Raw genomic sequence first — 72,089 nt, 5'->3', positions numbered from 1 at the left:
CCTCAGTCACATCTCACATGGTAGAGGGGCACAGAAAACAAACTTCACATTTTTCTTCAAACTCTTGGATTTTACTCAATGGAATAAGTATTTATTAGGCTCTTTCAACACCTCCTGGATTAAAACCTTGTTCAGTGGCTCAGACATGCCTAGTGTCTGGGCAAAGGTCATTTTTGTCACTGATAGGCCTCAGACTGGTTCATAATCAGGTTTCTCTCAGACCCTTAACCCATGATTGGTTGGTAGATTGTACTGCTATTACATTCTTTACTTCTCCTAGAAATGTTGGTCTTTTCTCCAGTGGGTTCTGAAAAAGAGCTCATTTTTCTCTCAAGTTGACCTGCTTGACCCTGGATAGAACCTGGACCTAAAGAATCCCAAATGGAGAAAATTATACATAGGAAGAAAATTATATCAGGAAGTGTTTACCTCTACAGTTAGAAAGTCTGAAACACTTGAAGCTACTCTTTCTTGAGAAGGCTTTACTGAGTGTCTCTTACTTCTTCGGGTCCTCACAGGGGCCCTAAGATGTGGATGGAATGATCTCTATTTTACAGGTAAGTAAAACCAAGGCTCAGGCAGATCAGCAGGTGGCCCAAGGTAGCAGAGCTCAGCCATGGCAGAGCCAGAGGTAGAGGCCAAGATTTTCTAACAGTGTCCTGGACTGTCCTCTGCTCTATAATGTGGCCAAGAATGACTTAGAGGAGGTTCAATTCTCAGTGGAGTGATAAATGCTACCGGGGGATGCCAGATGTTTTGAGGAGTTATGCCAAACTTTTGGAGGCAGATATTCCTAATTTAGCTCAGTTTCATGCCAAATTTTCTGGTATCTGCAGTAATATAGAATTTTGTTACATGACCCCTGAAAATAGTCTAATCTCTGCTAATTCATCTCTTGATTTTATACCTCACTTTCAATGTATTTTTTCCCCAAAAGTTGGAAAAAAAAAAAAAAGTAAGCCCTCTAAGGCATATGAGGAAGCTTACATTTAATGGTCTTTGAAAAAGTTTTGTGAAGAGACTTAGCCCCTCAAGGGAAAAAAAAAAAAGAGCGAAGGGGGAAACAGCCCCTAATATTTTTTGTATGAATGTAACATGAATGTATTTTATATGTATTATGAATGTATTTTGTATGAATGTAACATGACATGTTAGCTTTAATGAAGTCCATCTGTATTCTTGAGTATGGATGTACACACAATGGGCTAGCTTTAGTGAGTTGCACTTAAATTCCATTGACCCTCTGCCTTCGTTCCAATTGCTAAGAGAAGGAGCAAAGACTTCTGCTGAATGGCCGCTGGAATCAATGACGATGATGAACCAGGGGCCCAGAGGCTGGGCTAAACCATCAAGCAAAGAGCTGGCTGGGTCAAAACCCGAGATGAGGCTCTCATGGAAGCAGACACAGCAAGAAGGAAGCCCAGTCAGACACAAAGGAAGCCTATGAGGCCAAGCATTGGGCAGAGGAGGGCAAAGTTCACAGCTAATTCATTTCCTCAGGAGTTCCATCAAGGGGCAGCAGCAAAGATGAAACTCTGGGCCTCCCAGTGGGCCTCTGTCTGGGTGGCGGGGGAAGTTGAGTTCAGCAAAACCTCTGAGGCCAAACAAAGTAAAGTAAGAGTTACCTGGATGCATGAGCCAGGGGCACTCAGAACGTGGGGCAGGAGAAAGGAGCTTCCCAGAGAAGATGGCAACTGAACTGGGTCCAAACCAGAACCATGAGAAATCAGAATGTGAAATGCTGGAGGAGGTAACCCCTACCAAGGGAGCTCTCAGCCTGGAAAAAAAAAAAATGTGGAAGTTGGGTGTGGCAGCGTTTGTGGCTTAAATATCCGGTCACCGCCCCCCTCCTGCACCTGGCCTTAGCTCCCACGATAATCTCCACTGGTCCAGCCCACCAGCTTCCCCAAAGGGCAACCACACAGGGCCCAGGACCTTCCACCACTAACACTTTCCATACCAATCCCTGGCCACTATTTCTGCCCTCTGATGTCACAGGCCTCTGCATCTTGACCCATCTCAGCAAATTACACCCCTTGATTTCCCCAGAGCTGTCATTTTTAACTCTTTTCTACAGAGGCCTGTAGCACAGAGCTTTCCCAGAAGTCTGGTTCAGTGCTATTTTGAGTTGGACTGGATTGGCAGAAATGAGCCGCCCACCCGCACACTGGGGAAAAGGCTGCCCAAGGAGAAGGGGGCCAGGAGCTCCTGCTCTATGTGAGTTGGAACAAGGGTCATATGGGGCAAGAAGCAGCTCACAGGGTCCTTGTCGAGGCTGTGCTGACAAACAGCTCTGGACAGATCCGGGCGGGTTTTGTTCACCCAGCTGTTGTGCTACTTCTGCCTGCAAGATGAGACATGGACACCCCCCCCCCCCCCGGGTTGGCATCACTTGTTGAGCTGTGGCTTTGGAAAGAACAGCAAGTTAAATCCCGGAAAGAGCCCGAGAATGAAATCCAGCTGGAGGCCCACCAAGGACAGTTGTGTCTTGCTCATCCTGGCATCCACAGCCCCCCTCCGGCACCTGGCCTTAGCTCCCAGGATAACTCCTGCTGATGCTGCCCACCAGCTTCCTGGAAGGACCACCACACAGGGCCCAGGATGGTGGGGTGAGGCGGGATGGAGTGGGGATGGAAGAAACCCAAGCGCCTGTGGAGCTCCGCTGCCTTTCTGTCCTCCTGGCTCCTCTGTCTTCCTGTCGGCCATGGGCGGGGGAAACCTATCGGGGTTAAAGCAGCTTACCGGTGCCTCTTAGGCCACTGCAGGTGACTCCTTTTTAAAGGGTGCTTTTGCCCTCCTTGAGCATCCTAGAACCACAGGATGCAGCATCTCAAATTGTTCCACAGCCTCAGTGGAGGACCATACCGCCCTGAGCCCCTCCAGCCTTGTTACCCGAGGAAGAAGCCCAGACTCCTTCACCACGTGTCTCATTACTGCCTGCAAGTTAGCCCATCTTCTGTCTTCGGGAGGCTTCGGCCTAAATTCTCAGGCAGTAAGAAACTCACCTTCGCAAGGAATCCAGTGCTGTTCTTCACATGTTCTTAAAATTCTTTCCTCTTTATACAGCTTCCTTCCATCTTCCTACCACCACCCCCTTCACTAAACCGCCACCCACCCTCTATTTACTGAGGTTCTGGAAACCCTGGGACATACATCCTCTTTGAAGGGTGTGAAGTGTGGGGGAGTCTCCAGCCTCCACCCCATCCCACCAGGGTCAGGGGAGGAAGTTAGGTTAGGCCAGTACATTTCTTCCGGCTAGGCCAGAGCTGCTCCCATCGAAGGGAACTGGACCTCCTACTCCAGACACCCTTGTTCCCTGGTGCCCCGGGGCCGAGGCTGTCCCCCCGGGGTTCTCTTCCTCCCCCGGGAAGTTGGCCTGCAGCCTTTCCCAGCAAGCCCCCCCTTCCCCAAGCCACTCCGGGGCGGGGCCAGCCACCCACCCAGCGCCGGCTTCAGCACGTGGCTCTGGGGCGGCAGGTTTCCTCCCCGCCGCGGCAGGACCGCAGGGTGGTTTTCACCCTCTTTCGCCCCTACCCCCCGTGACTTCTTGTAAAAAGCTGCGCCCGTCCCCACCCACCTCCGCCCTCCCGCGGCTGCCAGACCGGGGCCGGCCCCCCTCCGCCTCCCCCCGGAGGCAGCGCTTTCTCCGCCCCTGGCAGCAGGCTCCGCTTCGGAAACTGTTGACTCAGAGGGTGGCCGGGCGGCCAGCGTCTGATGTCAGCCTGGAGCGGGGCCAAGGGGAGAGGGGGCGGGAGCGCTGGGGGGAGGAAGGCGCAGGGCGCTGGGCAGAGCCCGGGGGCCGCCGGGCCGCGGCAGGGGGCTGTGCGGCGCGCTCGGCGGCTGCGGCGGCCTGGGCGCCCGTGAGTCACAGTGCGTCACCGGAGCAGATGCCCGGGGCGGCCGGAGGCTCCCGGGCTCCCGCTGACTCATCAGAAAGCCCGCCGCGTGGCCCTGGGGGGCGGGGCGGCGCGGTCGGCGGGGCGGGGGGCTGGCGGGGGTTGGGGGGAGGGGAGAGGCCCGGGCGCGCGGAGGCGGAAAACCCCAAGAAGGCGGCCGCGGAGGGGGCGCTGGAGCCGGCTGGCAGTTGCCGGGGTCATCTGAAGCGCGGGGCCGGTGGCAGGCGACAGAGAGGGGACCAGCCCTCGCCCCCCGGCAGCCGGCGCGCCGCGTCTGGGGCCTACCCGCCCCCCTTCCGCGGTCTTGCTGTGCCTCACGGGGCCCCCGCCGGCGTATGGGGGGGGTGAGGGCCGCGGGAGGCTCCCCCACCCCGTGTCGCACACGCCCACACACTCAACTATCGGGAGAGACACCAGCACTGGCCTCGGTGGCGCCCGAGGTCGCGGCGCTCTTCCCCCTCCCTTTAAGACTTTCGGTGTGTCTGGGAAGAGACCGCACCAGCTTCCAGGGCCTGGACGCCTACATTCCCGGTCTCCCTCTTTGTACCCCGCCCCTCTCCAGGGGCACCTACCCTGGTGCTGTACCCACCACGTGCTGGGTCAAGGCCTGGCCCCGGCGCTTTCCTGTCCCTGCTGGCTAACCACAAGGCCCTGTGCTCTCAGGAAATGGAACAGAGGGACCAGAGAGCCTCAGGAAAGCGCATGAGCAGAGAGAATTTCTTTGGGTGACTGTCCACCCTGTCCTGGAACTGGGACAAATTCTGTAGCATTCAAGAAAGACTTCTTTGCAAAGGGCTCCCCATCCCCAATGACAGGTGGGGGAGGAAGAGGCACAGAGGAGTCTATTGGTCCTCACCCTGCAGGTACAAGCTGGCCAGGGAAGCAACTGTGGGCACACCTTGAGCAGAACTGGGGGGACAGGGGTAACAAGGCTTCCTAGTGGAGCTGGCATTAAGGTAGGGACCTTGAAGAGGAATGACTTCAACAGATGGGGAAAGGACATTCCAGACAGAAACAAATGCCTGGAACCAAAACCTAGAGGCGGGAAAGAGTGGGGTGAGTTCTGGGAACGGCAAGCAATCTAGTTGGACCGGAAGAGCATCACAAGAGGCTCACAAGAGCATCAGCAGCTTGGCCTAGCAGATAGATGTGGAGCTCAGAAGCAGGCACAGTGGCCCAGAGGGACCTGGAGCCACAGGGTTCCGCCCTGTGCCCCCAGGGCACTGCGTCATGCCAGTTCCCAGACAGATGGATTCCTTCCAAGAATTCCGTAGTCCTGCTCAGTCACAGCTGCTGGAGCCTCCCTGCCTTGGATGGCTTTTATTAGTTGGTGTCTAATGCAAATCCTCTTTTGTTCCGATTTCAAACACTTTCCTCGTCTGTCCTTTGATCATTAGGTATTTGTACTGATCTCCCTCAGGGTTTCTCAACCCCAGCAGCACGGTAGAATTACCTGGGGGTGCTTTAGAAAACAAAAATGTTGATGCATGGGCTCCCTCCCTGAAATTTGACTTCATGGGTCTGGGGTGGACCCAGGCTTTAGCATTCTTTCACCGGGCAGCCAGGGATGAGAAGCACTGATGCAGATGTCACCACTGAGTGTGTCCAGGTCAGGCCCACACTCAGAGTGGGGCCTCCTGGCCTTCAGACTTCCCAACTCCAAAAACCCTGAGAACGGCTTTGGCAGATCTCCAGGAGCAGTTGGACTCCCTGAGGCTGGAGCTGAAATGTGTTTCCCAGGCATCCACTCTGTAGCAGAGGCCAAAGTTTCCAACAGGAAGGGAGGGTGAGGCTTCTGTTTGTTTCCAAAGAGCCAACTGGCCTTCCAAGCCGGTGATGGCCACCCTGAGCCCCACCGGCAGGAGAACAGGAGTCAGCGGGAACTGCAGGCGTTTCCTATCGACTCCACACGCCTGGTAGGGGGCCTCAGTGGAGGTGGCACCATCTCCTGCAACGCTGGCCCTCAGAAGTGGAGGAGGGCCCAGCTATGCACAGACTGGGGACCTGGCCTACAGGTCCTCTCTTACCGGCAAAATGGAGGTGAAGATTCCTGCCCCTGTGAGGGTTTTCAGATAAGTCACCTCAGCGCGGGGACAGTTTTCAGTAAACATTCTCTTCCTCCTGTTTTGCTAGTAACTCCTTTCACAAATTTAGGGAAAATCTCCAAATATGGGCTTCACAACTCCCTGTCTGTCCACCCCCACCTCCCTAACCCACGGCTTTGGGGAAGACCTTGAAGCCATATCTGAGGCCCTGTGTGAGGAAGGTCAGGCTGACGAACCTGGCAGTGGCCTCCCTGCTGCAAGGGAAATGATGTGGATTAACAAAAGGGTAACCAGCCAACCTTCCCTGGGACTGACTGAGCAGCAGAAATATAGCCTTGAGCCTGGGGAGGATTTAGAACTATAGGAAGAATTTCCTGACAAATGACAATGTTGCCTTAAAGGACTCATGAGAGTCTGTGAAAGTTGGAGATTCGTCCTGAGCACCTGACCCTGTCACCACCAAGCAGCGCTGTTCCCATTTGACAGGTGAGAAAACTGAGGCTGAGAGACATTCAATAACTTGGTGAAGCAGCCACCTCAAGAGGCAGGGAGGGGGCTGGAATCCGAAAGACAAGCAGTTAAAAGTGGTGGGGCAATCCCTCCTGCCTTTTGACTGTAACGTCCCAGGATTTCGTGGGGTTTTTTTATTTTAAGCCTTGCGACCAGAGTCCTAGAGAAGCCACACTTAATCCTAGGGTTTGGGCATTAAATCCAAGGGGAAAGTGTCCTTGAAATGCTGCGCACTCTTCTTCCTTTAAATCCCCATCATGTTCGAGGAAACTATGAAGGTAACCAGTGTTTACTGGAAGGTCTTTTCTGGCCAAAATTAGGGCAAGCTAGAGACTGCCCAAGGTCTCGAGAAATACAGCAGAGGGCGAGGCGCCACGAGACGGTCCTTTCTTGGATTTAGGCATGGACAATTCTCTTTTGGGATTCTCCCAGCACCTCTCTTGTAGCGTCACGAGATTCCCGGTGTGGAAGCTACGTTTTACGGATTAGGAAACTTGAGGCTGGACAGCAGTATCTCTGGGAAACAACTGTGTCTGGATCGGACTCCCTAAGTTCCCTACCCCCGTCGCGTCGCAGAGGCACGCCCGACCACCTACTGCGGACGGGAGCCCTAACCCGGCCGCACTCCCAGGCCAGGCCCTCCCGGCTGCAGGGTGGCCCGGGCCGCGGCGGGGCGAACAGGCGGCACCGTCTCGGTGCGCGCGCACACGCCCGAGCCAGAGCCCGGGGGGGCGGGGGTAGGGGAGCCGGAGCGCCTGGGAGGAGCCCATTTCCCTTCCCCCCCTCCCCTGGGAACCCGCCGCCGGGAGAGGGGGCGGCCGCTGCCCTCCCCACCCCGCCCGGCCGCCAGGTGCCCAGAAACCCGGCCTCCCCCTCCCGCCCACGCGCCTGTTCCCGGCGCTGCCCGCGTCTCGCCGGTCACGTCTCCCTATTCGGCTCCAAAGTGCGAGTCAGCCGCTGCCCGGCCGACCCCGCCGAGAGGCGGGGGCCGGGGGAGGGCGGGGCGGGGGCGGGAGGGGGAAGGGGGAGGGGAGGCGGCCCGGCCGGGCGGGGCCGTGCGCTTGGCCCACCCCCACCCCCCATCCCGCGCGGCGCGGGGCGCGACTGCAGGGGCCGGACCCCGCCCGCCGCGCCCCAGTCGGCCCCGGCCCACAGGGCGAGGCGCGGGCGAGGCCGCAGCGGGCGGGGGGCGGGGCGGGGGAGGCCCCGCCGGGGAAGCCGCGAGGCCGCGCTTCTCGAGCGGCGCGCGGGCCGGTGTTGCTGGGGAGAAAAGCGCCGCCGCGGCCCCGCCCCGAGCCCCGCGGGCGCTGCGCCCTCTCCTGGTGCGGCCTCGTAACTGCACGCGGACCCCACCTGCACCTACGGCGACGAGTAGCCTCGGGAGGCAGAGGGCTGCTCGGGTCTGGGCAGTAGAAACTACTGGTAACTTAAAGTCCATCATTCTTTTTCAAAGAAAAAAAAAAAGAATTCAAAACTGAGTCCTGGACATTGCAGGCAAATGTGGAAATGTGGAGGAAAAGAAATAACTCATAGTGCCTGTGTCCAGAAACGAACACTGTTAAGAGTTTTAGCGTCTACCCTTTCAGTGCTTCATATCGGCAAATCTCTGTGTGTGCATTCTTTATGGAATAAAAAATACAGGGCGCCTGGGTGGCTCAGATGGTTAAGCGTCTGCCTTTTGCTCAGGTCATGATCCCAGGGTCCTGGGATGAGCCCGAGCCCCGCATCCTGCATCCTGCATCCTGCATCTGGCTCCCTGCTCAGCGGGGAGTCTGCTTCTCCCTCTCCCTCTACTGCTCCCCCTGCTTATGCTCTCTCTCTCTCTCTGTCAAATAAATAAAATCTTTTAAATTTTTTTTTTTAAAAATAGGGGCGCCTGGGTGGCTCAGGTGGTTAAGTGTCTGCTTTCGGCTCAGGTTATGATGCCAGGGTCCTGGGATCGAGGCCCGCATCCGGCTCCTTGCTCCTCAGGAAGCCGGCTTCTCCCTCTCCCACTCCCCCTGCTTGTGTTCCCTCTTTCGCTGTGTCTCTGTCAAATAAATAAAATCTTTAAAAAAAATATTTTTTAAATAAAAAAATACAATATTGTCAGCTTCGTGAACACAGAGGCCTTATTTTATTCACTGCTGTGTCTAGAACACTGGCAGTATTCTAGATGCTCAGAAACCCTCTGTTTCTGTCTACATGGGATCATGCTTTACACACTGTCAGGATCATCACTGTTCTCACTTAATTTTCTTTTATGATCCACTGACTCCATAGATGTATCTAAGAGATTGATGATAAAGGGTCCACTAGCCCCCTTAGCTAGAATCTGAAGGCAGATGTGTTTGGGATTCAGAATTATTCACCGTACACATACAAGGTACGCCCCACACTCAGAGTCTGGACAACACCCTGCAATGAAACACACCAGATTCCTGCAGCAAAGTGTGTGGCTCTTCACACCAAGTAGGACAAACAAACACTGTAAACAGCTGCAGGTCAGCGTAGTCAACTTTTGAGGCCGAAGGAGTTTTCACCAAACTAAACTCAAAACTTTGGGTTTCCAGAGCATTTTGAAGTTTGAATTTGTAGAGACTGTGGACTTGCATTAACCTCTGGTAACACCCGAGGGTATGATGACATGAGTCTCTGCTATGAGCTTGTGCTTTTCCATTTGCTTGTCTCTTGCACACTTGGTGTGCACAGTAACTCCGGGTAATTGAAGTGCCAACTGATTAGATGTGATTGAATGTGGAGTGTGGGGTGTGAAGGGGTGGGATTTGGTTGGGTTAGACTTTCGGATGTGGTCACGCCTCCTTCCCTACTCCCAGCTGCCACCTTCAAACCAATAGACATTAGCACTTGGTGGTTGCATCTTCTTCCAGGATCCAGCTTGACCCCGTGGACTCCACCGGGGGAGTCTGAAAGAGAGGAGCCAAACTCCCCAGAAACGCCCCCACCCCCAGAGCACTACCATGACAAAAAGGACACTACCATAACTTCTCAAGAAGGGTATGGGAGCCAAGACTTTCATATGTGTAGCCTTTGTGCTGGGTCTCTCTCCGAGCTCCAGACTGAATATCCAACCTCCTACTGACATCCCCACTTGATTCCCACCCCAAATTTACCTCAAATGCAACATGTCCAGGACCACACTCACACACCTCCCCTCAAAACCTGGTTCCTCTTCTGTTGTGACCCATGTCAGGCATCAAACCCATCATGCCCCCAGTTACACAAGCTATACCTACATCTTCCCCATTTCTCCTAGGATAAAAAATGGAAATCCATGAAGAGGCCTGCAGAGCTCTGCCTGGTCTGGCTCTGCCCTGCATGGTGCTTGCATCGTGAGCCGCCATGTTCCAGGGCACGCTGGCCTTCTTCCTTCATCTTAGGCCCTTTAGCACCCTGTGCTTCTCCTCCACAGCTGTCACTCTCGTGTTGTGTGTGTGTGTGTGTGTTTTTAAGAATTTATTTGAGAGAGAGATTGAGAGAATGAGTGGGAGGAGGAGCAGAGGGAGAAGCCAACTCCCTGAGGAGCAGGGAGCCCGATGCGGGGCTCAAACCCAGGACCCTGGGACCATGACCTGAGCCGAAGGCAGACGCTTAATGGACTGAGCCACCAGGCGCCAGAAAGACTCTCGTAGTCTTAGCTGTATCTGCTGACCTGACCCACACCTGTCCCCTCAGGGGACTGTCATGTCTGGGCTGCCTATAACGGTGTTGCCAGCCCCTGGCCCAGGGCCTGCAGTAGGTGCTTCATCAACGTGCAAGTGAACGAATGTCGGCTCCCTTTGGCTCACCCATCTCAGGACAAGCCCAGGAAGAGAACCAGAAGCAGAGGAAGGAGGGGATGTTTGTGAGTTCCAACAAAGAGCATCTGTTCTGTGCCAGGCTCTGGGGATAGAAAAAAGATGCAGCCCTGTCCTCAGGAGCTACTGAAACAAGGCATCCTGAGCAACCAATTCAGTGACTGCCTTCAAGATCTTCGTGTTTAAATCACAAAAACAAACCCAAGCATCTAGCAAAACTGCAGCCACACAGGGACCTTTCCCCCACAGATAAAAGGTCCCTTCTTTGAGCCGGAACCGAGCAGCAAAAATCCCTTCTCCCCACCAACCAGGCCTAATTGCTCCCGGCTGTGTGAGTGCCTCAACCACCTGACCCTTCAAAGCCCCATCCTCACCCCTCTCAGATCCACAGGCTCTGAAGGCTTGCCTGGTGTGGGAGTTCCTCAGGTGCATCCAGCTAAGTAAACTTGGCTTTGTGTGGCCATAGGCATGTCCTTGGTGAGCCTGACATTCCAGCTTGAAGAAGTTCAAACCCCACCTGGAAAAAGTCACCCTCAAAGTGTAACCACCACACATCCCTTGAATATTCTGTTCTTTTAGCCTTTCCTTACCTTGTCTCACGCCCGGGAACAGCGGTTCACATTGCGCTCAGGGCTCCAGAAGTTGTCGCGGCCCCTGGAAACCTGTAGTTTGTGTGGGACTTGTTACTCCTAGGAGTGGGTGTATGGGAGAGCGCGGGGCAAGTGAGGCAGGGATCCCCTCTTCCTCCTAGCTCCTCCCCACTTCAAAACCACTGTAGCAATGCAAAGGACAGGGAGGTGGGGGCGCTTGTGAGGTTCAGAAACATGACAGAACCTAAGAATTTAATACTAAGTGAAATCAGCTAGGGCACCCGGAAACCGTTTGCGGTAACTTCCAAGGCTCTAAGCATAAAGGTAATCCACGGGCGCCACCTAGTGGGGATACCTGTCACTGCCGCCCACCCCCGGAACTCTTTTGAAGCAGCCGCGCACAGCGTGAGATACCTGAGTTTTTCCGCACGAAGAGCGGGGCCGCCTGTGCCCTGGTCAGAGAGAATTTCTGAGCTTAATTACCCCTGGGGCGGTGCTCCGCGCAGTAAAAAGGAAGCCAAGAAAGTCTCACTCATAACCTACAGATGCTTTGAATTTTGTGAAATTTTTTTTAAGATTTTATTTATTTGAGAGAGAGAGAGCGCGCGCATGAAAGGGGGGAGGGTCAGAGGGAGAAGCAGACTCCCTGCTGAGCAGGGAGCCCGATGCGGGACTCGATCCCGGGACTCCAGGATCATGACCTGAGCCGAAGGCAGTCGCTTAACCAACTGAGCCACCCAGGCGCCCCAAATTTTGTGAAATTTTTTAAAGACGTGTTTCCCTTTAACCTGGCCGCTAGGAGCCTCAGCGCTAAAATGGGGGTCAATCTTTAACAGGACATTATAATGATCACTTTTGTACTAACCTCACCTACGTTTTATCTAATTTTTAAAGCCCCCCCAATTTATTGCCATTTTCCTTATCTAGTTTCTATCTTATAGGAAATATATTTTTCCAAATTTTTGGAAAAAGTGGAGTCATCAGTTACTTCACACAGGATCTCCATTAGCTTCCTAAACATCTTACCCAGGAGTCATCAGGAGTGAAAGGGTTCAGAGCCCCAGGATGCAGCAAGCTAAAATCCAGTGAGCAGGAACCTGCGAGACGATAAAGGCTATCACGTATTGAACGTTTCCTATATACTGGACACTTTTCTAAGCACTAAATGTAAAATTCATTGCATTCTTACAATCCAATTTCTGTAGGTGAGCAAATAAAGCTCAGAGGCTTGGGGCAATTTTCTATACAGCAATAAATAACTAATATGCACTTTTTATGGAAGAGGTGACTGAGGCTCAGAGAGGTTAGGTGATTCATCCAAGGTCACACAGCTTGGATGTGTGGAGTTAGGATGGAAGTAGGATGTCCCAAGTCCATGTTGTTGTTTTTTTTTTAAGATTTTATTTTATTTTATTTTTTTAAAGATTTTATTTATTTATTTCAGAGAGAGAGAGAATGAGAGATAGAAAGCACGAGAGGGAAGAGGGTCAGAGGGAGAAGCAGACTCCCTGCTGAGCAGGGAGCCCGATGTGGGACTCGATCCCGGGACTCCAGGATCATGACCCGAGCCGAAGGCAGTCGCTTAACCAACTGAGCCACCCAGGCGCCACAAGTCCATGTTCTTAATCACTAGGCGCTACTGAGGCTTCATGAGCTCTGAGTCAGGCATCAGCCAAAGCCAGAGTGGGAAAAGCATGGCTCCAAGTTTCAGGGTCACAGGATGGAAGAGGAATTTGCCAGCAGAGAGAGCTGGGTGGGGGGAGGGGGGTTGCTGGGTGACACAGAATCACCTGCAGTTGCTTGCTAGGTGTTTGGGGTTGTGTGGACATGACACAGTTGTTTACTTCTGCCCAGCGCAGCATCCTGGATGAGCGATATGAGGCTCAGACCACTTAGTATGCCAGATCTAAAGATCAAGTGGGAGCTGGTTTGTCTCTCAGACATTATCTAGAAGTCAGTTGAAAGTCTAGTTGGCTCCCTGGAATGGAAGTGCCATTTGGGCAGGGATTTAGGGCTATTTTGTTTATTGTCCTACTGTTAAAATAGTGCCGGGCCTCTAAATATCAAAAGATACTTGGAGAATGAGTGAACAATCAAATGAATAAATAATAAAGTTTAACCCTCCCTCAGGCATTGCCGTGAAAGAATCAAGCTACGTGAAAGGTGCTGAGAGATCTCACGGGAGGGGTAGCAAGATCGTGCCTAAGGCCAACCGAGGCCTGCCTAGAAAGCACAGATCCCAAACAGAACTGCGAAGGGAGATTGTAAAGTAGATTAATCATTCAATCAGAACAGTTTCAGAAGCTCACTTTGCAGCCGCAAGGATGGTGGCCTGAGAGGGGTTCCTGGTAGCAAAGAGACCAGCTAGAAACTATTGAAATAGTCCAGTTAAGAGACAGGAAGTCAAGGCGCCTGGGTGGCTCAGTCGGTTATGCATCTGCCTTTAGCTTGGATCATGATCCCAAGGTCCGAGTCTCGAATCGGGCTCCCTGCTCTGTGGGGAACCTGCTTCTCCCTCTGCCTCTGCCCCCCTCCCTCTCTCTCTGTCTCTCATGAATAAAGAAAATCTTTTAAAACGAGACAGACAGGAAGTCAAACTGACAAGTCTTTTTTTTTTTTTTTAGAGGGGCAGGGAGGGGCAGAGGAAGAGGGAGGTAGAGAATCCTAAGCAGGCTCCACACCCAGTGCAGAGCCGGACCTGGGGAGACATCATGACCTGAGCCGAAATCGAGTCGGTCGCTCAACCAACTAAGCCACCCAGGTACCCCCAAACTGGCAAGTCTCTAGAACTAGGCATGATCTGTAGTGTGCCCTTTGCCCTCACATGGGTGTCTGGGTAGGTTTGATGCTGTGTATACTCTGGGTCATGCAATGTGGGTCAGCAGGCTAAAGCTGGGAATGGTGAGTGAGGTACAAGGAAATGGGTGAGGGCCTTCTGAGCTGCTGGTCTGGGAACAGTTATGCGGAGAGGAAGGTTTAACATGCTGAGAACAAAAAGGGGCCACTCTTAAGGAACTAGTTCTTAGACATGCTTTCATGCCCTCAGTTGCCCTCTGGGCTACGCCATGGAGGTCTGAACCCCGGGCTTCACTCTCCCCTAGAGAACCATTTGGAGAGTTGCAAAGTAGCCACACACCTTTGGTACAATTTGAATCTACCATTTCCAGGCTCCTGAATCACTGTGCCAGTGTCCCCGAGGACTCACCTGAGGGGTGGACTGACTTCAGACTGTCTCCCTGGATTTTCTTCTCCAAGTCATAGCCCACCTGTAATACTTGAAGGCAGTTCCCTGCTCTAGGTGAGAAAAAAATGATTGGAAGTGGCAGAAGTAAAATGCTGGGCACTCGTGTTAATGAAGTTATGCTTTTCCAAGGGAGGAGAAAGGGGGTTGGAATGTTGGAATGAAAACAGAGGTGTCTAGAAGGCAGTGTTACCGAATATTAAATGCAGTTATGGAGAGTTTTCAGGTTGAGTTTTAAAAACGATCTTCTTTATACTTTTCTGTATTACTGCAATTTTTATAACAAAATAATTTCATAATAGGAAAAAAAGATTTCTCTATAGGAAAAAAGGAAGATAAAGATAAAAGAAGGAAAACTAGAACATTTAATAAGCAAAGAAAGGGAGGGTGCAGAAGAAAGGAGCAGCCACTGAGAGGGAAGGAGTGGACAGGCAGGGACCACCAAGGCAGTCAGGCCAGGGGTCCAAGGTCCAGATATTGCCCCATTCTGAATGGCAGCATACCTGTTGGTTTGCGCTTTGTCCCACCAAATTTCATACTGAAGTCCTAATGCTCAGTACCTCAGAATACGACCTTATTTGGAAATAGGGTCATTGCAGATGTAATTAAAACTAACATAAGGTCATTAGGGTGGAGCCTAATCCACTATAACTGGTGTCCTTATCAAAGGGGAAATTTGGGCACAGACATATATACAGGGAGAACACCATGTGTACGTGAGAATGGCCATCTACAAGGCAAGGAGAGAAGGAAAAGACCCTTCCCTCACGGCCCTCACAAGTCACTAACCCTTAGAATGCCTTGATCTTGGAATTCTAGCCTCTAGAACTGAGACCATAAACTGTTGTTGAAGCCCCCCAGTTTGTGGTACTGTTACCGCAGACCTAGCAACGAATACACATCTTGGCAGAAACTATGGTTCTGACCTTAGACATTAAATAAAGTATAGCCCTAAAAATCAATCAACCAAACCAAACCGACACAGTATAGCCTTTTTAAGGACTGGGCACTGGGATCCTCCTCCAAGGTCTTCTGCAGGGCTGAGCACTTCCAGCCAACATTCTGCATGTGGCTGTGTCCAAGAAACCCAAGCCAAGACAATGACACAGGTTTAGCAAGTGTTGTGCTGGAATCCCTGCTCTGACCTGCTCTAGCCGTAAAATCTTGGGCAAATTCCTTAACCTATCTGGTTGTTTATTTGTTCAAACGCAAAACAAGGAGATTAGAGGAGAAAAATCTCTAGGACACTTACAGCTTCTCATTTGTCACACAGCAGTGCCGTGTGTGGAGATGTTCGTCCTTGACTGCATGGCTTAAGGCTGGGCTTTATTTCCAATGTCTGTGTCCTGTTTAATTTGCTCAACTGCCACCAAATTGCTGTCATTGGAAAGTGGGGTTGCTGATGGTGAAGGCTTGATATGAAATCCTTTATTGGTACTTTTTTCAATTCTACTCCCTCCTGACAGAGTGATGTAAGCTCTACAACGTTTTGAGACCGCTTTGTTCCAAGGTGATTGGTTTTATTAGGGACGACTGCTAACATGAACTTCATGGTACTTAGTATTTTTGTCTTCTAGAAACATTAGTGAAAGCAGAATGCAACACCCAGGTGAATCAAGCTTAGGATTATACAAAAATGCACATTCCTCAAATACCTACCAGCCACCTCAGTTCACCAAGTGTTAGGAGTCACACCCATCCACAACTGGTGTTAGAACTTTCCAATTTCAGATAACCCTTCTTCCATCACTTCACAAGTCTGCAACCCTCTCACTTCCACAAACCTTGGGTCTTTCTCCAAGTGCTATGGTTTGTTCCACTTGTGTATTTAACTAAGTGTAAAACTGTACTGAGGTTTTAATGTTACTATCCATATAATAATGTTGCACTCACAGTGTTGTGCTCTGAACCTAACATTTTCCAACAACCTGTGGTGCAACTTCAGAGTGTAACCCTTTTTAGGGAAGCAGGTCAAATTATAGCAACACTGACTGTACATAAAAGGGAGGGGACAGAGCATCATCCTACTTGGGAATATTTTCCTCAATGTGAACTTCTCTCATCCAGCTTTACACTCCAATGCCCTCCCCCCTTTGGTCTAACTCTAAACCCAGTTCTTATCCAGGCAACATGAAGGGAACACTCATCCATTTTTAAATGATGCTTTTTGGGGAACCAATAAAGTGCTCCTCTCACCCCAGCAAGTTGTTACATCCTTGTAGAATTAGAAAAGGAGAAAATTCAAACCTGGAAAATACTCTCGCTTCCTTTCTGTCGAGAAGAGTAAGGGAAGTATCTTAAGAGGGTAGGTTTAAGTCATGAAGAATTAATGCTGAGGGACATTCTGAGATAAAAGATACCGCACCCTTAGCTTGGAAATTCACAGCAGTGAAAAACAGACTTGGAATACGGAGTGGAGCAAACCCCCCAGAAAACAATTTAAGACAGAATAGATGGGAGGAAATCAATGAAATCCAGGGAAAATTCCCAACCTTTAGTCAAGTATCCCTGCTTTTACATACTGCTGCTAAAAACTGAGTGGTGGCAAAGTTTTAGGCACAGGCACACACCAGAGTCTGGCACTATTATTTAGGAAAAGCTTTACCTGGGCCTAAATTTGAGTAATAGCCTACTAGTTTACTCCAAGATTTTCTTTTGCACTCTTGCACAACATGGGGAGGGGGGCAATGCATGATCACTTCATCTGTCAACTGCAGATTCTTAACTTTTCAAACTTTCTGTAATTGATCCAGTGGCAAACTTCTCAAACTAGGCCATCAACTGCACAGGGTTTTGACAGGCATAAGCAGTATTATGGTAGAACCAGGATTTGAAAGACCACTCAACAATGGAATTGCTTTTGAAGCTGAAGTTAGGTCAAAGAATTCAGGAGTTATAACACACACAAAATGAGCATGTTAAATTTCTATTCACTGTCATTTTTAAGAAGTTTGCCCAGTCTGTTTCCAACAGATAAAAGTAAATTCTTCAACTGTGTAACACTGGACAGAGTGCCTGGAGCCTGGAGCTGTTTTGTGTTCTCTGTTCTCGGTGAAGATCTGAACTATGATTAAGATCTACAATAGTATGTACAATTTGTAGTAAGCAAAGGAAAAAGAAATTTCCCCAGTTAACATTTAAGAGTAGGCACTGCTACTTTTCAGATTAACTTTAACTTGCCCAAATAGATGATCATACATTACCAGAATTTCTTTAAAACTTAAAATGCTTTCCTATTTCAATACTTTCTCCTGTCCTGAATTAGCAACAAAGAGCTAGGAGGAAAAAAAAAAAAAATCAAATCCACACCACCCTTACTCAAATCTGATTGCAGTCCCAACAGAGTAAAAAGGTCCAAAAATCATAACTTGTTATGAAATACAACCACCTTAAAGTTGGTAGCTTATTATTTTAAGTAGGTATAGATTAGCCTCCAGCAGTGGCAGTAAAGACCAGAACCGCTTTTCGTTTCTTATTCCTAGGCTAGGTTTATTCCCATTATGAAAGCCTGAATCTGCAAATACACCATTCTTTTATTCTGCCTTCAGGATGGACAAGACAGGAATTGAAGTATTTGGAGAATTTATTCACAACTTGAATGTGGAAGGCTACTAATTCTTTTCTGATCTTATACTCTGAAGCCAAGTAAGCAAGTATTCTTACTATACTGTTGGTCAAGTTGCTAGTATCTACAGTGAGAAAATACAAAGTCCCCAACAAGGGACAAAAAAGATTTAACAGTGAGTGGCTTCTTAACTACAATATTTGCATTGAATGTTACAGTGCCCACAATTACTTGGAATACCTACCTTAACTTATATAAATCAATTTTATTAACTTATATAAATCAATTTTATTTAAGTCTAAGCTTAAAATTTAAGAGGCTGGCCAATTAATGGGTCTAGAAGACATGGCCCTGGAAACATCTTAGTGCTTACATGTATTGAACTTTATCAAAATCTTTCATATGTAATGCCCAGCATCATTTTATCAGATTTGCTACTTTATAATAAAGATTCTGAAAGAATGCTTGTAAGTTAAAATATATACAAAGTTGATATGCACAATTAACTCTTTCATGATAGAAGCCAAAGTAAAACGTAAGGAGGAATAAAAACATTTTATCTTGTGTATTCAGAATCACACACAAATTACCTTTACAGTTCAATTTACTATATAGAAATCATTTGGGTTTTATATTTTCAGTTAAATTCTGAACTGAGATTACAATATCATTAAAAAAAAGGATTGTTACATTAATTCAGTACTTTTTAGCATACCAAATTGAAATACATAAGTTCAAACTTCAGATTTATGGCAAACAGTCTTCAAATACAATACAGACATTTCTTAAAGTTACCATCTCATTCACATGTGAAATTTGCAACTCTGAGCCGTTATACATAGAACTCTCCTATGAATATGGCAAAGTTGACATGCCATGAAGCTCAGAGATGTATGTCAAGCCAAGGACTCAAAGTTGTACCATCTTCTAAAAGGTCTGCCATTTCTGGACCACAAAGCACAACATGTAAAGAAGACTGGGAATAATTCCTCCTCTTTATTACGGTTAAAAAAAAGTTGCATGTAGCTTGGAATTTTGCATAAAACCCCATATTATACCTTGGTAAAGTCCAAGGGTAATCATAGATGACAATGGACTGGGGTCTTAAATTTAATTATTAGAACCCATGAAATTCAAATGGGCATCAATCAAATCAAAAATATTAAGCACCTACTGGTTTAGATTGAAATTTATTAGAGATTCATGATCAATTTCTTTCCACCTTGAAATCAAGGTGTAAAAACCAGCTATTAAGTGCATTCCAAACTTCTCCTATGTAGCACAGGTAGAATTTTCTGTCCATTGGCACCAAAGTGAAGTCACATTTCCTCTTGGGAGACAGAAATTCCACATCTGAACATAGAGTAAGTTAGGAAAAAATGACCCCTGTTGTTTATTACTACTGTGATTCTGAGATCTAGGATTACTAATATACTAGCAGTGAACAAAGCAAACTCCTGGCAACAACTGTCAGGTTAGTAATGCTAACTCCCTTCCCCCAGTCACAAAATTTTAGTATGAAAAGAATTAAAATTACTAAGCTGAACAAATGGGAAATAACAAGAAACTAAGTGTAACTAAAAACAAATTCCTACTAAAGTCTGAAATCTTTGCAATTAAGAAATTGAGAACAGGTGTGCTTCACCCTACCCCCTTACAACTCTGAATTTAAATAGTATTCCGTGCAAAAGAGCATCAGGTTTCTGGATATAGATGTAGCCCTTCTTTAAGTTTTAGTGCGCTGCAGAGTTTTCTGCGATTTTATTTCCCTCCCCCACCCCAGGTTTATTCAAAGTATTTAATAGAATCTTCCATTTCAGCCGAAAGATTTGTGATTCAAAGATTTACTAAGGTATTCTATGCATTCTATCTATACAGAAACACCTATTATTACAATTGGTTTATGCAGAATTAACATTTTTGGTGTTAAAATTGTTAAACATCATGCTTACTGCACATCAACTCTCCATAATGAATCTGAACTTCACAATGATTTACCAAACATTTTACTTAAATTACTATTTAAATAACTGAAAAAAATGTACTGAGCCAAACTAAACTTAAATGGGCTATAAAGGAAAAAAAAAACAAAACCTTCAAAACAGTCCATATACACATCTATTTCAAAACTACCTTTGCTAGCTAGCCCCCTTTCCCAAAGTTTTAGCCTGAAAAAACAGTAAAATCTACACAAAATTTTATTGCAATCATACAAGGGTTACATTAGGTCAAATACAACAAATACTATGATGCAATTTTACATTTATTAAACTACAGTTCAAAGCACAAATTTACACATTCTAAATACACTAAACGTATCTAATGAAGTCACACTGGTCTTCCACTGACATTTGATATATCTGGGTGAAAGACATTTAACTTTACAAGACTTTTCAACATGAATCCTTAGTATAAAAACTGTGTACTTGTATGTAAACGATTTAATGGGGAACCCAATTAATGGGCTTCCATCTCCACTAAGTCATCCATTTTGTTGCATATTTTATTTTAAATGCTTAAGGGGTAGGACAAACTGGTAAGTTTAAATCTGGATACATTATCTAAATCTCCCAATTACCCCCCAATGAATTATAGATGAAAGCTGATTTTGTCTGGTCCCAAATAGCTATTACTAATAGATTTTGTTTCCAATAGAATTAACAGAGTAAGATTGTTTGAATTTGTTTCACACTGGAATGTAGACCAGACAAGCTTAACCTGCAACTTCAGATCTAAAGAAGCACTGATGCCTGTTTAAGCTTCAGAGGAAAAGCTATCTTCTTGGCTCAGCTGAATGCAAGAAGGCACAAAGAAGAAGTTCTTCATCATTGTGTCTGAAGTAATTCCAGCATCTTGCATCTCATACCTTTCAAAAAACCAAACACAAAACCGTAATTCTAAGTTTAAGCACAAAGACCACACTAACACATAACAAGTAGACAATGAAATCAGATCATAAAGGAACGAGTCTTCCAATAACCCTGAACAGAGGAGCATTTTGCTATTACTTGTAAGTTAGGCATTTGTTACAGAATTAAAATTATTAGCCAACATTTAATGTCACCTCAAATATCCAATCAGCTTTAAAATGAAAACAGTACCTTACCAATCACTAAATGACATCATGTAGTAAATAGCTGGCCTCTGAAAATCATTAAAAGCAGATGGTTCATGGAGAGAATCTGCTCCCATGTTATCAAAGATAAGCCAATCTCCCACATTCAGCTCAGGAAGAAGACAGCTTTCCACAATTTGATCAAGCTCATCACAGGACGGACCCCAAAGGCTGCTTGTAAACAGAGGCTCATCTTCCTTGTATTTCTGTCAGGGAAAAAGAAACTTTTTAAATTAAGTTTTTACTCATGTTCATACAGGTATTGAATCTGAGGGTGGATTTTTCATTAGATCAGATTCAATATGCCTATAAAAGGCAGGCCTAGAAGGGCAATGATGCTTCTTAACTCCATCTAAGGAAGGCAAATCCTCAAAAAAGGGCAATATTCCCCATCCTAAAGTATTCCTCCAAAAATTGGGATGCACCTTAAAAAAAAAAGTCAGTTAATAAACTGCCAAATAAGCAGTTCTATTATTTGTAATACAACTTGCCTTGTGAACCTCTGGAATGGTATTTAAGTCCTCAGACAGTTTACTTGCAAAAGAACCATAAACACCATCATTCATGTAATACATGAAGGCTGGTTCATCACTTCCGGTTTTTTCTACTGAAATAAAGCAGAAAAAATGAGGATGAATTTACACTAAAATGTCTAATACAGTTAAAACTATGTAAGGCATAGCAGACTGAATATTTATAGAATACTCAGTTTTCACATTTCCCCAAATATTTAAATTAACTTGAAAAAACCTAATATATACTATCATACCTTAAAACAGCCTAAAAAACTGAAAACATACTTCACAAAGGAAGATGACCAATGAACACATGAAAAAAGTGCTCTACAGAAGTAACCAGGTAAATACAAATTAAAAGTACAATGAGCTTCCACCACCACACACCTATTGAATGGATAAAATTAAAAAATGACAATACAAAAAAATCAATAGAAGTGGGGGATCAGAACTTGCACATATAAACCACCAGTGGGAGAGTAAAATACCACTTTGAAATCTTTAAAAACATCTACTGTGACCCAGCAATTCTATTCTTAGTCATTTCCCCAATGAAATGAAAAATGTCCACAAGACTTAAACAAGAATGTTATGTTTTATTCATAATAGCCCAGAACTGGAAACAACCAAATATTCATCAGCAAAGATAATGGATAAATTGTCTATTCACAGTGGAATATTAGCAATAAACATGAAACAAAGTAGTTCAATCAGACATTATACTGAGCTTTTTTTTTTTTAAGATTATTTTTATTTATTTGAGAGAGACAGAGAGAGAGAGAGAGAGAGAAACACAAGCAGGGGGAGTGAGAGAGGGAGAAGCAGGCTTCCCACGGAGCAGGGAGCCCGATGCAGGGCTCAATCCCAAGACCCTGGGATCATGACCTGAGCCAAAGGCAGACACTCAACGACTGAGCCACCCAGGCACCCCTATACTGAGCTGTCCTAAAATACATGCTAGATGATTCCATTTATATGAAGTTTGAGGGCAGCCCAAACTACTCAATGGTGCAAAAGCCGTCACAGTAATGGCTGTCTGGCAAAGGAACAAACCTGGGAAGAAAAAATTCTGATACGAAATTTACGTTTTTATAGGGATGTCAGTATATGCTTTCACTAATTTATCAAATTATCACTTAAATTTTTATACAGGGAGTAAAATCTTATGTCAAAAACCAACCCTCAACAGATACCGAACTACAGGTTAAGTGGTTTGGTTATTTACGGTGGTGTGAGTTAGCTATTCAGGAAACATATGCATATTCCAGACTTAAGCAAATGTGTGTAGGTATAGGATAATGGGAGCTAGGTTTCTCACTGTTGGGAAGAGTTACAATACGTAAGGAAAAACAGAATGCACCATGTGGTATACTGCATGCGCAGCTTTTGATGATATATAGTTATGTGTACTATGTATATATATGCACACACCCGTTTCCTGGTTCTGTTCAGTGAGAAAGCCTAGATGAAATGATGCGTCAGAAGTAGTGAGCACAACCAATACTCACTCCTTTCTTGGTTTTTAAAATACCACTCTCCTTGGAGAAATAGCCAATTCTAGGACTGAGGCAGGTAAAGAACCAACATCTTGATGTACCATGAAATAAAGAACCACTCAGGGAATGATGGGGGCATGTCAAAAGGACCCCAATTTTGGATAGTAAATAAAAATAATCGATTATATAATCTATCCAGTAAGTATCTAGGAGTCTAAACTATTATAAATAGGGAAAGCTATCCTTAGACTGAATAATGGAGTCAGAAATTCACTGATGTTAAAACTAATGGGGTGAAAGTATGAAAAGAAAAACGTTATTTACAAATTATCTTTCCGCTTTATAATGAAGAAACCCACCTGACACCATCTTAACCAAGTGATCAGAATGGGAAGTTCCTTGTATTATTCTTGCAGCTCTTCAACTTTGAGAGATTTTAAAAACTCAAAAGAAAAAAAACCCTTATTCTTCTAACTTAAGGAAAAAAAAAACTATAGGAATAAAGTCTTCTTAATGTAGAACAGTACTTTCTACGTTTTTTAAAGTGGTATTTGTCAGCAAGACAGATTGTCTAGTGCCTTTTTGTTGGTTTGACTAGAGACAGATTGACTCTGTTGGCCATTGTTCTGTAAAAAAGTATAAAGTAAATCCTCCCAGTGACTCATCTGACTAAGAGGAACAGGACAAGAGACATTACAATAAAACAGTGGTTCTTAACAAGATAGGACAATCAATCATCTGGGGGAAGTTTATCTAAGAATAACTAGGGACACCTGGGTGCCTCAGTCGGTTAAGCAACTGACTCCTGATTTTGGCTGAAATCATGATCTCAGGGTCATGAGATTGAGCCCTATCTCAGGCTCTGCACTGGGCAGGGAGTCTGCTTAAAACTCTCTCTCCCCCTCTGCCCCACCCTAACCTCACATGGGCTTGGGGTGTCTCCAAAAAAATGATAATAATAAATAAAATATGCATATCTAAACATCAGAACCAAGAGTTAGATTTCAGAGGTCTTATGGCAACTTCAGAGGGCATTTTAAAATGCTCCCCAGCTGCTTACAGCTGGCTAAAGATCACCCACAACCTCATAATCCATAAATGTCCATGTCCTACAGTATTTTACACTCGACTAGTATCAGATAATTGCTATTAGTTTGAAGATGAATTTATCGAACAGAAACAAAATCATAAACTTTGTAACTTACCTCCAGAGGAAAATTTATCATTTTCAACAACTTTCTTTGCAATGATATTAACTGCAAGTGTAAATGCAGAAGACACATAGTAGCTTCCAGGTTCTGAGATTATCTTAATGCCAGATCCTTCAGGAAAGTAGACATCCAACAAAGGGCTGATAACATGATTAACCTATGAATTTTAAACGCCACATTATGATTTCAATATTGAACTAGATAAGTCACATTAAGAGATTGATAGGTTTCCTAGAAAATTTAAAACCAAAGTAGTTCCAATTACAGACCAGAAAGTTGATTTACCAGTTATCTTCAAGCAATTAAGCAGACTTTTGAGACATCAAAGTTTATATTATCAGAATGGCATTAATTTTAAAAATTTCATAATCCCAATAGCAAATAGCTACTGGTGACTGTTTAAAGTCATGTTTCTATACTCCTAAACAACAGCAATGAAGGAGCAAAACATCAAATCAGTTTCCAGATATTACAGAATGAGGGATGGAAGGCAGAGCAGGAAGATTAGTAATGTGTATCGGATAAAACAGCTTATAACTGTCCAAATTATAAATTTATTTGTACTATCAAGTACTCCATTAGAGCAGAAACTGAATACAAACTTTTTTAAGTTATGCTATAGAGTTCATAGAATTTTATTAAGCTTTTCAAAGTTAGCTAGATCTTCTCATTGCCTCTTCATCTTCTTAGAATCAAATTTTAAGCAGATGTTTGTTACAGGGTTTATTTCCTGCCATTGTTAAACCCTTGTCTGTATCTACCACTTAAGTAGCAAAGAAATGAGATTATTCCAGTATATCCATCCACTGAACAAAGTTTACCTCTTCCAACTGAAATTCAGTTCCTGTGAAGCCTCCACCAATATCTAACATGTTCATTGTGAAGCCAAATTCTCCCTAGAGATGGAAAAAAAATACTTTAAATGCTTATCCAAACTGCTATGACTACAAGGACATTTCAAAAACCCCTTCCCAACTAATATCTGTTCTAATCCTTAGTATGGCAATGGTTCTGGGTCTCTACCAACAGAAATAGATTTATTCAGTGTTGTGTATATACCGTCTTCCTGATGATGTCTGCACTGTATTATAGACATATGCAAGTAAATTACTATTTCATCCCTTTACCCACTTAAAAAATGTTGACTGTATAGAACTCTTGCTGCTTGGGAGTCTGCTCATCCCTCTCCCTCTTGCTCCACCCCCTGCTCTAGGGCATGCGCACTTGGGTGCACGCACTTTCACTCTCAAATGAATAAAATCTTTGAGAAGAGATGAAGAAAAAAGGAAAAATAAGATCCTGGCTTAAAATATCAAAATAATTTAAGGAGAAAAACTTACAGCCATGTCAAACACACATCGAGCATCAGATAGAGCATGTACATATACTTGAGATTCTTTGCAAGCACTTGAAACATGAAATCTGGAAGAAAGAGTAATAAATTTAAAGCATCAGTACATTTCAGAGGCCCTTCCCGTAATTCTTTTCGGTTCTCATTCACCATATTGACACAGTAACCTTAGCAAATATTTAAAGAATTGGAAGCACAAGGCTCTAATTATCCAAGTTCTAATAACCAGCCTTTCAGAAAAGACAATGTTTGAGTAATACTGTAACTTTATAAAGAATTTTTAACAATGAGTTATCAGACAGGCTTTATAACTATCAGATAAGGGCATGCTTTTATGTATACATAGTAAAGTAACAAGCACCAGCAATAAAATTGGGTCATGAAATCTTTAATTTGAATGGATAGTTTTATCTGATGAAATAAAAAAATGTCTACTGTGAAATAAAAACGAACATTAATTCAGCTGAGTATTACTAACACTTGTTAGTATTACTTAAGAGATACTTATCAGAAATTCAGAACAGAATACTTAAAATTTAATTGAAATATGGTTCTGTATCCTGATCGTGGCAGTGGTTACACAAATTTATTAAATTCATATAAAGTATAAACCCAAGTCAATTTTACTGTATATTAACTTTAAAAAATAGAAATATGAGAACTCTCAAATATATGTCAATATTTTTCACCTAAGACAGAATTAAACTTAACAGTGGTGGTTCTTTATCCATCTTTATATTTAAAAAGCAAGATCTTGTACTGTAGTAAGATTAGCAATGGACTGGCATCTCAAAAACTGTGGAGCTTTGTGCTCCAGATCTGACTCAGATCAGTTCTGAGATTATGGTCAAATCATTAAATCTGGGTATCCATTTCTGCACACATAAAAATCAAGAAAGTAACACAGCGTCGTATTGGTGTGCCCAAGGGATTAAAAAGAGAAGGAAAAAAATTTAAAGATGGGGTGAAAAAAAAACCAAATGACAACTCAGATGAATATTATTTTGGTATTCTTTAGAATTCTAGTATAACCTCTCCCTTCAATTTAAAAGGAGTGGTTTTACATTACTAATTTTTATTTATTATTTTATCTTTTAATTAGGGAAGGGGGAGGTATATGTACAAAATTATATGAAGGATAAAACATACTTGTTTTTCCTAGACTAAAAAAATAAATATTAAACTGAAAATTCAATCTATCAGACTTCATGCAAATGAAGTGTTAAATAATCTATCCTCAGAAAGACAAAGATTTATCACAAGATGGAAGCTTAAAACAAAATACTCACTTAACCCCAATAATTTGGACATCAAGTTCCTTAGCACATTCCAAGAGATGCCTACAGTTCTTCAGGGTAGTGCCAAACTTCATGTTACCCTCTTCGCTTCCAATATTATCTTCTGTTGCAATATGTAGTAAGACCCTAAGAGAAGGGGAAGATGATTGGGGCAGAGTTGGTTTACATCATCATCAGCACATGTGAAGCCTGAAGATTGTAGGAAGTATGTTGATTATGTTGCCATTGCTCCCAAATCCAGCGACGGTTGAATCAAGTGAACCTAATGAAAAACAATCCTGTATAGAGAAAAAACTAGCCATTAGGGCCTAAAGCATGACGCTTACAAGGATGGGAATTTGGAAAATGCAGGAAGTTAAGACTCTGTTGTAGCAGCAAGAGTCAGTTGGGCTCTGCAATGAAAGACGACATTACTTTCAAATGAAGTCCATCAGTCCATAAAACCACCTAGAGAGACTAAATTGAATAGCAATGCCATCATTGTCTTTCAGTGAAAAATATCAGGGCTTTTTACATGTTTCAAGTTTCCTAAATTGTTCCAGCTAATCTTCTACCACTTATTCTGAAAATTCCTATTAATCTCTTCCATCTTATTAAAAAAATTGGCAAGCTTCGAGTTATTTTATGTGTCTAAACAGTAGCCTTTTAGATACTGATTCAAATCTACTTGGTATTTTCTTCCAAATCATGACAACCAAGATAAATGATTGAGACGGTCTCAGGAGATACTCAAGTAATTACAAACTGCTAAAACCCACAAATATGCAAATGCTGTTTTGTAAGACTGTTTTCCCAAGGAAGTCCTGATGAATGACTGCTGATCAAAAGGGGTTAAGTCTCATAAAAGCAAATTATTCTTCCTATGGGTAGAATGAGCTCTATTAAGAATGTACCATCCACTTTACAATTAACACAGTAACCCCAAATCACAGCTTATCTTCAGAAGATCACAGTAACAGAAAGATTTTTCTAGAGACAAGTGGTTCACTAAAATTTCCCCCAAAAGGCCTTTATCCAAACAAAGGTTTTCAGGGTACTCAATCCTGTCAGGACACCTAAGAATACCATCAAAGTCAGTAAGAAAATTATAAATGTACAAGGAAAATATGGATATGATACATTTTCAGGAACACATGTAATAACCCATTAAAAAGCAATTTTGTACTAATACAATTTTAGTAGATCCTAAAGTGTTCTTGACATACCAGTTCACGAAATTTGCTTTTAAAAAGTAAACTTTTTAATTAAAAAAAATCTTGTGATACATGCACGTACAAGTAAAAAAAAATATGTTAAACTTCCTATTCAAAGAGAAGAGTGGGTCTTAAAAAAAGAAACCCCTCTAATCTACAGACTAGGTTCCTAAGACAATGTCACTAAGGACAAACACTTAGGAACTACAGCCAAAGGCAGATTAAATCCTCAGCCAACTAGGAAAAGAAGCTGACCAACAAACATCCTGTCCCCAACATGATAAATAACTAGTAGGGGTTGATGTGATTATGAAAATACAGCTGTGGCCCTCATTTTATTATTCCAACAACCACATTTTCTTCCTTGAATTAAAGAATATAAATTCATATTCCGAACTGTCCTTATCTCATCCCATCTCTACAAGAAGGATCAGAAGTGGGCAGCCAATAAAATGCTATTAGCATTTTCCATATAGGAATTTTAAATAAGTTAAAAAAAATAATTATAATACACACCACTGCTCTACATAAATGTACTTTTCCCAAGCCAAAGACAAACCCAAACCCTAAGCCATAATACTTAGTTTTACACTTACTTAGCATTTGGGTGATTACGTGCGATTTTCTTCAATTCAACTTCATTGTCACAAGTCATGATGTTCACTCCAATCTTTGCTGCATACTTTATTTGAGACACTTGCTTGCAAGGACTTATATAAATGATGTTTTCTGGAGATACGCCCAATTCTTGCACTAAAGCCATTTCAGTCTATAAAAACATTTTAAATAGTGTCATCTAAAAAGCAACATTTCTATTACTTTTCATTTAATTACTACTTTATACTTTAAACTACCTGTGTTAAAATCCTTCAAAAAGGTAACTACCATCAGAGAAATCTCATGGTTTAGAATTATTTTGCTCTCATTGGAAGTTAATGGTCTAGCTAGCTCTAACCTAAGAATGAGGAACAAATAAAAAGTTCCTGATTAAAGATATAAAAAAAAAAAAGCTTTTTAAAGTCTCTTCTCACTGAAACTTTCCTTTCACTGGTACACCTGAAAAGTCTGTAAATTTCCATTAGGCGGCAAATTTACACAAGAGTTTAAAAACATCCAAAACTGAGACTTCTTGCAATTTTTCTAACTACTGTAACCAAAAGTTAAAGTCGAGTTCTAAAACGTTGCAGTTCAGTGACAAAATAATGAAAAATACTTACTTTACTAGAGCAAGCAAATCCAGTTCCAAGAGCTGCCAAAATCTCAAGTACAGCTGGAGCAGAGTTGCACTTTACTGTGTAGAATGGCTTTATCTGAGCCACTATGTTCTGCCACTGACTGTGTTTCTTCACAATCTTTCCAAGATCTCCCACAAAAAATGCATTTTTCCCCGTCTGTTATGATCATGGAAAAAAAAAATCAAAGAACTATTGAAAATAAGAGTACCGTAAGTAGTAAAGAACTCCTTTTTTCCTCCACAAATGAGCCGATATATACATTTACATACACTACTACATTTAAGGCTTAAGAGTAATTAAGCTAGATTCAGCAAACACAGGAGAATCCAAACACCTTTTTCTTTTTAAACTTGACTTCTTACTGCGCTAAGCTGGCATATAAAATATTCTCTACTTTGCTTTTTAAAAAATTATCAATTATAGGGACTTTCTACTTCATAATTGTCTCCATTTGGGGGAGTAGAGGAGGAGGAGACCACCTGTTTCATTCCATGCTTTCCTATGCTGTTTAAAGTATATTCACTTTGATAGGTCAGGATCTAATTTCCTATTACAGTGAGTAGAATCAGGAATGTTAACAAAATAAGCTACATATCTCCATTATAAATTGCACCTAACAACAGGATGGTAAAACAACAAAGCAACATTAGGAACCGATGTTTAAGGAGACAAAGTTAGTAGAGATGACAAAGAGATGACAAAATTATATTTAAAAAATACACTAGCACACTAAATGTGAGATAAACCTGATTAAGGATATTCTTCCCTCAAAACTAGAAACAGATTTTAATTAGGGATCTGGGAGATCTATAAAATGATTTTAACATAGCTACCCTAGAGGTAAAAGGACTATAACATGTCAGGCAAAGCAGTAAGGTTGGACGGCAGACAATAATCTTATTTATAGGGGCTCCTGGGTGGCTCAGTCCTTAAGCGTCTGCCTTCGGCTCAGGTCATGATCCCAGGATCCTGGGATGGAGCCCCGCATTGGGCTCCCTGTTCAGTGGGAAGCCTGCTTCTCCCTCTCACACTGCCCGCCCCCCCACTTGTGTTCCCTCTGTTGCTGTCAAATAAATATCTTTAAAAAAATAAAAATATTTATAATACACATCTAAATATTGTTTGAAAAGCCACGAAGACAGTATTACTGCTTTCAGTTCTTTAATACACACCTGAAAATGTACATTATTGGAACATACTGACCAGGAAATAGACATGATTGGAAATTATGGTTTTTGCATGGCAGATATGGGACAGTTATACTCAAGTTACTCCATCCTTTCAAGATATGCCATCCCTAATGTTCTAGAGACAGAAAATTTATTTTTAAGCCCCCAAAAAAGAAACACACAAAAAACAAAAAAAATCCAAGGCAACTATGGCTACCAGCAAGAGAACTGGGATTTAAAAACAAAACAACCCACAAGATGTTCGGTTGTAATCACTCTTGAGCCATATAATTAGATGACACTGCTAGGAGAGAAAACGGTTTCAGACTAACCCTCACTAAATGTTACTGAATGTGGGATAATTCAAGATTGTAGGACAAGAATGAATGAAAGGAATATTTCAAAGATCATTATCTGACCTACAAAGAATGTTACAAAAAAGTTAATTCTATCACTAAGTACAAAACAAAAATAATCTTACATAGCAGTGAATATGAGTCTGTAGAAGCTGACACTTGGTGCAATAGAGAGTAAGCATTCTGTGTAACTTATCAACTTCTCAGCCAATATACAACCAAGATTAACTGAAACATAAATTACAATCTACTCAAGCATATAGTTGAGAAAAATTAGTAAGAAGCCATGTAGTGACTAGGAGGACAGCAACATATCAAGAAAACAGAACACACGAGAGCTGAGTGCTAAAATGCACAGCAGTGAAAGAGCTGTTAGGAAGCATTTGTTTTAATGTGGGCTAGAAAGAAAACTTCATCACTACTCAAGGGAAGTGGGGGCATCAAATTAAGACAACCTGGAAAAGGTAACATCTGAAGAAAGTACTTTTATCAGACTAACATCCTGGAAACAGAGCAATGTTTTAGAATTCAGAAATTTATAAACACTGTATCTGAGAATTGTGATATGGCACACTTACCAGGGTATGTTCATAAACATAGTTATCAATAACATTTCCAAGGTTTGTTCCTTCATCCAACAGGCCAACGGAGTAGTTTGCATCGTCAAGAAATCCTTTCATCTCAGCCGTATTCCACAAAGCCGAAAGTCATAAACCAGGAAAAACAAGAGACGGGCCACCAAGCCTTATGTCTGGGTCCTTAGAATATGCAACAAACTGTCAAAATAGAAGTTTTTTCAAAGTCTGTATTATTTCACTAGTTAACCTTAGTGTAGGAGTTGTCAATGAAAGTGTGCTAAGTGCCTAATTTAGTGAGGAATCTGTGCTCACTTAACACTTGCAGATACACTGGGATCATTCAATATCTTTTAGTGCCCATTTTAAAGTGACTATATTTTATACATTTAAAAATTGAGCTCAATATGACAATTTAAGATAATCCACACATGTGCAGTTTATTACCAGTCAATATGACCACCTTATTTACAGAGTTGTAGACCAGTGTGTATTATTCATCTTGCTTTTTTTCATAACACAATTTTCAGTAAAAATTCATTCTAAGTAAAGAAAACTAGTGAAATACCTATCTGCAGCCAAGAAATTAAAATACTGGTCTAAGCTTCAATACACTACCAGCCATATCCCATGGCGTGCTAGCAGGTAACTGCAGATATGTCTTCTAAATTCTACAGTAAGCGCAAAGTGAAATAAAAGAAATGGGTGGGGGTGGAGAGTGACTTTAACAGACCATCTGTAGCTTTGATAGACTGCCTAGGTCTCACCTCAATCTGAAAATGGTACCGGCTACATCAGGTTAGCAATGTTAAAGTTTCTTATGAAGTAAGCTGAAACCCTTATTGGACTAGAAATCAGAAAGACTCATGTGGTTGTGGCTCTATCATTTAATTGCTATGTGATCCTAGCTCAATTTCTCTAAACTTCAGTTAATTATATTAACTACTTCCTCAAAAGGCTGCTGGAAAAAAAAAAAGTATAGCATACGAATAAAAAATACTTGTTTAAGGGGCGCCTGGGTGGCTCAGTCTTTAAGCATCTGCCTTCGGTTCAAGTCATGATGCCAGGGTCCTGGGATTGAGCCCCGCATCACGCCTGCTTCTCCCTCTCCCACTCCCCCGCTTGTGTTCCCTCTCCCGCTGTGGCTGTAAAATAAATAAATAAAATCTTAAAAAACAAATACTTAAGTGTTGCTTCAGAATAGAGCTAAAATTAAGTTGTCAATTGCCAGAAACACAAAAATGCCAGCATAATTTAAAACTAGGTACAAGCTAGGACGCCTGGGTGGCTCAGTTGGTTGAGCCAACTGCCTTCGGCTCAGGTCATGATCCTGGAGTCCTGGGATGGAGTCCCACATCGGGCTCCCTGCTCCGTGGGGAGTCTGCTTCTCCCTCTGACCCTCCCCCTGCTCATGCTCTTTCTCTCTCTCAAATAAATTCTTTAAAAAAATAATAATAAAAAATAAAAACAAAACTAGGTACAAGCTAGGCACTTGGTACATCCTAAACCATTTACTAAGAACTCTAAAAAGGCAGGCTAATCCAATCTCTCTCCTACAGAAGAAATCTTTCCCCTCCCCCAGAACACCCATTCTCCTCTGGGTAGCATATACTATTTATCTTCTTTGCCGAATTCACACTGGTCCTTAAAGGTTACTTTACGCAAGGATTTCTTTTAACATAAATAAAAAGTCCATTAGCAAAACAAGTCCTCCAGACAGGATACTCACTGTCTGGTACTGATTTCTGGTTGCCACATTAATGCGCACAGACCAGCTCTTGACCATCTATTTTAAAACTTGCACAGCCTTTCCTGTGTTCTTGATTCTCCCTTTCCCTCCCTCCAATGCTACTCTATGGGCTCGTGTTCACCTTCGGTGATGGCCCTCATCTTAAAGGTATACTCCATTTCAATGGTTCTCAAAGGGTCAGCTTTCTGAATGCACCAAAACAAATTCCATTAAGTCATAATATTAAATTCCATGATATACAACCAATACTCAGTTTTTCTTAACGTTAAAACACAACTTCATTTCCAAGAAGTCAACTACATTCAGTTTAGCTCACCAAATCTTTCAAGCAACAGCAGAAACAGAAAAGTTGAGGATATTTTATGAAAGGAGTTAGCTTAGGCCTATCTAAGTGAGACTTAATACTTAGGCAGTAAAGTGAAAACTGCAGCCTGGACATTCTCTAAAGGTTGTTATATAAGGACTGATGTAAGCCTGTGCCCAGAAAGCAGACATTCTAGGCCTGGGGATACATATTTATTTTAAACAACCTTTAACAATTTAGGCGGATATTCAACTGTGCACTAAGGGAAAAAGAAAAGATAAAGGTTATTAAAAAAAAAAATCAATTCAAAGGTAGGTGTAAGAAAGTACAGTTGAAACCTTCAGTTAAGTTTAGCATCACAAATCTTTGTGGTCAACCCCTTTCATTTATTCTATTAATAATGAAAAATACTTAAGATCTTCAGCCTAACATTTCAGTTCATGAGACTGCTAAGTCTCTATGTATTTAACTGGGAACGTTAGGTTATCAATCATGGACCTCCAAGGCAACTGCTGCCAAAAAGTCTAAAGTCACAACAATATGTACCTCAATTTCCTATAGCTGCAGTCCTTACAGAAAAGGGAAGTTTTCCTCTAGCATCAGGATCCTCAATACTTAAAAACATGAGATCCAGTCTTACTTACCTGCTGAATGCCCACATTCTTAACAGCATTTTTTAGGGCAACGTACCAGGCACTGTTTTAAATACTTTATACATATTAATTTTCTCAACCCTTAAAACCATAATAACGGTATTACCCCCATTTTAGAGGTGAAGACACTGAGGCACAGAACAGTTAGCCCTAGAGATGGTGACGATCAAATTTTTTAAAAGGAAAAAAATTTGTCTCCTGAGCACCCTCACCCTTAGAAAAAAAGAGAATTCCTTTTAGAAACCCAACAGTAACTCTCAGTCTGACAGAGCTTTATCGAATTTCCACGATCAAGTAACCATTTCTCAGATTTATAAATTCTCATAGTTCTAATAAACTAAATTTACATATGGTATGAAAACATCCTATTAAGCCTACTCATAGCCTTTTAGCCTTTGTAATACTATTTTCTAGATTTTAACTTTGCTGTTCCTTCTGTATCTTTTGTCTAATTCTCAGGTAAACCCCAAATATGACATTTTTTCCTGGGACACCTGGGTGGCTCAGTTGGTTAAGCGTCTGCCTTTGGCTCAGGTCATGATCCCAGGGTCCTGGGACTGAGTCCCGCATGAGGCTCCTGCATTGTGTGCTCTCTCTCTGACAAATAAAATCTTTGAAATTATTTTTCCTTTTTTAATCCATTTTATCAACAGTTTACATGAAACAATGTACACCCATTACGACAAATGTATACACCTGCATAACCCCTTCTATGAGCTTAAGTTCCCTCATGTCCCTTTTGCAGTAAATCCCCAAATCCACTTCAGCTAACCACTGAGCTCTGTCACTACAGATCAGACTTTTGTAGAGGTGAAATAATTTTAAAGGATAACCCAGGACCAAACTAAAACAGCTGACAAACAATGAATAACATGAATAAACATATTGGAAAGTGCATCCTGCTTTAAGCGCAGAATGCTTGTGAAATGGTTTTATCATTAAAATGCGACTCTCACTTCAAAAAGAACCATAGTTTGGTTCACCACAATCCCTACTTGACTCACATAAGGACCCTGATGGAAAAATAAAATTCATTTGCTCTACTGGCAGTACGTAACAAAAACAATGAAGAGACTATAACACACCCAAACCACTAAAACAGATGTAGTACATGTAACATTATTTGATTTCCTTAATTATACTGAGCAGTGCAATTGTTAAACCAACACGAATAAAAGATAGTGGACATCAGTGAGCTCTATCTCAGTTTATCTTTTTGGATGATCCCTGAAGTTTTGATGCTCCCATAATTCCTAGCTCAGAATAGGTGCTCACAACAGGTGGACAAAGGAGTTCACAACTCTTAAGAATGGGGAGTTAAGCTTAGGATTAGCTTGAGACAGCAATGAACTCCAAAGTGTTGAAAAAGATGGTCCATCATTCACATTCTTAAAAGGTGCCCCAAAACAGGATACAAAAGTAACCCACATATAAATGCAAAGCTCAACTGTCAGTTACTGCTAAAAACTAAAAGTTATGCCCAGGAAAAACTAATACCTCTAAAGAATCTGCAAAACAAAGATCTTCAGGAGAGAAATTTCCTAACACTTTCTGAGCCAACAAACCCTTTGTTCAAATGGAATATCACTTGGAAGCCCAAGATTTCCAACAACTGAAAAGGCTGAAGTAGGTGGTTATGGGTAGGCTGATTGTTTCTCTCCTACCCCCAATATTATACCCCAATCTCGCTGAAAGAGTCCTAAAAAGTAGTTAATAATCATACCTCCAGGAGCCTTTGCCTAATTTTCTTAACATGTTAGCAAAAATATTTTAAAGCTCCACTATCTCAAAAAGATTTGTTCTACATTTTCTGCCTCAAAGCACTAAAGTATTATTTTGCTAGTTTTCCAAGAAGCATTTAAAGTTACTTGGTGATGTTAAACCAAAAATCTAGGACATATACAGCATGTCCTATGGAACCAGAATGAAAATAAGTGTGTATGTGTTGTGGGTAAGCAGAGTTTATATTGTATACCAGATCTACCAAGTTAATCCACCTCAATTTTAAATACCACAGGGAATTTCCAGACACCTCCCCATTAAGCCACTCAAACCCAGGCAATGCCAAACTTTATCCCAATGTTCCAATTCTTGGTATTAATTTCCAACAGACACTGCACCATTTTTTATGGCTTATAAATCAGAAATGGGACTGATTTACTGGCTCTAACACATTATGATCCACTATGTAGTATACTCTGGTGTTGCTAGACATTGAATTTTTACAATAAACTTCAGAAAAATCTACTGTGTAAATCTTAGATTTCCAAATGGAGCAAATTCACTTTTCATAAAAGCTCTGAAGTTTTTTATCAACAGATAGTAGGAAGTATTCTCTACTTACAAGCCTTTACGCCATGTTCACAACCAAACACCTTACCAATGTATGGTGAAAGCAAGCTCAGCTTACTTCACACTAATACAATTGCTGTAATCACAATACTACTTTTGTAAGTGATTTCCTCTTAGATATTGTAGCTGGGAAGAAAAGTGTTTAACATTCCTTATTTACACCTTCATATTGGTGCTGAGAACACATTTTTTTTTTTTTTTTTTTTTTTTTAATGAAGAGCTGCCAAAGAAACATAAGGCTCCAAAGAACTGCACCCTGCTCCCTGGAGCCTTCCATGAGGCCGCTGAGTCCTCATGTTCACTGACAGGGTAGCTCCAAGAGTAGTTGCTGCAGCAGCTGGGCACTTGCCTTGTTACACACCTGCTACAAAGGCTTCTATAGTTGATTGTACTTCAGAAGAAACTGATACATCTCTCAAATAATCACAAGATAATTCTGGCAGCAACAGCCCACTTGACACCAAGCTGGATGAATATGAGTCTTGGATTTCTGAAGTGAAGACCTCCCTGGAAGTAGAACAGGGAGAGCTGAAAGGTTGAGAGTACTGTTTCAGATACATGTAAGCAGGAAACCCAACCTTAATATATCAACCACTTTTCTAAAAGGACGTTTACTCATTAAAGAATGAGAACTTCAGATATTTTGAAATTACAACCACTACTGTAAAGAAGCCTAAGAGCACTTTTTTTTGTTTTGTTTTTTAACATATGATTTGAGGACTTAAAACTCAGCTCACAGCTTTAACAATAGACACAATGCTGTCGAAATCACCTCTGCATTCTACCTCTGACAGAAATGTTACTTACCACATGGAACACCTTTAGGAATAACTGGGCAAAAGAACATTAGAAGAGGATTCTCAAAGATGACTTTGCCATTATAGATGTGAGGTCTGATGGTTTGAACCACCAGAAACAGTGACAGGAAGCTACATACTGGAAATGGTAGGAAGTCCAATAAATTGTGCGATGACCGTTAAGACCATATGGATTTTTGCCATACCGGACTAAAAATAAGTGATGGATAACAACAACAACCTACACTGAGTACTTAGGATAATCAGGACAGAGCTGGCTTCATCAACAGTAAGTGGAAAGCCAGTAATGGCAATAAACACCCTTAAAGTTACTTTTCAGGTGATGAGGTTAAAAAAAAGAAAAAGAAAACCCTGATTAACCGTAGAGGAAGAACATTAAAGGTTTACTGCTGAAGAATTATTTTAAAAGACAAGAGCAAGAATAGGAGATACAACTGGGTGGGGAAAAAACCCTAAAGGAAATGAGCCCAATAGGCTGCCCCATGAAATGTCTCAAGATTCTAAAAATACATCTTAATGAGAAAACAAAACATAGGATTTTAATACCAATATACTTTTACATGTGGAACTGACAAGATTAGGCTCCCGGGGCGCCTGGGTGGCTCAGTTGGTTAAGCGACTGCCTTCGGCTCAGGTCATGATCCTGGAGTCCCGGGATCGAGTCCCACACCAGGCTCCCTGCTCAGCAGGGAGTCTGCTTCTCCCTCTGACCCTCTTCCCTCTCGTGCTCTCTATCTCTCATTCTCTCTCTCTCAAATAAATAAATAAAATCTTAAAAAAAAAAAAAAGATTAGGTTCCCTTTAAAATCTGTCTTGACTATTTGATGTGAAGGCTAGTTTTTTCTGGAAGAAGTGTATGTACCTCACACAAGTAAAAATACTTAAATCCCTTTTGGTAATTAAGATGCAGTAACATTAAAGATAACTACTGTAATACAACATGAACAGGAAATCTATAGCTGTATTAATCTTAAGCTTTAGCTTTCTGAGCTTTCCTGGTGTAGTATAGGGAATAACTCTTTAAACAAATTACTATTCAAACCAATTACTATTTATTACCTTATAGGGCAGATCTCACTGTCACCTCTCCAATTAGAAAGATTAAACACACGTGCAATACAATAATTGCAGCAAATACAAGGTTAAGAAATAGAATACCTTAGAAACCCTATACATCTTTCCTAGGTGGCAGTGGTTGCATGTCCCCTAGAATAAGCATGTTCATGCTTTTCTAGTCATCATTTCCTTGTTATTTAGTAATAGTTTTATTATTCTTTATGTCCCTAAAACATTGGCTTTACTGGTTCTGAACTATAAATAGCATCCCTGTTATTTTTCTACCATGACTAACTTCTTCTGTTCAACTTTATAGGCTTCATTCACCCATGCACATAGATATGACCAGGGTCCATTAATTTTCATTGCTGTATAGTATTCTGTGTAGATATACCATTTATTTATCTGACCTGGATCCATGGGTTACTTCCCACATTACTTATATTATTATTTATGATGTAACTTCTATTATTTATGCACCTAAGAGGCAGTGCCATTCAAACTATGGCCTGCAAACTAGCTGATCCAGAAGTTAAGAACCAAGCAGTAAACTACTTTACATTGTGGTACAATAGCCTAGCTTGCTGACTGGCAGTTTAGGTAGCACTGGTCCAGGGCTAACTGCTAGGTTTTTAGTGAAAAATGGTCTTCAACTCTTTTGCTCATTTTTCCTTTTTTCCCTTTTTTTTTGGCTTTTTTTTTTGTTTTTTGTTTTTTTTTACTTGTGGGAGCTCTTCATGAATTTAGGATAACAAATACCTCATTTTGAGAATTATTTGGGGATCGTTTTTGTTACAGTGCCCATTTTGAACATACTAAGACCCCTTCCTGGGGTGCCTGGGTGGCTCAGTCGTTAAAGCATCTGCCTTTGGCTCAGATCATGATCCCAGGGTCCTGGGATCCAGCCCCTCATCAGGCTCCCTGCTCGCTCAGCGGGAAGCCTGCTTCTCCCTCTTCCACTCCCCCTGCTTGTGTCCCTGCTCTAAAAAAAACAAAAAAAACCCCTTCCTACTTTTGGTCATGCCAAATAGAACACGTTGACCATATTGAACTTAGATAAGATGATACAATACTTATTTAGGAGCTCCTAATAAACTGGGCACAAGAGGAGCCTTACAGCAAAAAGCAAGAAATAGATGAAAAGTCATACATTCAACATAAACCTAATATTGTCTGCATAGGCACATAAATCATAGTAGGGAGTTCTAGCCAAAAAAAAAGAATTCGGCCAAAATGTAAAACTGAAAAGCCCCTACAAGAAGTTTTTTAATTAAATATAAGGAGAAAGAAGAGAACATGGAATTTCTTATGATTCTTACTAATCAATGTTATAAGATTACTACGGCTACTCATATTCATAGTAACAATACCTTACAGCAATGCTGTCCAAGAATTTTCTGTGATAACTGAAATTTTATCACTGCCCAAAACAATAGCCATTAGCCACATATAGCTCCCCAGCACTCACAATGTGACTCATGCAACTGAGAAGTGAATTTTAAATTTTATTTAGTTTTAACTTTAAAAATTTAAATAGCCGCCTGGCTAGTGGCTACTGTACTGAACACAGCAGTGCTTAGAGGATGCTATTTTCCTAAAAAATTTTAAATTTTTAAGGATCAGGTCCACACACACAGATTAAAAACCGCCCCACCTCCAAATAACTTTGTTCAAGGTAATAAAGATCAATTCACAAGTTTACAAAGTTAGACTGCAGGGGCACAAAAAATAACAAACTCCATTTAGAAGAGAGGTTCAAAACGTGTGTTTACATAAGATAATGAAGAAAAGGCAAAAAGTTCAGAGAGGAGCATTTGAAAATAATTTATTATCTTGGGTCCTTCTCCAAGTCAATTAGTTACAGGCATTTAAGACCTCACGGTGGCTGAGTATGGCCCAGGCAGGCTGAACATCAGTCTAATCCTTGTAACTCAGTACGCTGTACAAATATTTTCTATTCATGCCATAACGTTCTTCAAATTATTCACTGGAATAGAGAAAAGGATGGCTAAATCTCTGCTTCAGTTAGCTTGTGACAAATTGCTTAGGTGTGCAAGGATGACCCTGGAATGGAGGTGAAGGACAAAAAAAATACCAGTTTCCTAAGCCTTACCAATGTGAGAGCACTTCACTTGCAACAGCCTCCTTAGGCTTCTCTGAACAATGGCCAGCGTAGAACAGCCTTCTATTTACCTAGATTTTATAGTTTACAAGGTACAAATACCTCATTCACTCCTAATTGGAATTAAGTGTCTCAAAATTTCAGGGGGAGAGGGGGTCTCAAAAACTGAAAATAAGACTACGCAAGGGGAGTGTAACGGAACACAAAACTTGGTAGCCCTTATTAATCCTCCTGGCTCAACTGTCTTTTATAATAAATGCAAGAACCATTTCATCCCCTCTAAAAATTGGTCTATATTGCTTTCAATCTTTTTGGCCCTCCCAGAAAAGATTCTAAATTTGCCCGAAGAAAAAAAGCCATGCTCCCCAAACACTGTTTTATTCATTAACAAATCTTCACCTTGTGCTTGTACAGAATACTTTCCTGCTAATTTACACCAGCAGTGAGGAACCATCAAATACTATTTTACATATGCCAGGGGATACACATACTTTAAAAACGTGTATTTCAAGGATAGCAGTTTTATTGTTTTGTTTTGTTTTTGTCAAAGAGCACCAACAACCATTAATGTTCTGTTGAATTTGTACGCACAAACTCTGTAAATTATCCAAACTAATTTTTCTCCATAGTAAATCAAAAACCTGACCACTGACAACAGCAAAACATGAGAAAACAATACTAGTAAATTCATACAGAACATTTTTTCCCTAGTTAAAATAATTCCAATTTAGTTAGGGCAGGTGTGACAAAACAGGAGTATTTAAAATGATGATTCTTATGAAGTTCCTACATGAACATGGTCAACTAATGACAACCACATAAAATATTTTAGACAAATTTTAAGAGCCCATTTAAACCACTCCATTAATTGAAACCTATTTCTAGATTTAGATACATTAAAAAGTATATGGTAATTATTAATCCAATCTGACTTCATCACCAGGTCTGCTAATAAAACTAGTTGGATAGAAGAGAATTTAGGGGGCACCTAGGTGGCTCAATGATTAAGCATCTGCCTTCGGCTCAGGCCATGATCCCAGGATCTTGGGATCGAGCCCCACATCGGGGTCCCTGCTCCGCGGGAAGCCTGCTTCTCCCGCTTCCCACTCCCCCCGCTTGTGTTCCTGCTCTCGCTCTCTCTCTGTCAAATAAATAAATCTTAAAAAAGAAGAGAATTTAGTTTTTTGGAAAGGACTATTTAAAATTTTTCCATTAGGCTAATTAATTTATTAGAAAACAGTGATAGCTAAAATAACTTGAGAATCAGCCCACTGGGGGGGGGGGAGCCACACCAGCATAAAGCCATAAGGAACTCTTTTAAAGGCATTCAAAAGCTTTTCCACAATTACAGGACCTTCATTAATCTCAGATACTACTAGTGTTAAAACAAGTGTTAAATATAGTACTCATAAATTACACCATACACATATTCCAAAGAAAAGTTTTCAAAGAAAAATTCTTATGTAAGCAACCGGCCACGTTTCCAAATACTTAATAAACTATCTCAAAATTCAGATAGTTACCTGATTTTATCTGAAGGGAAATCCTAGAGCTCAGACCACTTGTACAGAACTAGTGGAGTACTACACTGTTCAAATAAGACTTCACACAGCTATATGCTTTGCAATGCCAAGTATTTTCCACAAAGACCAGTGTGTTAATAAGCCCTTTTAAGGATTTCCGGTTTTCCAAACAGTATTGTTGCTCCACAGGATTTTAATGTTCAGTATAACCAACTCCTACTGATATCTAAGGACATTTCTGGAATGTAGAACTTTCACTTGCCATTTCTACTAATTCTAGTCAAGAACCTTTGGAGTCAGATCTTTTCTGAATTTAAAATCTCTCAGATTTTAGAATAGTACTATAGTGCACATACTTTATATAACATTCTCCAGGAGGCCAAGCTAACACTGCAACAAAATTTAGGAATACTGGCACTAAATGGGATAAGATAAAAATAGCATCAGCTCAAGGTTTTGTTTCCAAATCAGTTTAGGTTTCTTCAAGAAGGCTATAAAATTTTAAGTAAATTTTAGACTTTAGAATTATATGCATAAAGGATTGTGGACCTAGCTTCTAGTACTAAAGTTTTGTTCAACAGAATAATATACATTGTACCTGGACATAATAAATCAGTTACTCTGGCTGCCAGGACAAGTATCTTTAGGATATTTTACCTGTGCTCATCCAACCCCAAAAGAGGAATAAACTATGAACTTTCCCAGTACTACGTTAATTTTAAATAAAAACTACTTTCCCAGATTTGGCAGAATCATTTATCAATCTATCAATTCACTGATGCAAGTTTAAGAGGAAACATCACTAGAAATATTAAATATAATGCAGTTATATTTACATTAAAGAGATTTCAATTAAAAACGTGTCTTTTTAATATGATCTTCCTTAAATCACGAAGCTTGTTCTTGAATTTCCACTTTAGAATCTATTCGTGACTGTGATGTCAACTAGACTCCACCCCAGAAAAGTTAAATGTCCAAGCCAATAAGGGGGAAATATCAGATATATTGGAAATAGAACAGAGGACTAACAAAAATCAAGAGATAACGGACTTGGTACTGAGATGGCAGCAACAGTGCTTCTCTTTAACTATGTATACAAGCTACCTGGTTAAAATGCAGCTTGAGTCACGTTTGAGTGGGGCTGAGATTCTGCATTTCTGTTACAGATGATGCTATAATCCCAAAACCCACACTACATTAACGAGGGGTGCTTAATACACTCAAAAATGAAAAATCATCGTTATCAGTTTAGGGCTAAAGGAACTGTTCTAGTTATAGCTATGATTTAAAAAATAAGCAGTTTGCTTTTAAACTCACATAGCTAGGAGAAAGCCAGTATGAGAAATCCTCCAGTCAGGTTTCTGTCAGTAGAACTTTCAAGAAATCCTATTATTTAAATTGTTTTTTTACCTTCTCTTTAGTCTTGCAAATGTGAAAAGGTCTGCTTTAACTTACTTTAATTAGATAGAACATACATTTTTATTTGATAGAATCTAACATCAGACTATAGAAACACTAAATTGATACCCTAAACTTTCCTGAAAATTTCAATTATTTCCTCCACGTCTCTGGACAACTTAGAAACATCCAAATCTCAAAACCTAAATTTCAATAGCAAGAAACCTATATATAAAAAACAACTATACAAATTTAGCAGCACAAATTCAAAGAACAGTTTATTGTAGAATTATATTTTGCACAAGAGTTTTAAGTTCAGTCAAAATTTATCCAAGAAAATCTGTTCAGAAAGTGACATGCTGGGAGACATACATATATCATCTCAGTAAGTCCTCTAAAAACAACCAATTTTCCCCCACCAGCTGAGTATCACAGAAAGTCATATCATAAAACAATTATAAACTCTAGTCATCACATTGTACCTGGCAAGATGCTCAAGCTAGAAAAACAAGATTCACCTCTTCTATCCCATACTGTGGGGTACATATGGGCGCCAGTGAATGGAATGAAGAACAGAACCTTTTGCTCTAATATGTCTCTTTTTTCTGATTAAGCCCAAATATTTAAAAATTCACCAAGTCAAACAGTTGAATGATGGAATAAACCACTGCCTACACCTTAAATTAAAAACAAAAATACAAAAATCTCTCCAACTTATATTAAAACCTGGACTAGTAAGATTTCCTAAAACTTAAGCTTGTGGTATGTACTTAAGTACAGTAATACTTTTTATGTACTCAAAACAAATTGAGCTAATCATTGGTAAACAATACATACAAAACAATCAGTATACCCATAACTGCCAAGCCTTTATTTTAGAGGTTTTAAAAAGAGCTTTAAGAGATAAGTACACTTTCAAGTTTTGAAAAAAACTGAGCAACAAGAACGCTCCTTTACTTCAATCTTACATGACCCCCAGCTTAGATGTGAAAATACTTACATGGACAAGTTAGGAGATGGAACCCCCCTATCATCAGCTAGGTTCCCAAGGTGGCTCAGCGTTGAAGTCGAACTGCTCTCTATACAGCACTTCTCCTAGGCCCTCTGGGTAGTTGTATACTTGGTCAGAAAGTTCGCCCTAAAGAATGAAATAGTAGTAGTAAATAGTCCCAAACTAAAAAAAAAAAAAGTTAGGTTGTGCTTCAAGCAGATTAAATTGACTTAAAGATTAATTGTAGGAATAAATTTCAGTTTTAAAAGAGTGTTTCATTAGTCACATTACACAAATGATGTTTTCAAAGGGTTTACCAAAGCACTTTTTTCTGTAGTAAAAATTTCCAAGCTGCTATAGTACAAAATTCTCAGAGCCTGATGTCATGATCCTCTTACCAACTTGCTTTATCTACCCATTCAACTTCCAGCCTTCACCTAATTTCATTTTCACTTTTATTTATCCTCCAAAAACCCAAATTTCTAAGTGGCCTAAAACTGAAAATTTCCAAGTACCCTTATCAACCTGATGTATAATGTTCTGGCATGATCTGTAATCTGGAACTACCCAGGACATTTCTCTTACTCTCCAAATTCCAAGTTCTTTACTTAAAAAGTGTAAAATCTTACTACAAAACAAAAAGAAGATCTATTACTTAGCTGATACATCATGTATGTGAAGTAACACATGATAGCTGCTTTGTGTATTAGGCAAGTAACTTAAGGTTTACACCTCTCTTCCTTAACCTACCTAGACTTAAGTCTACAATCACTAGAACAACATATGAATGTGAAAAGTGCTTAGCATGTTACAAAATGTTAAGTTTTAGCAATGGTTATTACCTATTACGGTTTACTTGGATGGACCTCTCACTTCTAAACTGCTATATCTATACTTCTAATAATTAGGTGGTTGCTACTTTAAAGAACTATAACCTGACAGCATTTGCTAGAAAGGGTGATGAGGAAACCAGAAAGATGATGAAACTGGAAATTAGAATGTTAAGAATCAGAGAAATTTCAGAATTACTCTAGGCATCTCTAAAGCATCTCAAAAAAATAAAAATTAAAAAATAAATAAAGCATCTCTCATCTCCACCAGGATAGAAGCATCCTTGTGGTTCTTTCAATTTACTAGGAGAATCTGCTCACACTCTCAGATGAGTCAAGAACCCATACCAACATGTAACGGTGATTATAACCTTACATTAGATTACAAATGATATACTCCAACAAAACAAAGATTGATTCTTCCCACACCAAGATAATTTTAAAAATAAACTAAAAGCTGACTCATGCTGGAGACAGAGAGTTTATTCTCCATTATCCTAAGGAATAGGATAATTATCCTGGGTGAGACACTCTCAACCCCACCCCCCCCCATGTATCCACACAGCTATTCTGCTTCATGCAATCCAAGAGCAGTGATATAAAATGTTAAAGATATTAAACTTCAGATATTCAAAAATGTTCTTCAGCATGATCTCTAAAACATTTCCACCTAACAAAAAGATACTAGTAGGAAATAAAGGTCCTAAAATATGAAAGGCACACCTTAGTAAAATAAAAGGGGTACACAGGGTAAGAGGGCCATTTACATACAGGATAAATAGAATACTTGTACAGTTAAAATAAACCATAAAGGAAATTAAATGAAAATGTGGAGGAAAAAAGGTACAGGAAAAGATAATTCTCATTTAGAATGGAATGTGTAAATCAGCTGGATCATGAACAACATTGCAATCTAGTTCTTTAACTGAAGAGAATGTCTCATATCTAGGTGAACAAGCACAGGGAGAACTAGTCTTGACTGGTCAACACACACACACCCACACCCTCCCATTACTTTTACAGTAACTATCCTGAAGCCTAGTAGCCCCAAATCATCAGTATTTCTCTGAATGACACGTATCGATTGCCTTTACCAATTACTTTGAAAGTTGCCATGTGGTATGCTTTCCAAAACCCCCAAACTCCAGCCTACTTATGAGAAAAACATCGGACAAGCCAAATTGGGGGACATTCTACTGCATGTCTGGCCAATTCTTCTCTAGGCTGTCAAGGACAGGACAAACAAGGTTAAGAAACTGTCACAGATCAGAGAGAAATGGGGAAGACATAATAACTGAACATAATGTGGTACCTTGGATTATCCTGGAACAGAAAAAGGACATTAAAAACTGATGAAATTCAAATAAAGTCTGCAGTTAACAGTAATGCAAAGTCACTTTTAGTTTTGACAAATATACCATAGTAAGATGCTAATAATAACGTGAACTGGGTGAGAAGTACGCAGCTCTGTACTACCTTTGCAACTTTTCTATAATCTAAAATTATTCGAAAAGTTTATTTGTATTCACATAATGGACTACCATTGAGGAATAAAAGCAACCACCTACTGATATATGTACCACGGATGAATATCAAAAACCTGGAGTTAAAGCCTTTTACACAAAATAATGCTAAACAGTATAATTCCATTTACGTGGAAGTTCTAGAGTAGACAGAACTAATCTATGGTTTAAAAAAATCAGAATCCTGGTTGCCTCTGGAGAGTGGGGGGGGGGATGACATTTGAAGGCACAAAAGAGAAGTTTCTGGGGTGAGGGCAATGCTCTAATTCTTGACAGGTCTGGATTACACAACTTTTTTTGGTCAAAACTCATAAAATGGTTAAGACTTAAATCTGTGCACTTGGTTACGTGAATTTTATCCAAAGTTTTTTTTTTTAAGGAATAAACAGTATTAAACTATGATATGTTCCTATGAACTGAAGTTAAGAGGGGTGAAGTGTTTCTGGCGTCTCCAACTTTGAAATACATGGAACAATGAGATGGATTGATGAAAGGATAGCAGGATGGCAAATAAAGCAAAACGTTAAATGCATCTAGGAGAGGGTACAAATTCTTTCGCCTTCTCTGTATGTTTGAAAATGTATAAATTAAACCTGAGTGGCAAAAGAGTAGGACTGATTACTTGATTACTGCACCTACTATATCACATTTAATCATTAGGAGCCTATCTTTCCTACTAAATGTAAACTCCTCAGGGCTCCTTTGTCTTCATGACCAGCATCTGCACTCACATTTGTAAAAAATTAAAAGATTAGGACCTTGCCCGACAATCATTAGCCATAGTCCTGCCAGGTTCGTCCCATCAGCTCTTCCCCATCACAGAGCACCTCCCTCTCCCCTAAGAGTCCTTAGGTTCCCACCCAAGCTAGGGGCTTAAAGGTGGAAACACCACGGAACAGAAAACATCTTAACAGATCCAAGATGCCATCACAAAACCCAGTTAAATATGAACATCAGGTTTCCGAGTCAGCAGTGTAGCCCAAGAAACATACACGCTCATGAAATATTTTGGGCAAGAGTTAAAAACGTCAACATCATTCCTTTTGGCAGTCAAAATAGTACTTGATAAGCCACCCAAGCCTACCGTTCTCCCTCTCACTCCCCAGGAATCGTGGCGCGGACGGGAAAACGAAGCCAGGGTGACTAATCCTCAGGCTCCAAGAGGTGACTGGGGTTGAGTGAAGGCGACTTGGCCCAATCAGGAGCGCCGCAGGGGGCGGAGCGGCAGCCCCGAGGCTTCCAGAAGGGGCCAAAGGCCTCTCCCTCGCTACCTGACACCGGGGCTTCCCTGCCTCCGGGCCCCGAGTGGCGTCAACTTTCCTCCACCAGAGGGGGGCCGCACTCCCCGCACCCCCAAGAACCCGTCCTCCTCCGGCAGCTGTCAGAGGAGGCCGCCGCCAGGCCCGCCCCGCTCCATTCATAAGGCCCCGGCCGTTGCAGCCCTTCGCGCCGCCTGCGGGGATACCGGAGGCGATGGCGCGACCGGGCTCCGGGCCGGGGCTGCGAGACCAAGGCCCCTTAGGGCTGCGGCCCGGCCCCCTCCCCGGAAACAGCAATGCACCACGGGAGAGGGGTGGGGGCCGCACGCCGCCAGGAGACGACGCCGACCCCCGGCGGAGACCCCCGCGAGCGCCCCCACACGCACACGCCCCCTCGCTTTAACCGCGGCGGCTCCTGCTCCGTCGAGCCGCAGGCGGCCGCCTGAGGGCCCCGAAGCGCGCCCGCCACCCCAGCCCGCCGCGCCGCCGCCGAGGGACCGACCGCCGCCACACACACACCGCCGTCCGCCATGTTCGAGGCAGCCGGCCGCGGGGCGCTGCGGGGCCGCCGGCCGGGCGGCGGGGCCCAGCCGGCAAGCACCCGGCAGCTCCCCGAGGCCGGCCCCGCGCCCCCGTGTCCCTCGGATCGGTACTCACGTGAGATAACGGCCCAAAGAGTCGGGTAAAGCGTCTTCTCTTTTTCGGCGGAATTTTTAAAGAGGGATGTGGTTACCTTGAGCAGAAATACCCAAGGCGGCCTGGGCCATAGGCTGCGGGGACGACGTGGGGGAAAAAGCGCGGCACCGACACCAGCTGTGCAGCAGTGGCGGCGGCGGCCGAAGGGAGAAATAGAACAGCCTAGGTAAAAGAATGGCGAGGGCTGGGTGGGGAGAGGATTCGGCCTCGTCACACTGCAGAGCCGAAGAACGAGAAAGGATGAGAAGAGGCGAGAAGGAGGGGAAAAAAGGAAACACTGCAGCCGTGCGAAAAGCCAGAGAGTGTGGGAAGGCGGCGCCCGCGACGCCAGTATTTATAGTAAGGGGCGTGGTCTAATGACGTCACAGCCGGCCGGGCTGCCGCGCGAGCGGGGCGGAGCCGGGCAGCAGCCCGGGGCGAAGGGAGGGAGCGGAAGAGAAAGGCGTGAGACCGAGGACCGAGGACCGGGGAGGCCCGGGGGGGGTGGGGGGCAAAAAGGGGCGGGGCAGGACGGCCGACCCCGGGTGCAGGTGCCGACCGCCTGGTAGTGGTTTCCCGCGCTCCCGCGGGCCGTAGCTCCTCCGCCCGCAGAGCTCCTGGCGCGCGGACGGGGGCGGTCGAAGGAAAAGGGACGCGCCTGGACCGAAGCGCAGCGTCGCCCCGCGCCTCCACCCCCCAGGCGCCTACGCTCACGTTTGTCGCTGGCCCCAGCGCATTGGGAGTTGGGCCCGGATCTCTGGCGGCCACGACGCCGGGAGTTGTGCTGGGCCAGGGGCGACGGCCCGCGTGCACTGCCTGGAGAGGCTGTAAGGGAGGCCTGTGAAGGCCTTCGCCGGAACTACCCCCTTCGTGAGCGCTACGCTTTTTGAGGGTTCCACAGGCTATGCCTGGGGACCGCCCTCCCAGAGTGAGGTTTCAGCACTCGCGGGATACCGCGCTCCTTTATGGAAACGAGTTCCTCTTGCCGGGGATGGGTGGGCTCAGTGCCGGTGAGGTTACAGAGCCTCGTGACCGCGTGAAAAGATCCCCAGTGCTCGTATGTTACAATATGGTGCAGTAGGATTTTTTTTTTTTTTAAGGAATGTGGCCTCTGTGTCCTCATTTAAAGGGTTGGTGCAGTCACACCCAGTCCTTATTAATGAAGGACCAGTGTTGGGAGAGAGGATTACTGATGTTACAAATGCACATTATTTTAATCCTCCCATCTCGTTTTCGCATTTTAATTTTACTACTTAGTAACAAACTTTTTTTTTTAACTGGGGAACCTAGCACGACCTACATTAACTTTTATTCTCATCTTTTAAGAATGTCTTCATATTAGTGATCAGAAACCTTGAGTCCTCTCATGCTAACTCCTTGCGACTCCGAGTCAATGACACAAATGAAATATGTGTTTACACATCCCTCCCAAGTTAAGATCTATAAGATTAAGACCCTTTTTTTTTCTTTCGTTCTTCCACACCTTCAACTTACTTTGTGAGCAGCACTGTGGTTGACTAATAAATCATAAATTAGGAAGGAAGAGAAAGAGTCTTCCTGGGTGGAAAGGTAGCAATGCTGAAATGTGGGCTTTTGGAGGAAAGTATTAGGTAAAAATTGGGAGCTGTGGACTCTTCCTAATTTCGTTTTTCCATATTTCATTTTGCTATATCTTGACTTTCCCCTTCATTCTATAAAAATTCTCTTTGATTCAGAACATTTCTAAACACAGCACTTTACTAGACCCCCTGGTGGAAGGAGGAGGCTAGAGATGAATACTACTTGAAATCTTGCTTACGATCCAGCAGAAGAAATAAGACAACTACACAAAATAACTAGATTGTTTTTACAGGAAAATAAGTAATATGCTGCGTGGAACCTAGTGGAGGGGGAAATGATTGCAGCTAAGTGAGAGAAAGGCTGCTGGGGAAAGGTAGTGATAAATTTTGAGAGCAGATGTTCCAGTCATTGGGAAAAAGTGATTTTGAGAGCAGATATTATAGGCAAGGGAAACAAGTGAGAGCAGGCACAAAAATAGACTAGTTTAGAGTACTCTGAGTGGGCTTTCTGGCTCCAACATAGGGACCTGGTTGCTAGTGAGATTGAAAAGGTAGGTTAGCGTGAGATCAAGAAGTGATCAGAGTTTGGACTTTATTCTGGAACCACTTAAGCAGGGACACGATATACTCAAAGATGTTTTTAAAAGATTATTCTGGCATCAGTTGGCTTGAAAATAGGTAGAAAGTTTGGAAGACAAAGTAAAGGAGACTCTTACAAAAGTTAAGAATACTAAGGGTTCAGGATGGATGGGAGGGAAAAGGCATAGAAAGAGTAGAAGGTAATCTTGAATGTCAAGAGGGATAAGAAGGTGTTAAATGATTTGGGTATGTTAAGCTAATCAACGGAGAATTCTGGAATCATGAACACAGGTAGAAACAGAAGGACCCAGTTTGGAGGGTGGAATATGAGCCTGCTTTGAGCATAGTTGAAGCTGTTGATATAATATCCATGTAAAGAGGGTCCAAAGGCCCCTGGAAATAGGGAGATCTGGAGCCCTTTTGGCTATGAATTTGGGAACCTCTCCTTTGGACATGATGATTAAGGAAATGTTGAGGCCTACAGGAAAAGGCATATAAGCAAAGGAACCTGAGAAATGCCAGAAAGAGGAGAAGCTAGCAGAGAAAACCAAGAGGACCAGCCAGAGAAGTAGAAGGAGACTCACCATAGTACAGTGTCAAGCCATGCAAGAAGGAGGGTGTTTCAAGATGGAACAAGTGATCAAGATGTCCCATCACTCAAACAGGATGGGAAGGGGGTTCTGATTCTGGCAAATGGCAAATCGTTGGTAAACTCCAATCTCATGTTAAGTTTGGATTTTTGTCCCAAAAAAGTTTCAATCATGGGAGTGTTCTGAATTTTAGAAAAAGGAGAATGTGAGGATGGGAAGAAGAAGGGCTATGAGCGTATGGCAGAGAGAACATTTGGAAAGCTATTGTAGTGATCCATTGAGAATGATAAGGTCCTGAAAAGAAGTTATCTGTGACTTTTAACTGAGTAATTTCAGTGGAGTGGGTGGCACAGAAGTGAAATTTGAGTGAGGAGTAGCTGAAGTGAAGTCATTGGTTAGTGACCACTCTTTCAAGTGGAAGGTACTGGACCTGAGCCTAATTCAACATCATTTATACCATGAAGCTATTCAACAACCTATTATTCAAACTATGTGCCCTCATGATTAGTGTTTGTGTATTCAAAATTAAAGAATAATGCAGCTAGCACTATTGTATTTATTGTATTCAATGAATACAATAGAACCTTAAAAATTGTACTTCAGTGGACTAACCAACATAGTATGTAACTTCAGCAGAACGATAGCTTCCTAATGAGAACGGCATATTTAATTGTGTTTGGGGTTTGAGGTTTTGTTTTTTTTGCCAAGTCAGGTTACTCATATATAAAAACACAGGTAGTGCCAGGGAAAGTATTATTATTATTAAACGGAGAGCCCTGAGTGATACAGTACCATTCACACTTAGATCATCTTGGTCTATTGATTCAAACTCATTTGCTTTCATGCCAATAGATATAAAAGTTGGAATGAATTAGACTGCTGATAAAGACAAGTCACTCAAAAACAATAGGTATACTAAAACCACCAGCCTATAATAGAAATATCTTGTTATCACATGTATAATGTGACAAATGTAAAGAGTCCAATTTAATCGAGAGTAAAAATACCAGTTTAATGGGAATGTTTAAATACAGCTTAACAAGCACTTTTATTGCTAAAGTACATTCTTAAGAGTACTCTTTATCATATAGGAAACTAAAATATATAGATTTTGTTTTGGGTGTTTTTGAGACTTTTAAAGTTTTAATGTTAAGTTTCATAGGAAATGGTGATACTCTGAAATTCAAGCATTTTAAAGAATACTTTGTAAAAATAACATTTTCAAACTGATATACAGTAGAAGAAACATGACAGATTAATAATTTTTAGCCATATTTCCACAGTTCAAATTTTTATATAGGCAAAATATATAGGTTTTGAATAGCTAAACATTCACATTTTTTAAAAAGTTTAAGTAATCTCAACGCCCAATGTGAGGCTTGAACTCACAACCCCAAGATCAAGAGGCACAGGCTGTTCCAACTGAGCCACACAGGTGCCCCAAACATTCACTTTTTTTTTTTTTGGCAGGCAGCAAAGCAAGGCATTGCCTGATAACAAGTGTTTTATTGCTTAGGTAATATATAGTAAGATAGGCTTGTATTTCTCTGTCTCAAAAAAGCTGCTTGGCAGATATTCCTAAGCTTTTTGGTTATGGACATAGAAAATACGAGCTCTGAAATCTGTTCTTGTCCAGTTTGAATTATGGTTTGCTTTATTTTCTTTAATAAATAACCTAGCCAGGGTACTGTCACGTGAGCACCTACATGATTGTTAATAACAGTAACTGTGGGCTACATTGTATTTGACAAGAATTTTTAAATTACTTTGTCATTTAATTTGAAATTTTGCAAATGCTCTTGTAAACATTTATATCAATCTAAATTTGCTTTATCTAATTTTAACTGGAAGGAGAGGAGTCCATGCAAAAAATACAATAAAAGATTAGTTCTTTACCACTTTACCAAAATAGGGAGAAGAAATGTAGATGACTTGCTTTCACAAAAATAATCTTTTTGTGCCATTCAATCATCTATTATATAACAGTTTAAAAACCTTCATTTAGTCTTGGCTCTACTTAGCTCAGTCACTTAATTCTAAGCTACCTCCATTTCTTTAAAAAAAAAATGTATTCCTTATTCCTTTGGAAGTACTTCTCCCCTGCCATACCTTGAGATCTTCTGGTAACTGCCATCTTCTTCACCCTGGCCTCCTAAGCCACAGGAACTGGTCCAAGAATTAACAGCTTCTCATGCTATCTGGGGGGCAGGGACAGCTTAATAATCATTGGTGCATGTTGGATTCAGACCATTCTTTCCTTGGTTAGAGGAAGGAGGACTGACAAGGGAATCATTTCTTCTGTGGCTCAAATTATGACAGTATGAGCCAGGAGTTGCCAGGACCCATGGTCCCAAAAGAAATCTATGTGAAAAAAATGAAGCCAAGTCACATCACAAAGAAGGGAAAGTCAGCATTCCAGTTGTCCCATTTTTCTTGCTCTTCAGTTATATCAAACAGAGAAATTCCTTCTTGTCTAACCTAATAGCTTAACTTTTTGTCACTTACAACCAAGAATCCAGGCCTACACAAGATAAAAAGAAAAGATATTCATTTAGTTCAAAAAAATCAGTTACATGAGGACAAGACAAGAGAGGCCTGATAGTTCTCTAAGTGGCCCCTAGGGAAGGTAGTCTTCCACAAGCTTGCCATGAACCAACAAAGGCATGGAACTGCTAAAAACAAAACCAAAAAATCTGAATGCAATAATTTGGGGCTGCATTAATAAAAGTACAGGTCAGAAGGGAGGTAGCAGTTTAGTTTACTATTTTCCTTAAACCCCAACTGTAGCTTTTCTGTTTGGGGGTTTATAAACAACAACTTGCAAACAGTTTTGTTGTTGTAAAGTTCTAGGTAGTACATTATACAGGAGAGTGAAAACCACATAGCTTGGAGGAAGGTAGCCATAAAGGTGAGGAGTCTAGAAAACAACATATTACTAGGAATGATAAAAATGTTAGAGGTTGGCAGGAAAAGACAGAAGGAAAATGAAAAAAAGTACAAACAAAAGCTGCCATTTTTTTTACACACCAAGTTCCAGTCACTATTCTAAAGCCCTTTGTATTAATTATTTAATCTTTCAATAAGCCTATCAGGTAGGTCTTACTGTGCCCATTGTACAAAAGAGAAAAGTACGGTGAGGTTAAGCAGCTTGCTCAAGGTCACCCAGTTGAAAAGAGAAGGTCCAGATTTGTATCCAAAGATGTCTAATGCCCAAGATCCAGCTTCAAGCCCCTCACCCATATTGCTTATTTGACCACATCTATAGAATATGTCAGGCTCTGTAGATGGATGGATGGGAGAAACTATGGTGTCAGTCCAGATGGCAGAGTTAGGACCAGTGGTTTCCCTCGCCTAGATGTGCATCTTATCCCTTGCCCTGAGCTCCCACAAGGTTTGGTTTGGGCCTTACTATGCCCCTTTTACTTCTTTGTCTTACGTTACTTATGTACTATTGTCTGAACTTGGTGTACAAGGTATTAAGCTTCTTTAGGGCAAGGATTTTGATTCTTTTTTAAAATCTTACAGAACACTCAGCACGGTACCTTACACATAGACCTCTAGTTACTTCCCAACAAGGTAATAACGGATAATGCCATTGGATGTCTCACAGAGCAGAAAGCTATCTTGCCACTGGGTTTGCTCAGAGGTACAGAGGAGGTTTCTGCCCTGGGAGGATGTTGGACCCGAGGGACCTCTTAAACACTTTCCTTCCCTAACAACAATATAGAGGTGAAACATACTCATTGCTGTTCTTTATATACTATTTTTTTAAAAACAGAATTTGACATTATTTTAACTTTAAATATGACGGTTGTATATTAACATATAAAGAAGTTTTGTTTATCATTCTTGCTTATATGAAAGTTAGGATGCTTTTTATCTGCGATTGACCATTTTACTGAGTCCTCCTCTTCCCAGGGACGTCAATAGCCTACAATAGAAGAAAGAAAGAAAGAAAGAAGGAAGGAAGGAAGGAGAGAGAGAAAGAAAGAAAGAAAGAATAAAGAAAATGACTGTGTCTACTTTGAGAAGAAGAATAGTATTTTTAAAATAAATTTTAAGTTGTAGTCATAAAAGTGGGAATGAACTGTCAAACTAAAACGGGGGTGTTTCGTATTATATTTGTATACCTAGTTACCAAGAAAAGAGTGTTTGCTATTCAAAGAAAGTGAATGAATAGAAAATGAGGAACACTATACTAGTACAACATCAAGAATGCTTAAAAAAAAAAAAAAGCCAGTCATTGTTCTTTGTACACAAAACAATGGTTCTTAACAGCATATTGACTCCTAAATCAAATATCAGCAGCAGCTCTTGAGTGGGAGCCGATCTAATGCAGAGGGTGTGTGTTGTGGCATGCCTCCTACTTCCCAGGCATCAGACCCTCGGGCGGCAGAGTTACATGACTTTCAAGCACTGGGATCCAACACTGTCTAGCTAATACCACAGTGAAATGATGAACTAAACCTTTTATTTGTTAGAGAACAATGGTCAGAGAAGCAAAATCAGTATTCTTCCAAAACGATGAGCTGGCATTGCTTAGGGCCTCCCATCAATGCTTCATCTGCCCCTCTGGTTGCTTGGATCTGGGGGAGACAAATCAGATTGGGCCAAAGCCTGGGTGATCAGACAGCCCCAGAGATTAATGCAGACTTGTGGGGAAGAACACAGGGCAACTGATTCTATAGTGACAGCCCTAATTCTGAGGAGAAAAGCCCTTGGAAAACCCACTGCATGTTCTGTCATGTGTGTCACTTTGGGAAATTGCCAAATGAGCTTATTTCAAGTTCAGCCATACTCTTAAACCAGCATCCAGAATACTAAATTTGTAGGTGAAAAAAGCAAGAAGGTGCTAGAATGTGGGGTCAAGTATGGAGGCATACAAAGCTCACGGAATTAATAAAATTAACAATGAAAAACAAAACTAGAGTATCAACTTTGTTGTAATAGAGCGATAGCCTTGAAATAGGAGCCTTTATGTTTTTCTTAGGTACATCTGAATTGTAATCTTAAATTTCTGAACAATTTCATGCAAGTTTTTAGTTAGTGTACTCCTAAAAATATTTTTAGAAAAGAGATGAAACTTAGGAGCACTGATTTCTAAAAATGGTAGACTAAGTTAAGCTTTTAGGATTTCTGAAGATATATTTGAAATCATGATAAAATTCTATGAATCAGTATTTCATATTTTAATAAGATGGGGATTTTTCAAATTATGAAATATTTTCTTCATGCTTGCCATATTTCCAGCTTTAAAGTCAGTACATAAGAACTCCATAGTCTAGGGGTGGCTCAGTCGGTTGAGCATCTGAGCATCTCTTTTCTGGGTGGCTCAGTCAGTTAAGCCTCCAACTCTTTTTTTTTTTTAAGATTTTATTTATTTATTTGAGAGAGAGAGAGCACATGAGAGGGGGGAGGGTAAGAGGGAGAAGCAGACTCTGCCGAGCAGGGAGCCCGATGCGGGACTCAATCCAGGGACTCCAAGATCATGACCTGAGCCAAAGGCAGTCGCTTAACCAACCGAGCCACCCAGGCGCCTGAGCATCTGACTCTTGATTTTGGCTTAGGTTGTGATCTCAGAGTTGTGGGATCGATCCCTGCGGCAGGTTCCAGCCTCGGTGGGGAGCCTGCTTAAGATTCTTTCTCCCGCTCTCTCTGCCCCTCCTCCTGCTCACGTGCACCCTTTTCTCTCTCAAATAAACAAATCTTAGGAAAAAAAACAACTCCACAGTCCAAATTATAATCATTAAGGTTTTTTTTTTTGAAGGTTTATTTATTTATCATTTTAGGGAGCGAACAAGCTCCAGGGGTGGGGGCTGGGGCGGTTGGGGAGAGAAGCAAAGGGAGAGGGAGAGGGAGAGAAACAGACATCCCCCTGAGTGGGGAGCCCGATGTGGGGTTTCATTCCCAGGACCCTGAGATTATGACCTGAGCCAAAATCAAGAGTTGGACACAACCAACTGAACCACCCAGGCGCCCCTAATCATTAAGCTTTTAACTTGGCCATCTTGTCTCCTGATAAACTACTGTTTATTCTTTAATTAGGAATGAGTGCAAGCATAATTTTCCTCTCTGGAAATTTTTATGACTTTTCCCTCTGAGTAAAAAAAAGTTTTTGCCTTCTTTGTGCCCCAGCTGTGTCTGTATGCAGCTCAGTGGATGCAATATTTATTGACTTGCCCAATTTAGCTGAACTGGCTACAAAATAAATGAGTATGAGCATCTGTGAATGTAAGTGTTACCTGCTAAAATGGCCCCCAGTAATCCTTCCGTCTCTTGTTCATACCCTTGTGTAATCCTTTCCCCTCAAATGTGGGCTGTACTTATTGACTTGTTTCTTTCTTTTTTTTTTTTTAAGATTTTATTTATTTGAGAGAGAGAGAGACAGAGAGAGCAAGTATGAGCAGAGGGAGGGGCAGAGGGAGAGGGAGAAACAGGCTCCCCACTGAACAGAGAGCCCGATGTGGGACCCTATCCCAGGACCCCGGGATCATGACCTGAGCTGACAGCAGATGCTTAACCCACTGAAGCCACCCAGGTGCCCCATATTGACTTTTTTCTAATGAACAGAATTTGGCAAAAGGGAGATGTTACTTCTGAGATTAGGTTCTAAGAAGACTGGGACTTCATCTTAAGCACCTTCTTTCCCTCACTCACTCGCCCAGAGAGAAGCCAGCTGCCATGTTGTAAGTGCCCTTACCGAGAGGCCCACACAGTATCATCCTGATGACTCCAGCCAACAGCCAGCAGAGATCAGAGGCCGGCAGAGTGAGCTTGGAAGCAGACCCTCCCTGCTACCCCCCAACCCTTGATAAGGCTGCAGCCTAAGACCCAGAGGAAGTCAGTAGTCAAGTTCCTAGAGCTATCCAATAGCAAAGTCCCAATTCCTGTCTCTTTTCTACCTCTTGATTCAATCTCTGCTATCTTCTATGTCCTCTGTCTTCTCTCCTCACTCTGTGTCTTCTCTCTTGGATAATTCATCCATTCTTACAGAATCATTTGATAAGACTATTCATGACTCAAAAACTGGTATCACTAGTTTTGTTCTGTCACTAAAGTGCAGCTATAAATGGCCAGCTGCCTTTAGGACATTTTTTTTTAAGTTTTACTTATTTAAGTCCTCTCTACACCCAATGTGGGGCTCGAACTCATGACCCTGAGATCAAGAGTCGCCTGCTGTACCAGCTGAGCCAGCCAGGAGCCCCTAGGACCTTTTCTAGGATGTCCTGTGTCATCTCAAACTCAGGATTTCTTCTTCTGTCATAGTCGTCACACATGGCCAGATGTAAAAGTCTCATTTAGCTATAAGATTCAAACAAATCTAGGTCCCAAACTAAATTCATCACTATCTACTCTTTCCCCATCAACTGATCCGATTCCTTTTTTCTCTTAATCAGCCAGGTTCAAAGTATTGTAAACGTTAATCCTTCCTTTTCATCACCTCATCCATATATAAAACAAGTGCTGCTTGTTTTTATTTTGAAATTATCTTCTCCTTCCTAGTCTAATCCTGTACCACTTGTCATGTTTAGATAGAAAAGTATGTAGCAAGTACAATTTTTCCAGCCCTTATTCACTCTGCATGGGTATTTCTCACACTGATCTTCCTTAAATGCTCCTTTCATCTGTCCTTCCACTGGCAAAAGCCTGTAATGAAACTCTGTTTCTTATAAATCATGTCTTGACTCCTCTGCTGGCTTATAAATCTCTCCAGAACCCAGCCCCACCCTTGGGAGATAACATTCTAATCCCAGCCTAAACCTTCAGCTTTAGTCTGGTTTGCTCAAGGGCCCTAAAGTAATCCACTACTGTCTACTTCTGTGACTTTGTACTGTTATTTTATGGTCTACCCAGATTCTCCCATCCAGTGTCCCAGCTCAAGTTGAACATCTTGTTCGGATCCCAGGAGGCCTGTTCCACTGTTACTGAACTCGACATCACAGGTCTCTCTGGGCCCTTATGGCTGCTATTCCTCACTGAACCACCCTATTTGCATACTATATAAGTGCCTAAAATGTAAATGCCTCCAGTCATCCATCTTATCTTGTACACTGGACCTCAGACTGCCCCGTGCCTTCCTACACCCATTCCCCTGCTGCTCCTTTCTTTCTCATGCCCTTCTGCTGCTTCCTTTGGACCCCCATTTCATGGCGAACAAGCCCTTCCACCTCCCTAGAACTGTCTCCCATTGCTTGCCTTAACTGAAACCTGATTATCTTATAAGAACATAGCTTCCCCTGCCTCAGTTTTGAATCGAGGTGTGTTTGCTTTACTAAACCTCATATACTTCAGGGTCGGGAAGCAGAGTTGGCCTTTTCTCAGCTCCTCAGGACTATTGCCAGACCATTACTCTGAAAATAAATAAGAGATTAATCCAGCTGGCAGGCCCACTCCCTACTCATGCCTGTATCATGTAACACCTTCCTGCCACTCCCATGATAATTTAAAAAAAAAGGCATCTAGTTCATTATCTTCTTTTTCCTAAATTAAAGTTACTATATTACAACTTCAAGACAATTTTCATTATTCTTTCTTTTTAAAAAGATACTGTAATAGTAAAATTCCCCTGTAATGCCATCTATTTCTACCGCATTCCCACGATGACCACCATTCCCCGCCTCGCATGTATCCTGAAACTGCAGTCTTGAATCTCCCTGTGAACAGTGTCTTTGTAGATACCTTCGGAGCATCCTAGCCTCCCAGCATTTTTACTGCTCAACTCCAGAGATCTTCACCTACCCTAAAGTATTCTGCATTAGAGTTCCTCAACCCCAGCGTTCCTCCTTGCCTTTCCAGCTGCCTTTTGCCACCCCCATACTTGCTTTTCAGGTATAATTGCCCAATCTTTTTTTTTTTTTTTAATGGACCTGAAATTCACATAACATACAATTAACCATTTTAAAGTATACAATTCAGTGGCATTTCATGTATTCAAAATGCTATATAAATACTACCCGAAGTAATTTACAGATTCAAATGTAATTGCTATCAAAATCTCAATGGCTTTTTTTTTTACAGAAAGAGAAAATAGAATTCCTAAAATTCATATGGAATCTCAAGGGATCCCAAATAGCCAAAACAACCTTGAAAAAGAACAAATTTGGAGGACTTATACTTCCTGATTTCAAAACCTACTACAAAGCCATAGTAATCAAAACAGTGTGGTATTGGCATAGGACAGACATATAGATCAATGAAAGAAAATAGCCCAGAAATAAACCCTCAATTATATGATTTTCAAATGATTTTTAAAGATTATTTATTTATTTTTGAGAGAGAGAATGAGCACGAGTGGCAGAGGGTGAAGGAGAAGCAGGCTCCCCACTGAGCAGGGAGCCTGATGCAGGACTCGATGCCAGGACCCTGGGATCATGACCCGAGCCAAAGGCAGACACTTAACCGACTGAGCCACCTAGGCACCCTCAAATGATTTTTAAAAGGGTGCCAAGACCATGCAGTGAGGAAAAGATAGTCTTTTCCACAAATGGTGCTGGGAAAATTATATCCACATGCAAAAGAATGAAGATGGACACTTTACATCATATACAAAAATTAACTCAAATGGATCAAAGACCTAAATATAAGACCTAAAACTATAAAACTCTTACCAAAGAAATAGGGGAATATCTTCATGACGTTGGATTTGGCAGTGATTTCTTGGATATGACACCAGAGCACAGGCAAAAGAAGGAAAAAAGACTGATTTGACTTTATGAAAATTAGTACTTTTGTGCATCAAAAGACCCTATTAACAGAACAAAATGGCAACTCACAGAATGAGAGAAAATCCTTGCAAATTATGTACCTGATAAGGGATTAATATCTAGAATATATAGATAATTTTTTAAAAGAAGAATATCATCTTACAGTTTTTGTGAGCTAAAAGAAGTTAAAATGTAAAAGTTTACTCTTGTCCTGTATATGTACGTGTGTGTATTATAAAATAGAGAAAAGTGTATATAAAGCTCTGTATTATATGCACACACACACAAAGAGAGACTATAAACTTCATGAGATTTGGGACTGTGTCTGGCATGTGTAACAGTTTTTCCTAAGGCCTGGTAAAAGATCTTGGCCCACAGTAAGTTTCATATATATATATTTTAGAGAGAGAGGGACAGAGAGAGTACACATGAGTGGGGGAGGGGAGGGGGCGAGAGGGAGAGAGAGAATTTCAAGCAGACTCCATGCTGAGCACAGGGCTCAACCTCACAACCCTGATATCATGGCCTCTGAGATCACGACCTAAGCCAAAACCAAGAATCGGAGGCTTAACCGACTGAGCCACCCAGGCACGCCTTCAATATATATTTTTAATGAAATGAATGAAGGAGAAAGAAAAATACTCTATTTAATCCTCACATTACCACCGGCATTATTTTTCTATAATTCAGATCTGATCATGCTGTTCTTTGCTCAGAATTTTGTTTTGTTTTACTATCTCCTTTTTTATTTTATCAGGTGACTCCCCAAAGAGACTATTCTGTTAATATGGCATCCTCGCCACATTAGGGAATGGAAAAAGGGAGCATCAGGGACTGGCAGACAGATGGGACATTTTGAGGTCTGAGAAGGATGGGTTTTCAAGTTTGTGAGTTAGGAACATTTTTCTGTAATGTGTTACTCCTGACAGTCTGGTCTCTGTTTTTTGCTCAGAATTCTTGCATGACTTCCTGCCCAGTGGCTTCAGAATCAAGTGTGGACTGGTTTTTGTGTTTTTTTTTAAGATTTTATTTTTAAGTAATCGCCACACCCAACGAGGGGCTCGAACTCACAACCCCCAGATCAAAAGTCGCACGCTCTACCGACTGAGCCAGCCAGGCATGCCAAGCGTGGACTTGTTACATAGTAAGCAGACCTCCCTCCATCTGCCCTCTGACACCCTCACCACCTCATCCTCATCACGGTACAATGGAGGGCATGGTTTCTGCCTTTGTGCACTTGGTGAAATAGGGACAATAGGTGCCGTCTCGAGGTTTGCTGAAAGGATTGAATGAGGGAGCATCTGGAAATGTCTGGCATACAGCCGAGGCAGTCAATTCCTGGTGGTTTCTTTTCCTCCCTGTGCACCCTGCTCTTCAGCCACACTGTAGTTTTTTGACCTCTCAGAGCCGCAAGTTAACTTCACTCCCATTTTTTTGCTCATTCTTTTCCCACTACTTCATGTGTGTCCTCCTGATCTCCCACCTCTCTCTGTAAACACTAAATGAATACTTGAAGACATATCTCAAATTGCACTTACTTGGTGAAATCATTCTGCTCCCCCAGGAGATGTAATCCTTTTTTGTGCTTCCATATGATTTTGTAAGACATCTTTTAAGAAACTTTCATAGACTGTCTTATATTATGGTTATTTGCGGGCATATCTTGTAGACATACATGTCTGTCTTCAGAGCCCAACACAATATTTATTAACTTGAATCGATTTTTTTGACCAGGAAATTTGGGTCTTCAATTTCATAACTGAAATACATCATAAAATCATTCCAAGTACACTCTGCCTATAAATAGTTCCTTTCTCTATGTGATAACATCCAGCCTGGCAATTTAGCACCTTTGCCACCCACAGCTCTCTGGAAGCTACACAAGATAATGTGAGATAATGTGACTTCTAGAGATGGGTGGTGGTGATGGTGGGGCTGGGGAAGCCCGCAGCTGATTGGACCAGGGGTGAGCACACACCTGACCTGGGAAGAACCAATCACTTGCTCAGAAATGACTCCTGTGACCCAGGCTAATTCCCTCATCCCTGAAAGAATTTCAGGGTGGATTGCCAATTGCAGGTGGGTGCTGGAGCTTGGTGGTCATGGTGTAGGTCCAGGATGAGCAGTCGTGTTGTGTCTCTCACAAGATGAATGAGTGGAGGAAGGCAGGCAAGATGGAGGAAAGGCTGAGCTGGCTCAGAATCAGAGACAGAGAAACACCGGAAAGAGCAACCCCCTGTTCCTGAGGGCTTCCCCCTTCTCTGACCAATTTGAATGAAGCCCACCAACACTTTGTTGTCCGACCTTGGATCCTGTGAGATCTGCATATAGTCTAAAGAAGTAACCCTTCATACGTTGGTGGATTGATGTTTCGCACAGTCACAATCATCCTGACTGCTAAAAAGATATTATTTTGCTGAATCAGCTCCAGCCTGTAACATGTCTAGTCACCTGAATTTATATCTCATCTTTGGCCCTCCCTAACTGGCTAATTATGACTTTGGGCAAATTCTTTGTTCACTCTATGTCTTGGTTTCTTTAATAGGTAAAACACAGTAATTTCCTATAGTACTTTACCACTTACCACTTAGGCACTTTCCATACATTATCTCAGGTGAATTTTTTTAGGTTTCTTAGAATATAGGCAAAGAATTTTTACCCACATTTTACCAACTTTCCCAAGATCTCACAATTAAATCCTAGTGAAAATGGGACTCAAACACTAGTCTTCTTCTGCCTTTCTACTCAGGTCACCATCAGCTGTACCTCAGAGAATATAAATAATTTCTCAAAAGGATGATAAATTGCAGATTGAATGAATGAGTAAACAAACGAAGGAATAAACTCTTAAGATTTCTCTTAGGAGAATTTTTGTTGAAAGTCTTTCAAGTCATCAGAGGTAAATGACTTTATATGAGTCCTCTTTCAAAATGTATTGATACTGAGTTCAGTAGTCGGGCCACTAGATGGAAGACCTATGATTGTGATAAAGGGCTCTATTTCTAAAAATATGCATAATATTCCTGCTCAGGGCATGCGCTTCATGAGGATTCCGGTTACCATCTAGAAGTTTAATTTCAGGGCTGTGGGCTCAAGACCTTACGTAGACCCATGAGCAATACTTAATACTTGGTACTTCCCCACTTACTCAGGTCACAAAAAACTTCCAGTACTAAGACGATACCGGAACGTTCAGTGCCCCAGACCTTCACACTGTCCCCAAGCCCACGGACACAGCCTGACCGAGTCCCACCACAGGCAGCTGGCTTCCTTTCCTTCCTGTCGCGGGGTGCTGTCCGTGGGGCTGATTTTGCTCCGAGCCCGCCGCTCCCTCGTGGCGGGGAGAAGGTTGGTTTCTGCGGCTGCGCAGAGCTGCCCTGCACAGTTCCGCGCGCACAGCGCTGCTGAGTCACCACTCTTTCCTCCCAGCTGCTGCCACCAGACCGCATGGCTTCTTTCTCAATTCAACCCGAAAGCACCGGGCACGTTATGCAAATGAGGTGCCAGCCCCGGACCACAACCCCTTTCCTCCCTCCCACCAAAAAGCACCCTGGGGGCTCCTTATGTAATTTAGGGATTGGCCAACACCGTGCTTGCTTCAGCCGCGCGTCTACTTTAAAAAAGGCGGCCGGAAGGCGGGGGGAGGGGATTGGCCAACACAGCATGTCGTAAGCCTGAGTGAGAAAGAAGTGGAGGGAAACCTCAGGTTGGGGGCTGGTTCCCTGCTGAAAGGGCTGACCCTCAGTTGACCTGGTCAGGAGGGCTCAGAGAAAGCACTGAGTGTGTAGGTTGAAGAGATCATAACGTTAGAAGCTCTTTGGTTATAATGATGATAGCTACCATTATAGTGATCTATAATGATGTTAGTGGCGCTATGTTTTTACTCTATGCCCGATCTTATGTTAATTCCTTTACGTGCTCTGTGTATATAATACACGGAAAGCCTTTAACACGGTACCTGACAAAGTAAGTGCTCAATGAATGACAGAGCAGTAGTACTATCTTACTTATCCTTAAAACCACCCCCAAATGTTTGCTAAGCCTTTGCTCTTCCATCAGGCATTTCCACAGGAAACGTTACGGAGCACGTACTATGTATCAAGCACTACGTTAGGCCCTGGGGACACATGTTCTTCCAGACATGGGTTCCAGTTTAGCTTAACCACTATCTTTCTGGGTGATGTTGGGCATTCTCCTTAAGCTTTCTGAGCTTGAATGTGTTCAACTGTTAAATGGGTACTCTAATTTCTATGTCATAGGTTAATCCAGAGAGCTTAGCCCAGCAAGTTACTTATATAAAGAGAGGCTCCTAATATAATCTTAGCGTCATTTAATATAGAACTTGTATATATCATTCTTGAAAAAGAATACTAAGAGAATCCCTTTTCAGGCTCATGCAGTAATTAGTAGGACCCGGAATTTGAGCCCTAGGCTATTTGTAGGCTGCACAATAGGCCAATGCAATTCAAAATTTGAAATCAGGATTTCTTTGAGACACATTGGTATATCTAGATTCCACATCTCCCCTGGACAGATGAAGTACCAATATACATGGAAAGGAGATGTTTAAAAATTGAGGAATCTGACTCAAGCATAAATTCGAATCCTTTGGAAATCTTCAGACACTTGGCATGACGTGAAGTTAAATACAACAGCAGCTCTGTTGATGAAAAAGTCAATAGCTGTAGAGCCAAATGATCCTCAATAAACCCTCCTGAAAAGCAGTTTTTTGTTGTTGTTGATTACCATCCAGAGATAACATTTTTGGAAACTTTGAACAGAATTAGTTTGCAAGGATGAAACCCTCACTCCCACCCAACCCTTCTCCCCCTTTCTGTATCTTGTACCCTGAGAACATTAAAGTTTTTGAATCTGAATGACCTGCGGTCCCAACAAAGAAACTAAAATCAAAACTGATTTGAGGAAAAGCCGTAACTTTCTGACCTCTTTGTACTCACTCTTCAGGGAATTTTTGTATGCTTGTTTATTTTCTTAATGTCTCTTAGTTATGTTTTTTTTTTTCTTGTGTTGGTCTTATATGTGAAATGTTCCATCTGTGTATTCATTTTCTGGATTTATTCCCTAGAATTTTGTGTACGAGAATGTTCACAGAGCAGTGTTTCTCAGACTTTTTTTCCCCTCCAATCCACAGTAAGAAATATATTTTACATTTTAACCTAAATATACACATATTTAGGTATATATCTAAAAAGTTTCAGGGCGCCTGAGTTGCTCAGTAGGTTAAGTGTCCAACTCTTGGTTTCGGCTTGGGTCATAATCTCAGGGTGGTGGGATCAAGCCCCACATTGGGCTCTGTGTTAGGAGTGGAGCCTGCTTGAGATTCTCTCTCTGCCCCCTCCCAGAAAAGGTTTCATGAAATAGTACCCATACTATAATGTATGTACTTTGATTTTTAAAATTCTATTCTCATATATTAAAAAATTGAACCAGAGGTCTATGAGAAGTAGGGGAGGGATGAATGGATGGAGTACAGAGCACTTTTAGGGCACTGAGACTATTCTGTATGATAGTGATGGGCACATGACATAATGCATTTGTCAAAACCCATAGAACGTACAACACAAATAGTGAACCCTAATATAAACTATGGACTTTAGTTAATAACCATGTATCAATATTGGTTCCGCAGTTGTAACAGATTTATCTTTTTTTTTATTTTTTTAAAGTTTTTTTTTTATTTGAGACAGAGAGAATGAGAGAGAGAGAGAGAGAGAGAGAGCACATGAGAGGGGGGAGGGTCAGAGGGAGAAGCAGACTCTCTGCCGAGCAGGGAGCCCGATGTGGGACTCTATCCAGGGACTCCTGGATCATGACCTGAGCCGAAGGCAGTCGCTTAACCAACTGAACCACCCAGGCGCCCAACAGATTTATCTTCTGTGCAATTTTTATATTCACCAAAATATCCTCTGAAGAATGAGGTCTCTTAAAAATACTTTTTTAAAAAATAAAATTAAAGGTCGGTTGTAGCCTGTAATATCGATTTCACTAACTCACTAATGGCTCGCCCTCCACAGTTTGAAAACATGTGGCCTAGAGAGAGTGCTCTGGCTTTCTAACCGGTTCGGTCAGTCCATAGAGCTTGGCCTTAGACAAACCACATGACACTGTGTCTCACCTTTCTCATCTGAAGAATGAGGCATTTGATCAGATAAACGCCAAGATTCTTCCCAGCTCCAAAATATTGTAAGTATAAATTCTCATTTTAAAATGTCTCAGAATGAAAGAAAAGTTTATTAAGCATAAATTGTATATATATATATGCTATTTAGGCCAACTCTATTTTTATAGGCATCTCATGGGCACTCTTTTTTTTTTAAAGGTTTTATTTATTTATCTGATAGAGACACAGCGAGAGAGGGAACACAAGCAGGGGGAGTGGGAGAGGGAGAAGCAGGCTTCCTGCCGAGCAGGGAGCCTGATGCGGGGCTCGATCCCAGGACCCCGGGACCATGACCTGAGCCGAAGGCAGACGCTTAATGACTGAGCCACCCAGGCGCCCCTCATGGGCACTCTTATCTCTCCTATTTAAAATAAATAAAATGAGGGGCACCTGCATGGCTCAGTCGGTTAAGAGTAACTCTTGGTTTGGGACACCTGGGTGGCTCAGTCGTTAAGCGTCTGCCTTCAGCTCAGGTCGTGATCCCAGGGTCCTGGGATCGAGCCCCACATCGGGCTCCCTGCTCCGCGGGGAAGCCTGCGTCTCCCTCTCCCACTCCCCCTGCTTGTGTTCCCTCTCTCGCTGTGTCTCTCTCTGTCTAATAAATAAATAAAATCTTAAAAAAGAGTAACTCTTGGTTTTGGTTCAGGTCATGATCTAATGGGTAGGGAGATCAAGACGCACAGGTGGGGCTCTGTGCTCAGTGAGGAGGTCTGCCTGAGATTTTCTCTCTCTCTCTCCCTCTGCTCCTCCCCCCACTCATGCATGAGCTCGCACACGCACTTTTCTTTCTCTCAAATCAATCAATCAATCAATAGAATGAAAAGTTATAGTTTCTGAGCAAAATATATATAATTACATTTCTCTCTGGGTTCCTGATTCAGGAACCTGTGGAAGAAGCAAATAAAGGGCATTTGAAAATGATGCAAATGATACTTCCTGCCCTACTTCCATGGTCTGGCAATAGCTCACCTGAGCTCAGTTCTCATTGGCTCCATTTGATGTTTGCCAAGAGCCTACTGTGGGCCAGGCCCTATGCTGGGGGTGAGCCCCAGTTGTCCCCACCTCCTGTAGCTTGGGTCAGGACATGAAATTAGGCTACCTCATCTCAGATCTTTCTTGCTTTCCTTACCCCAGGGCCACCTTGGGGAAGACAGCAAGCTGGGAAGAATGCATGTAGGCTCCAGCTCAGGCAGACCAGGAGTGAATCCCAGTGCTCAGTGCTGTGTCTCAACAGCCATTGAACCCTAGGTAAGCTATTTAACCACCCCCTTCAGTGTTCTCAAGTGAAAATGGGGTAATAAAACCCCATCTCATAGGACTTTCTGAGGATGGAATAGGGAACGGAGCTGATATCCTGGTCCTGCACAATACTGCAAAGCAGATGAACACCTTGGAACACCTTTCCCACTTTTCATGTTTGCTCTGTATGCTTTGCACCTCACCACCACCTTCTGCAACCAATGATGTGATAACCCCTTCCCAAACACCTAGTGCTTCCCCCACCCATTTGATTTATTTGCCTTATTTTCAAAGAACGGATGACCCTAAGTGAGCGTGGAACAAATCACCTTGTGTGTTTCCCCTCCTATGCCACGAAGTCCCTGTACGGGAACCCAACTGACATTGAACTTTAGAGACAGCCTAGAGCGGGAAAAGTATATCACAATAAGGTGGCAGCTCTCCGGGAGGCGCCGTCCCAGTCCTCCAGCTTGGTTTGAGTGGGACTGCTTTGAGGTTGATTGCATGACAAATAATGATGATAGCATCTCAGTTATTATTTAATGAAAGTCTATAATAGCTGGACATGTGCTAAACAGTGTACACAAATATCTCTATGCCTCACACCCATCTTGCAAGACTAGGTTTTCCCTTTTACAGATGCAGAAATTGAGCCTCAGATTCACTTACTCAGGGGAAAAAAATTTTTTTTAAGATTGTATTTATTTGAGAGAGAGAGAGAGAGCAGGAATGAGGGGCAGAGGGAAAGGGAGAAGCAGACTCCCCACTGAGCAAGGAGCCCAACTTGGGGCTCGATCCCACAACCCTGAGATCCTGACCTGAGCCGAAGGCAGATGTGCCAACTGAGCTACCCAGGCGCCCCCAGGGAAAATTTTTAATGAATGCTTAGTATGTGACAAACATGAGATTAGACACTGGGGATAGAAAGCTGAGTAACATGTAGTCCTTGCCCTTAGGAAACTGATGGTCTGGGGTAGAATCTCGCAGATCAACAGACAGTTGCCATCCTGGAGTCAACCCATGGAAGGTCAGAAAACTCAGAGGGTGGCACCTGACCAGACTGGGGTTGGCAGGAAAGGTGAGGATGGAAGCCTCAGGTCCTTTCTTAAGCCCAATAGATCTGAAGTCTCTCCCCTCCTTCATCCCCTTTCCCCCTGCCCTCATTGCCCCCCACCAAAGGAACAAACCTAGAGCAATACCCTGAAGTCCCATAAGGACTCTTCTGTACCTTGGACTAGTGAATACAAGTGCCCAGGGACTGTGTGTATTAACAGGAGTCCCCCAGAGAGAACGTGTACTAAAACTAGGAGGACCAGCTAGTTTATGCCCAAACGAAGATACTTTTGAGAATGAAAGGGACCCTGTTAACAAGTATGCTGGGATAACAGGTGTAAACTGGGTGTGTCCTAGCAACCTGGAACACAGGTTTAGGTTAAATACAACCTAAAAGAATGCCTATAATGAAGAGGATCTCAGGCTGGAAGGTTGATCAGTGGGGAAGATATTTGGGATGGTAGTTCCTAGATGTTCCTTGAGCCTTTCCACTAAGCAGTGACATGGGCCCGAGTTTTGGGTCTATTTCCCTGAGCTCAGGGAGGCACTGCCTGAGTGTGGGTGTGGGGGTAGGGCGTGATTACTTTAGCAACAATCACAGAAGTCCCTGGGGAATAGTTACCAGGGTGAGGGTACCAGCCAGGGGAATACCCAAGAAAGAGCAGCCCCCAGCAGGGAGCCCCCCCCCACACACACACTGGTAACGGGAATCCAGCAATCCCACTGATTGGCAGTGTGAGCCAAACCCACGCCGGGCCTTGCTGATGCATGGCTGGGCTGAAGAAAGAGCTCATTGAATTGTTCATGGAAAAGAGCAGTGCACAGGAGGCCAGGGCTGGAGAATGCGGCCGCCTCAAGCACAGTGCTTGGCAGGACATCAGGGCTGAAAGGTACAGCAAAGGCCTCCCAGAATCACTTCTCAGGGCAGGGTTTTGCGTCACAAGCTGGCCATGGCAGGGACAGAAGGGATCTCGCAGGTCTGGTCTGTCTGTTTGTGATTTGCTTTTGCTGAAGGTGTCAGAGGGTGCTTGCACTGCGGCTTAGCCTTCGTGTAAAAGAGAAAACCCAGACCTGGGTGAGCCAGAGACACCTGAAGCAGGAGAGGCAAGGCCATGCCCCAGGGCTTTGTCAGCAGCTCCCTGCTTCTTGCTTCCTAGAAGCTCCCCTCAGAACCTGGAGCCAGAGGCCTTGGTGGCCAGATACCTTGGATCTAATCCTCTGATCTAATCTTGGCTCCATGGCCTCTGACCTGGATGGACAAGGTCACAGTGATAAAATGCAATTCTCTACATGCCTGGCACTGCTCTCATCACTTGGTGTCTCTTCTCACTCTTCACAGCAACTCCAGGCACTATTACTGTCCCCATTTGACAGATGAGGAAACTGAGGCATGGGATAGTCGGGGAGTTTGCTTAAGGTCACATGGCCAGGTAGTGGTGGAGTGAGGATTTGAACCTCGCCGTGTGACTCTAGGAACTGAGCGTTTGGTGTCTCTGCAGTCCTGCTGCTCTGTTTCTTCTCAGCCCCCTTCAGACAACTTTCTGAGTGAACTTCACAAGACTTGCAGCTTCTTGGGTTAGGACACGTTGTCTGTTCAGCATGTGTGGAGGGGCCGGGCAGCCAACATCAAAAACCCTGTGGGATCAGTGGGGATTCTCTGCTTACCTAAAAGGTATTCCAGGACTCCTTCAAGGATTGAGGGTTATGTTTACCCCTCCAAGCAACAAGTTTAGAGATTCTTCTATAACTTTGCTTAACTGTTAAAAAAAAAAAAAATCTCCATAGCAATAACAACAACCCTCCTGGTTTTGTTTTTTCTGGGCTCCCATGCACACACGGAAAAACAAAGAGAACGGATCAAGTAGCACCACTCATGTCCAAGGCTCCCATGTATAAGGGAAGGACAGCTTTTTCCTTCTTGGGCAGGGGCAGCTTTGTAGTGGCGGGGGTGGGATGGAGTAGGGGTGGGTTTCCCACCATCCTGGTACCTCCCTCCAATTCCAAAGCTGAGGTGAAACTGAGTGGCCCAAGAGAAGCCCCAGGGAGACTCCAGGTCTGGCTTCCCCGCATACCAAAGGAATTCTTGCATCTCCTCTCAAGGGAGGCGGCCCCTTGATGGAGCACAGCCCTTCTGTAGGGAGAAGTTCCTGCTCACCCACCTCATCAAGAAGGAACCTAGGAGCTTGTAGATGAGACTCTTTTTTGATTTTTGTCTTCTTTTTCAGTCCTTTGGGGCTCAGATGTGTGTTGTCTGGTCAGGCCCAGAGACCTCATCTGCTCACACTTACCCACAGGGTTTTAGCCACTCCCGTGTTCATGTCAGCACTCCAGAACACCCTGGGTGCTCCAGACCCCTGTGGGAGGAACAGAGTAGAGAGGGCTGGGACAAGGGGGCCACTTCTGAGATCGCCCCAAGAGACCTGCCAAGAGTTGGTGGGCGTGAGGATTAAAGACAAGAAAAGAGCCTATAAGCCAGTGACTCAAGACTTCTCTGGCTGTTTCAGGACAGCTCTGTTCAGAGGCACTGGCTGCTAGAGGATTCTGTGCAAGATTGGAAAATTGTGCCACCGTTTGCGGGTCCCACCATCTCGACTTCCATTTTCAAGTTCTGCAGGGACAATAGAGCTGATGTGCTTTCCCTCCAGAAGTGTCCACAGAGGAGAAGAAGGAACTAGGAAAGATGAGGGGAAAGGGAGAGGAGGAGAAAAACCAATTGCAAGGATTCTCTTAGGAGATATTTCAGGGAAAGTTAATCTGCACCCCCCCAAAATC

At 42.5% G+C, this 72,089-nt stretch overlaps 1 protein-coding gene and 1 long non-coding RNA gene across 7 annotated transcripts in view; both read right to left on the bottom strand.

Annotated features, from left to right (window-relative positions):
• Nucleotides 1-3,520, bottom strand: part of LOC114216519 (uncharacterized) — a 7,916-nt gene extending 4,396 nt beyond the window's left edge. The window contains exons 1-3 of one of the 3 annotated variants that reach the window (XR_003610794.2): nt 3,441-3,520; nt 2,260-2,344; nt 1,626-1,777 (exon numbers count right to left, since the gene is read on the bottom strand). This is a non-coding gene — a long non-coding RNA (uncharacterized LOC114216519). Of the gene's footprint in view, nt 1-1,625; nt 1,778-2,259; nt 2,345-3,005 lie in introns of all 3 variants that reach the window. The other 2 variants (XR_003610793.2, XR_003610795.2) reach the window with 2 other exon arrangements.
• Nucleotides 3,521-17,889: 14,369 nt separating this feature from the next.
• AZIN1 (antizyme inhibitor 1) lies at nt 17,890-48,727 on the bottom strand. 4 transcript variants are annotated; one of them, XM_028110378.2, is made up of 13 exons: nt 48,395-48,727; nt 44,135-44,272; nt 36,579-36,745; nt 31,162-31,359; nt 29,041-29,214; nt 28,420-28,592; nt 26,622-26,756; nt 25,322-25,403; nt 24,803-24,877; nt 23,976-24,138; nt 21,251-21,366; nt 20,751-20,965; nt 17,890-20,510 (listed from the first exon to the last, which is right to left on the bottom strand). In XM_028110378.2, the coding sequence occupies exons 4-13, from the start codon at nt 31,261-31,263 to the stop codon at nt 20,399-20,401; spliced, it is 1,347 nt and encodes a 448-aa protein (XP_027966179.1). In that variant the 5' UTR covers nt 31,264-31,359; nt 36,579-36,745; nt 44,135-44,272; nt 48,395-48,727; the 3' UTR covers nt 17,890-20,398. The 4 variants fall into 4 exon arrangements, with proteins under 4 accessions (XP_027966179.1, XP_027966169.1, XP_027966161.1 ...); XM_028110368.2 differs by having other exon boundaries at nt 36,579-36,724; XM_028110360.2 differs by lacking the exon at nt 36,579-36,745.
• Between the last annotated feature and the right edge of the window lie 23,362 nt (nt 48,728-72,089).

This window comes from Eumetopias jubatus, unplaced genomic scaffold (assembly GCF_037043125.1).
Source record: "Eumetopias jubatus isolate StellerSeaLion01/CBP00866 unplaced genomic scaffold, mEumJub1_p1.0 scaffold_4, whole genome shotgun sequence".
Taxonomy (NCBI): Eukaryota; Metazoa; Chordata; class Mammalia; order Carnivora; family Otariidae; genus Eumetopias; species Eumetopias jubatus.
The sequence above is the reverse complement of the archived record's forward strand: the minus strand, read 5'-3'. Positions and strand labels throughout refer to the sequence as shown.

Excerpts from the sequence above, each read along its gene's own strand:
- AZIN1 (XM_028110378.2), bottom strand. The coding sequence starts at position 31,263 with ATGAAAGGATTTCTTGACGATGCAAACTACTCCGTTGGCCTGTTGGAT. Across the intron at positions 28,593-29,040 it reads GATTTGCTTGCTCTAGTAAA|ACTGAAATGGCTTTAGTGCA; the intron begins GTAAGTATTTTT and ends ATGTTTTTATAG. Across the intron at positions 26,757-28,419 it reads CGTAATCACCCAAATGCTAA|GGTCTTACTACATATTGCAA; the intron begins GTAAGTGTAAAA and ends CCCTTCTCTTAG.